Source organism: Nicotiana tabacum, chromosome 8, assembly GCF_000715075.1.
Source record: "Nicotiana tabacum cultivar K326 chromosome 8, ASM71507v2, whole genome shotgun sequence".
NCBI classification, from domain to species: Eukaryota; Viridiplantae; Streptophyta; class Magnoliopsida; order Solanales; family Solanaceae; genus Nicotiana; species Nicotiana tabacum.
Window position 1 is genome coordinate 79,086,222 of NC_134087.1, and position 72,089 is coordinate 79,158,310.

Below are 72,089 nucleotides of genomic sequence, written 5' to 3' on the forward strand. Positions count from 1 at the left end.
AATCCTCATACGATGTCCAAATTCGATGATTCTTTTTTGCTACGGATCTGTAATTATGATATGGATCTAATAGTTCAGCTAAACCAGAAATCGGAGCTCATTTGTTCAATGTGGTACCATTTATGCTTGAAGAAACGACGTCGAAACATAAGAAAAATGAGTGCAACATAATCCAATTCTATCCAAAACTCACCCGTGCCCATCGAGACCCCGTACGAACATACCAACAAGTCCATAACATGACACGGACTTACTCGAGGCCTCAAATCACGCATAACAATATCGAAACAATGAAACACACCTCAAATCAAAGTTAATGAACTTTCAAACTTTCGACTTCCAAAAATCCGCGCCGAAACATATCAAATCAACTCGGAATGAACTCAAATTTTGCACACAAGTCCTAATATATCATATGGGTCTACGCGTGCCCCCAAACTACCGAGCGAAGTGCAAATACTCAAAACGACCATTCGGATCGTTACAGTAGTGGCCAGCGGAGGGAGAGAGGAAGGTGGTAACCTGGACAATGGCATGTGAAAGAATAGGAGGAAAAGGAAAAAAGGAAATAATTATAAAAGGTAAAATTGAATTCTCACGCTCTGAAAAATAGTGTAATACATGCACTTGCCACATCATCAAATTGTGACTAAATGACACATTTGGAATGTGGTTGGAGTGTTCAATTGAAACGGAATAAAAATAAAGTATCTAAGTAAAAAGTGTGGATAACTTTAAGGGGCTGACGATGTATTTGGCCTTTCTCTTTACTACTTTACTACTGAGGTGAGAGATTCCTTTGGTTCAAGAGTGGAACCAGGCAACAAATTTCATTTTCTTTCTATCAATATTTAAGCTTTTTATCTTCAAAATGGAATTGAAATTAATAACGGTATGATCCAAAAGTTAGATCTAAATTTTTATACAATTAGATCTATAGTAAAAAAGGGTTAATCTAAGTCAATATTAATATCTAAATGATAAATCTTGTGTACTTATGAAGAGTACCGCACGTGTGCTATCGGGTAACGATATCTTGAAGCAACAATGGAGTAATAAATGATTCTTCTTGGATTGGGGAAGAAAAGATCGATAAAGACGCAAAAAGGCAAACTTTGTACATATATGATAAAGAGAGAATAAGAGAATGTCAATATTTTTCTTTACAAAAAGTGTCCAATCCCCCCTCTATAACTACATCTCTTCCTATTTATAAGGGTACATGAGGTACAAAACCCTAAATAGTACAATAGAGAAGAATATTCACTGAAATATTCTCTAGGGAATATAAATTTTTGGACTAGCCGTTACTGCACGTCGAGGAGGAGTGCTCGTCCTCGTCCTTGTCTTTTGTCGGACCACCTCGACCTCGTTCGACAACCTTCCATCTTCTCATGATGTAGACCTTTTGAAATCAGACTAGCCTGTCATATCGACGACACGTGGCAGCCTCCAAAGGCTTTATTTCCATTGACCTATTCAACATATGACATGAAGTTCTCGCGCATTTCCGAGACCTATTAATTTCTAAAAAAAAGGATCATATTTGCCGTGTACTATGAGAAATAAGTCACGTATGCCTTTCGTTTAAGTTTTTAAGAAGGCCAAATACATACATAGCCCCTTAAAATTGATACCAATTTCCATATAAACACCTTAACCAAGTTTGTTTCTATTAAATAATTTAACCTTATTTAATCTGTACCAATCAGACCCCTCATGACTAACCACTATACAAACTATAATACGTGAACTTCACATGCCTGACATATCAAAAAGAACGACTAAAAAAGAGCCATGTGACTTTTAACTTTAGCTAATCCAAAAAAAAGTTTTTCAGCAAATAAAAGAAAAGTTGCGGAACACCCCGTTGTCGGCCGGCCACCGCTTTCCCTTGCCGGGCATCTTCTTGGGGTCCCATACTGCCCACTTTCTTCTTCCATTCAACTCACCCCCACCTCAAATAGTAGCTCTAATAGTGTTTTCAAACCCCCACTACCTGTATACTTCCATACCCCCCCCCTCTCACACACAATACCGTCGTCTCTCCACCTTAGCACCTACTCACTGTGTGGGTCAAAATCAAATCAGAAAAATTCGACATGCAAAGACAATTGTCATGAGTAACATGCGGATCGAATTGAATTGTCTGGTCGAGGTCGAGCAATGATCAATAAGGCCGAGGTTGAGCAGTGATCATCAATAAGGCCGAGGTCGAGCAGTATAGATAGATGTAATAGCTAGTTTTGCTTTGGAATCTTCAAAGGGAATATTCTACTGAATATTCCCTCTAATTATACTTTTTTAGGATTTTCTAGGGATATCCCTTAAAGGGGGGAGGGGGGGCAGACTCTCTATCTCTAAAAAAAATAAAAAACACATCTCTCTAAAGAGATTAGATGATTTGTTATTCCACACTCCCCATCAGATCCAAGAAGGGTCCTAAGATTCTTGTATTTGTCTATCATTCATCTTTATCAAATGAAAGAGGATCCGCCTCACTCAAGATTGGGTGAATCTTCTCCATTATTTACATTCTATCGTCATTTAATGTTATTTAATGTATGGTCTTTTTCATACTACTAGATTCGACCATAACTACTACCAACATTTGTACTCAACTATATTTTTCTATTCATGTTATCCATCCCTGATATAGAATTGATTATCCTTAACTAGAATTTACTCTCTATCTTCTTATTTAATTAGTTTAACAAAAGGTCTCATACTTTTTGGTCAAACAATTTGGCACCTGTTGGGATTTTTTAGTTAAAATTTTAGTTTTCTCTAGATCTAAAATTCAATTCTAGTTCCACTTTCTATTCATTGTAGAGTCACCTTTCGTTACAAATGCAAACTTGAAAAACTGTAGGCAAAATCTTTAAAACATGCTTTTGTGATATTTGTGGCTTAACTTTCTCACTCTCCTGTGGTCCTTGTGGTGCTTCGTCCTTTCTGATAGACACAAGAATAAACGTGGAAACATTTTAAAGAAAACAATTAGATGAGAATACAAGTGCGACATTGAAAGGCCAACAACGCACATCAACTCTTTGCTTTAAAGTCTTGACGTCAAAGTTATTTCCGCTCAAAAGACAAATTAACAGATGAATACAAAATAATAAGGACAAAGAAAGCCCATAGTAATCATAGACGTAAGCGAAAATCCATTTTTCCTTAGACCAGATGCTAGTGTAAAACTTGTAAAATTTACACTCCTCTTTCTTTAAATACTCTCTTTGTATATCAAACTTCATACCCTTTTGCTCTCAAACCTTTTCTCTCTCTATGCTGCTCAGTTGAGGGGTTAGTATCATGCAGCACTATACCAAGTTCCTAAACTCAAGATTGGTTTTGTGCACCCAAGATTGGTTTGGGTTACAAACGCGTCGGGATCTGGCCGGGGATTCGAACTCGAGGTCCCAAAAGGCGAAGTAATTTTTCAGTCCATAAGATGCCCATATATGACTAACAACGAAGCCAAGAACGAGGCCGTGATTGCAGGTCTAAAGCTAGCACTCGAGTACGGAGCAAAACGAGTCATCCTACGGTGCGACTCTCAGCTCGTTGTCAATCAAGTCACAGGGACTTTCCAAATCAAGGAACAAATACTGCAAAAAAATCATGCCAAGATCTGCAAGCTGTTACCTGAGTTCGACAAATGCCACCAAATCCTTCGAGCACAGAATATCAAAGCGGATGGCCTTACCAAATTGGTAGCGTCCACTAAAAGCATAACCGCAAAAGGGAACGTGGTCACTCCCCTCCACTCGTCGACCGATCAAATCAAGGTAACGAACGATTTCATTTGGTTTAACTGACTATTTTTCTAAGTGGAATAGAAGCAGGAGCATTCTCCCAGATACGCGAACAGGGAACAATCGTCGTCAAAGCAAATTCGAAAATGCCAAGAGACCATATAGACTGGGACTGGACTGCCAGCCCAGAAAATATGTAAATCTCTCCGATATATGTAGCAAAAGCATGAGTGCATGAAGCTCAACCGCATTTTCGCGAAAGCGACGCTGCATCAATTTAACAAGTTATATTCGACTTGCTCGAATTCACATTCGACCTCGCTCGAATTCACATCCGACCTTGCTCAAATTCACATCTGGCCTCGCTCGAATTCACATCCGTCCTCGCTCGAATTCACATCCGGCCTCGCTCGAATTCACATCCGGCCTCGCTCGAATTTACATTCGCCCTCACTCAAAAAATAGAATCAGAAATAAGCAGCAAAAGTAGCATTCTAAATCAAAGGAGGTACCTGACAAGGCATCTTACAAGGGTCGAATCGCCCGTCTAAATCTGAGGACACAGATGACCTCCTCCGATGTCGCCCTCTTTGCCAAAGCTCCCATCCTGGCCTCGTTGGACTTCTCCAACTCTACCGTCTTCTCGATCAACTCATCACTCGAGTCATTGGCCCTGGTCGAACTCTGCTCAAATTCAGCGCGCAGGGATACCACTTGGACCTGAAAATTGACACCCTTAGCTGCGATCCTCACTATTCGACCTCCCCATCCGAATTTCTCGTACTACGATTAACGAAGTCCTCTCACCGTGCTCGGCCAAAAGATGACCTTTATAAGCGGAGAGACTAATTGTATGGATCAAAATCAAATCAGAGAAATTCGACATGCGAAGACAATTGTCATGAGTAACAGGCGAATCGAATTGAGCTGTCTGGCTGAGGTCGAGCAGTGATCAATAAGACCGAGGTCAAGTATTGATCAATAAGGCCGAAGTCGAGCAGTGCTCATCAACAAGGCCGAGGTCGAGCAGTATAGATAGATATAACAACTAGTTTTGCTTTGGAATCTTCAAAGGGAATATTCTACTGAATATTCCCTCTAATTGTACTTTTTTAGGGTTTTCTAGAAATATCTCTTATAAATAGGAAGAGAGGACTTCTCTAAAAAGGGGGAGGGGGCAGACTCTCTATCTCTAGAAAATATAAAAAACACATCTCTATAAAGAGATTAGATGATCTGTTATTCCACACTCCTTATCAGATCCAAAAAGGATCCTAAGATACTTGTATTTGTCAATCATTCATCTTTATCAAATGAAATAGGATCCGCCTCACTCAAGATTGGGTGAATCTTCTCCTTTATGTATATTTTATCGCCATTTAATGTTATTTAATGTATGGTCTTTTTCATAGTACTAGATCCGGCCATAACTACTACCAATATTTGTACTCAACTATATTTTTCTATCCATGTTATCCATCCCAGATCTAGAATTAGTTATTCTTAATTAGGATTTACCCTCTATCTTTTTATTTAATTAGTTTAACAAAAGGTCTTGTACTTTTTGGTCAAACACTCACTATTTTCAGATACTCAAAAAGAAGAAAAAAACTTTAAAGTTTGTAAACGCCAATTTTATTTGTGAGTTAGATTTTGTTTGAATTTATCCGAAGTTGATGTGTTCTTTACTCTACCCAAATGAAAGAAAGAAGAGGTAAAAGTTTTCAGCTGTACTTCTCATTCTATTTTCCTTTTCTTTTTTTGTTGATAATGATTTATATATACATGTATGATATGCATCGCCATTGACCACCACTTTTGGCACCCAAGTCCACTGCAATCGCAGCCCCTTAGCCACCCTACTACCTTCAAATCTTTCATGATAGGAATGAAGGAATGAAGTAGATGAAGGTGCTATTCCGGTGTGTCTTTATGGAGATGATAGTGGATGATGATTTTTTTTTTGGTTGTGAAATTTTCGACTGATGATGCGTGAAGCAGATGGAGCAAAAAATATGATTCTTTTATCATTTTACGCGCCCAAGAAAAGTGTACTTCACACAATATGCCACATCACCACTATGTGTTTAATAGACACATATTTGTTGTAGTTTGAGTGTCTAATGGGAATAAATCTTAGTTAAAGTGTATCAATGGAGATTGGTGTCAAGTTTAAGGGGCTATGTATGTACTTGGCCTTTTAAGAATAATCACCCTACTGTTATACTTTTGTCTCATTTGCAGTTTAAAAAAACCTTAATGATTTGAAGGAAAGATTTAATTTACTCATCATTAACCAAAATGGCTACTTGTCTTACATCATTGGAGAAAGAATAATTAAAATTACATGCTAAAGTCACGAAAAATAAATGCTTAGATCAATGTCACCGAAATCAATGAGAAGCCAATGAATCATTCTCCTTCTGCCGATGTTCTAGTAGTTTCTCTTCTTATTTTGTCTATATATTCTACTATTGCTTAAGAAAATCAGAACGGTAGCAAGTGTTCTTTTATCTTTCATCTTCCTCTTATCGATCATAAGAACCATGATTATTTACAAAATTAAACTCTTTCGATCTATAGGGATATAAGACTAGAAATTAGAAATATTGTTCTTTGATTTGAAAAGAAAAAATATACTATGGAAAGTGGGATCTTAGTTTTGCAGGAGAAAGGTGCACCTGCCAGAAAATTAGCTTTCTCTTCTTTTCCTTTTATATTATATTTGTATTGGGGAAAATTAAATTAACCTTTGGAACTAATTATGTGCTGACATGTCAAGACACGTGGGTCAATGGAAGAATGACAACTAGCAAAGAGTATTCAAAGAGTCGCGAGCCTTAACAGGCACGGGCAAAGATTCAAGAAAATAAGAAAGATCGGTTACTCGAATCTCTTGATGATTTGAAGAGACATCGAAGGAATGAATCTAGTTAGCAAAGAGTACCAATATGTATTATCTGTAATTAATGAGCATCAATGATGGGAACATTATAGAATCTTCACGAAACAGTTACGATTGTCAATTATAATGCTACATTAATGTCATTAATTACTCATAATGGCTCTATTATGAGAGGAAAGAAACGTAGTACTTAGAAATACCTGGAGAGAAATAACATTTGTATGGGGACACAGATTATTATTGGAATACACTGATTTATTTTGCTTTATTTTGCTTACTCAGCTACATTTCAATCCAATTCTTCTTTTTATTGTTTCCTTATTTGATTATTAGTAACCCGAGTTCTTCTAAAATTAAGCTTTGACCAAAGTTCCTATTTACTGGTTAAACAAATTGGTTCTGTTATCGGAAATCTGATAATCTTTTACTTTCTAAATCGACTCTCCTATAAAAACAATCATGTCGAATGTCAACGACAACAACCAACAAGATTTACAACACCAAGAAAATCAGTAATGTTGGGAGAATCAACAAGATGAAGGAACTCCAACTCCATCGCAACGAAACTCTCATCGACAATCCCGAGAGGGGACTCTTGAGGATCTGAATCAAATACGAATTAGCAGTTCGAAAATAATCAAGCTATTGATGAAGCTTTGAAAAAATTAATCGCCCAACAGGTCAGTTACGTTCTTGAGGCTTTTGCTAACCAGCTACCATGTGTTGCACCACCAACACCAACACCAAACAACAACAATATTGAAAATCCTCGCTCAGGACTTGTTAACTCAGGCAGTGGAGGAACTCCTAGCGAATCTCGTGATGGAGGCTTAGGTAACCCAGTCAATTCTGATTTACAAAATTTAGTACTAACTTTACAGAAACAACTCAAGGAGCAGAGCGATTGCATAGAGCAGATACCTGGAGTGTCGCTTGTAATCAAGGGAATAGATATGGACAAATACTTTCAACAACCCTGGAAGCCAAGTGTTGCTCCTTTACCAATTCCAAAGAAATTCAAGATTCCCGATATTCTGAAATATGATGGAACAACTGATCCATGGGATCACGTAACCGCATTTACGACTGGTGTAAAGGGCAACGACTTGACCAAACAAGAAATTGAATCAGTATTGGTCAAAAAATTTGGAGAAACACTCACGAAGGGAGCATTAACATAGTACTCTCTTTTACCCGAAAATTCTATAGATTCTTTTGCTGAGCTTGCGATTCATTTATCAAAACACACTCGGGAGCTCAAAAAGTTGAAAAAAGAATGGAAGACATTTTCAAAATAAAACAAGGAGATGCGGAGCTGCTTAGGGAACTCGTAGACAGATTCTAGCGTGAGAGGATGGTGTTGCCATATATACGTGATAACTGGGCGGCTATGGCCTTTGCCAGTAATTTAAATGAAAAAATCTCGGAAGCCATGAGGAGACTCAAGGAAAGTTTACGAGAATTTCCAGCAACAATTTGGAATGATGTTTATAATAGATACAGCACGAAGCTGCAGATAGAAGAAGATACTATCATTCAGTCTCGAAAAGATAAAAGGGTGAGTTCAAGACGAGCTGAAATTAAAAAAAAAGGTCCGGTAAAAATAGGAACGAGCCTTACATGGGACCAGCAGGAAGAGACTGGCATTCAAAACAAGAAAACCCAAGGTATGATCATAGATCAAGAGATAGAGAGTCAGGTTCATCATCAAGGTTCAGAAAAGAACGAAACACGTGAGAGGCGCGAGATGATGACAGAAGCTCAAAGGCAAAGATCGGCGGTTATAGTTTTAATATTAGCACATCCGAGTTGGTAGCTGTTTTAAGGAGCATGGGAGACAAGGTACGGTGGCCAAAGGAAATGAGATCAAATCCAAATAGGCGAAATCCTGATTTTTGGTGCGAGTTTCACAACGATTACGGTCACAAAACGGCGGATTGTAGATTGCTACAAGGTGAAGTAGAACATTTATTAAAACAAGGATATTTAACTGAATTGTTTAGTGAAAAAGGGAAAGCAAGCATATATGAAGAATAGGCAGGAGCCACCAAAACCTCCTTCACCAAAAAGGACGGATAATGTCATAAGTGGAGGAGAAGAGATCAATGGCGTGACATACACGGCAGTAAAAAAAAAGTGTCAAAAATTACAGTTACCCACGGGAAGCGAGTTTGACAGGTTTTGGAAGAAGATAGTATTACATTTGATGATGCAGATGCAGATGGCGTGCTAACCCCGCATAATGATGCACTGGTAATATCTTTACTTGTACATGATACTAACGTAAAACGAGTTTTGATTGATCCAGGTAGTTCCGCGAATATCATTCTGTTAAGAGTGGTAAACGAGATGCAAGCCGATGATAAGTTGATACCCAAGGCACACACCTTGTCAGGTTTTGACAACTCGAGCATCGTAACAAAAGGGGAGATAATACTCACCACATTCGCAGAAGGATTAGTCAAAGATACCAAATTTCAGGTAGTAGAAATTGATATGGCTTACAATATGATTCTCGGCAGACCATGGATTCACGAAATGGACGTTGTTCCATCTATCTTACATCAAGTTTCCATCACAATGGGGAATACGGAAAATCCGTGGCGATCAACAAGCTTCACGAAGCATTAATTCCGTGGTAGATTCAAATGCAAAAAGTGACGAAAAATAGCAATCACAGAATTCAGTTGAGGACGCAGAAACACGAACCTCAACTCAAGATGGGCAAACAAATGTAGACTCGGGGCCCGATACTATTCAAGATCAGAAGAAAATGAAAATATCAAAACAACGATCGAGGAACTGGAAGCTGTGGTACTATTTGTACATTGGCCGGATAGAAAAGTCTACATTGGAACCAACCTCAGTCCAGAGATGAAATGTAAGTTGATTGAATTTTTAAAGACAACGCAGATTGTTTTGCTTGGTCCCATTTAGATATGACAAGTATACCACCAGAGGTAATGACCCACAAGTTAAATGAAGATCCATCATACCCACCTGTCAAACAAAAGAAAAGGAAGTAAGGCTCCTTCAAGAATTAGGTGATTCAAGATGAGGTGCTAAAACTTTTTAAAATCGGGTCCATCCGCGAGGTAAAGTATCCAGATTTGGTTGGCTAATACTGTTGTAGTACCCAAAAAGAATGGTAAGTGGCGAGTTTGTGTTGATTATACTGATCTAAATAAAACTTACCCTAAAGATTCTTTTCCATTACTGCACATAGATCAACTAATTGATGCTACTGCGGGCATGAATTATTAAGTTTTTTAGATGCCTATTCAGGAAATAATCACATTAAAATGGATCCTCTAGATGAAGAAAAAACTCCTTTTATCACGGACGGGGGACTTACTGTTACAAAGTTACGCCGTTTGGATTAAAGAATGCTGGGGCCACATACCAAAGGCTAGTGACCAAAATGTTTCAAGAACACCTAGGAAAAACCATGGAAGTATATATAAATGATATACTGGTCAAATCACATCAAGCAGGGGATCATATTCAACACTTGACTGATACATTTCAGATTCTTCGTAAATTTAACATGAAGTTAAATCCTGAGAAATGTGCATTTGGCATGTCATCAGGTAAGTTCTTGGGATTTCTTGTTTCTAACTGTGGCATTGAAGTAAATCTCATGCAGATTAAAGCTATTGAAGAAATTCTGGATATACTCACGAGCAAAAAAGAAGTACAAAGGCTGACAGGAAGAATAGTAGCCTTGGGAATGTTTATTTCCATGCCATCAGAAAAGTGCTTCAAATTCTTTTCAGCTTTGAAAAAGCAAAATCAATTTGAATGGTCCGAAGAATGTCAACAAGTGCTTAAATATTTAAAGGTGTACCTATCAAATCCACCATTGGTAGCCAAACCAAAAATGGGGAGAAATTGCTTATCTACCTTGCAGTTTCATAGGTAGCGGTAAGTGCCGTATTAGTTCGAGAAGACCAAGGTAAACAATCTCTGATTTACTATGTTACCAAATCTTTGCTAGATGCTAAGACTCAATATCCTCATTTAGAGAAACTTGCATTAGCCTTAATTATGGCATCTAGAAAATTAAGACCCTATTTCCAATGTCATCCTATCTCTGTGGTAACCGCCTACCCCTGACGTAATATATTGCATAAACAAGAGTTATCGGGTAGATTAGCCAAGTGGGTTATAGAACTAAGCGAATATGACATTACATATCAACCTAGAACTGTAATAAAGTCACAAGTTTTAGCAGATTTCGTGGTAGATTTTAGCCAGGGAATACAATTGGAGGCAGAAAAAGAACTGTAGGTATTTAACGACTCTAATCCAGGTACTTGGACCTTATTTACTAACGATTCATCAAATGTAAAAGGAGCAGGTCTAGGCATTGTCCTGGTACCACCTGCGGGTGAAACCATACAACAAGCAATAAAATATCATCCAATCAATAATAATGAGGCAGAATATGAAGCTGTGATTGCAGGTTTAGAATTGGAATGAGAGCTCGAAATAGAGCAGGTCATAATCAAAAGCGATTCGCAGCTCGTAGTTAACCAAATGCAAGGGACTTATACGGCTAGAGAGGCAAGGATGCAATAATACCTGGAAAAGGCACGGGATTTAGTTAGACAATTCCAAACTTGGAAAATCACGCAGATACCAAGGGAAGAAAATGCTGAGGCAGATGCTCTAGCTAATCTTGCATCTGCTGCAGAAGTAACAAATGAAGAAAATGCTTCTGTGATACATTTGTTTCATTCAATGCTCGATCAAGACAAAAACGAGGTAAATTACAATAATCTAACTTGGGATTGAAGAAACGAGATTGTCAATTTTTTGCAGTATGGAATACTACCTGAAGATAAGAAAAAGGTTCAAGCACTTTTCCAAAAAGCTACTCGTTACTATATAATTCAAGGCAATTTATATCGAAAAATGTTCGGTGGCCCTCTAGCAAGATGTTTCGGGCCTTCTCAAACGGAATATGTGATGAAAGAAATACACGAGGGACATTGTGGAAATCACGCTCGAGGGAGATCTTTATTAAAAAATATAATTAAAGCTGGCTAATACTGGCCAAAAATAGAAGAAGGGAGGGAAGTTTTGTGGCTAAATATGACAAGTGCCAAAGATATGGCAACAACATGCATCGACCAGCTGAATTGTTACATCCAGTTATAGCACCATGGCCTTTTATGAAGTGGGGGATGGATATCGTAGGTCCACTACCACAAGCCAAAGGCAAGGTAAGATTTTTGTTAGTACTCACTGACTATTTTACTAAGTGGGTAAAAGTAGAAGCCTTCAAATAGGTACGAGAAAAAGAGGTCAGAGACTTCATCTGGCGAAACATCATATGCCGATTTGGGGTGCCAAAGGATATCGTATGTGATAACGGCCCGCAATTCATAGGTGCACAAATCACAGAATTCTTCCAAAGTTGGCAAATTAAAAGGATTACCTCGACACCTTATCATCTGGTGGGTAATGGACAAGCTGAATCAACGAATAAAGTCATTATCAACAATTTAAAGAAAAGACTAGAAGAATCAAAGGGCAATTGGCCAGAGGTACTACCTAGAGTCTTGTGTGCTTACCGAACATCAGCAAAAACAAATACGGGAAAAACACCATTTTCACTTGTATACGGAGCTAAAGCCTTAATTCCAGTCAAAATTAGGGAGCCAAGTACGAGATATACTCAAGCTACCGAAGAGTCGAACGAAGAAGAGATGCGGATAAACCTGGATTTACTTGAAGAAAGGAGGAAAACTACATTAATAAGGATGGCAGCGCAAAAACAAGTTATTGAGCAGTATTACAATCGGAAAGCTCATCTCAGATACTTCAAGATTAGGGACTACATACTCAAAAACGTTTTCCAATCCACGAGGGCAGCCAATGCAGGAAAGTTAACTCCAAATTAGGAAGGGCCTTACAAGATTCATGGTATCGCAGGAAAAGGAGCATACGGGCTTGAAACTTTGGATGGCAAGATTCTACCTTCAAATTGTAATGCTGTTCATTTGAAGAAATAATACTTCTAATGAAAGGAAATACCAATGGTCAGCTATCTCCACTCACGATTTTTATTTTTGAATTGTTAAAATTTTACTAACGATTTTAGATGATAGGCAAAAAGCTAGCCCACACTAAATGATGAATTACGATCTGAAAGACACGTGGAAAGAACATAATTTCCGGTCTAGGGTTACAACTATTCTGATGGAAATTTAATGGGTTAAGCAGTCTTCATCTAAAATTGTACCTCTGAGTCCCATATATTTTTCCTTTTCAGGAAAAGGACCGCATGGAAGGAATAATCAAGTGCTCGAGATTTTATACTTCAAAGCTCAAACACTTGGGGGACTATATAATATACATATGATATATGTATAAGGAAGGCAAAGAAGTGTCATATATAAAAGGGCCCTCTTTTATAATTCATGTTTGATTTAAAAATCCATGAAGTTAACAAAGCATTTCTAAAAATGCAAAAAGTTAAAAGGGTAAAACAAACCCGCATATTGAAATTAAATAGAAGCAAAACCCTGAACTTATAAAGAAACAAGACAAGGGAAAATCATTAAAAGAGTATAACAGAAACTCAAGTCGAAGGTATAATAAGTTGAAATAAAAACTTTATAATATTCAGTTAAAACTAAGTATAAACTTAGTCCTAACTTAATTGTCATTACAAAATCCCCGAAAAGACTTGGGGGTACGTTGTTACCAAAAACATTACCCCTAAAATGGGACCAGGGGTAAAACTACCAAACATTCCACCAAAAAGAAAAAAAAAAGAGTCAAACTTTACAAATAAACTTTCACTGTGGAGCAGGTTCTGAAGAAGAATTCAAGACGGCATCATCAACAACAGAAAGCTTGATTTGGTCAGAAGGTGCTGGGACATCCACCACACCAGGATTAGCTTCAACATTCTCGGGAGTATCAGCCATGGGTGAGAAACTTTGGCCTTGCTAAGTTTTCAATGGTCTCTTTAATCTTTGCTAACTCAGCATCCAAGTTAAAACCTTCTTGGCTAACCTCCATAAGGGTATCATGGCGCGTGTTCAAAATGGCCCAACTTACTTAAACATCAGCTTTGTCCTCAAGAGCCTCGTAGTCTCTATCCCATTGATCAATTTCACTCTTGAGACCCTCCCTCTCAACCAAAGCAGCATCGTAAGAAGATTGTAAAGGGGCAAGTGAACTCTCCAAAAACTTGACCTTATCACAAGACACTAGGAGATCTTCTTGGGTCTGGGTGAATGTTTCAACAAGCTCACCAGCATAGACCACTTTCTCATTCAACAAGGCCTTAGGACCTCTGATCTCTTCAGTGGCTTTTGAGAGTTGTTCAACAAAAGATGACTCGAGAAGGTTTTTATCCTTGCCCGCCTGGTTGGAAGAAGCTTTCTCAACTTCTAGCTCTGATGCCATGACTCTTAGCTGCTGCTCTAAGGTATATTTATTTTCTTCTAAAACTTCCATCTCAAGCTGAAGACTTTCATACTGTTCTTTCCAATTATCTGCCTTAATATGGTAATCATGCATCAATTGCTCTGTATGGGAAACCCTTTTCATCATCTCTGTACCAATGAGATTGATTTACAAAAAGGAAAATAAGAATCTTAGCAAAAGGAAAATGGAATAGAACATGAAAAGAATTTAATACCTTCAATGATGATTGCACGATGTCATTCATCCAAGTCAAAGAACTATAACTTTCTAGCTTGGACTTTTCAATCGGACCAATCAAGGGTTTTAACCATATGTCAGCTTGTCCTGACTTCTTCAGAAGATTACCATCGGCAGGAACCTCAATAGTAATTTATTTCATCACTCTACTTTCACTTGAAGAGCCAACTTCAATTCAAGAAATATTAGTAGCAGGGACTGTAGAGGAAGTCATAATGGCTTGAGGCGGAGCAGAAACAGCAGCAGTAAAAACAGGCAAAGAGCGTTCCATTGGGACAGATAGGGAGAAAGAGGCAAGAGGTACTTCATCAGACACCAAATCAAAGCCTTCACTATCAAACCCACGTGAAAAAAGTTGTTCATCAGAGTCACGAGCTGTCATAGGAGTATCTTCGTCAGAACTCACTAGAGTGGCTTCAACAGGCTCGGTCATGGGAACATAATGGAGAGGAGTAACTTCGTCATCCGAAATGACGCGTCTTCTAGCCCGTGGCCTTTTAACCAAAGAATTTCCATGTCGTTCCTCCTTCTCTTCGGAATCCTAGGTTTGTCAGCTTTCCTTTTCGATGAAGAACTCAAGATTATCTTCTGAGCTCTTGCCAAAGAAAGTCTACAAGCTATGATCGACTCAGAACTTACACCACGAATAGGAAACCCCGATAAAAAGAAGGGTTAAATACATTCTAAAGAAAGAATGAATAAAAAGAGAAGGAAAAGAATAAAATTTTACCGTGAGTTTTAACCTTCCATCCAAACCTATTTGAGAGGTATTTTCAAGATCTAACTTCCATCGGAGCGATGGTCAACAATTTATCTACCAAACCACAAAAATTGGAAATCTCTTCAACAGTTCCCATGGTTGCTGGAAAAAAAAGCGAAACAGTCATGAGAAGTGCAAACCCTATTTTTTTTATAAAAAAAAAAAGAAAAGAGAAGAGAGAAAGTTGTAAAGAAAACTTACGTGCAAAATTTCACTTTTCATGGAATGGCATATTTTCTTCACCTACTAACCCTGACGTAGGTATAGTAACAAATCGGGCATACCAACCACGATCCTTATCATCCTTAGGGCTGACTAATACTCTCTTACTCCTTGCCACCAAAGTAAAAATCCCATGATGGAATAACTTAGGGGAGCAGAGATGGATTAAATGAAAGAAGGTGAAAGGCAATTAAGCTAAATTAGCCAAATACCTTAAACATGCAACTGCCCTCCATACAATATGGCTAATTTGTCCTAAACATATATTGAAGAAGCGGCAGAATTCAATGATAACTGGATCAATGGGGGGTCTAAAGTCCAATGTAAAAAGGTATGTATACACGGAAAAAAAACTAGCCTTGAAAGAAGTAATCCTTTGATTTGCATTAGGAATCAGAATTGAAAAATCAAACCTCCAATGACAATCCCTACGGACAACAGAGATCAAACCTTCAGTAATCTGTGAAGGGTAGACATCGACACGATCATGAAAAGACATAGAAGAAACTTGGTTTCTAATTGATTCTCTATCAGTATAAAAAGAAAGTTCAGAAGGGACAATTTCATCTATTGTAGGTTGACATAGTGGTTCGTTGGAATCCCTACTTCTGGAAGAAGACCTATGTGTAAGAGAAGCCCTAGTTCTAGAAGATGAAGGAGGAGTAGAATTAGGTAGAGAAGAAGAAAAATCTCGAATGAAAACTAATCCTAAGCTACGTAGCCTACCCTCTCTCCTGCTCCTAGTAGGAGCAAGTGGAAGTTCATCTACGATAAGAACTTTTTGAGGATCGGGGTTTGAAGAAGACATAGCTATACGAAGAAGAGAAGGAGATTGAATAAGTTAAAGATGCAAAACTTTTCTGTGATAGAATAGACAAAGGATATATTTATACTCAGAAGTAACCGTCAAACAAAAAGGTAATTATGAGAACGTCATAATGAAAATTGCCACTTCGTGATTGATGAAGCCGTAAAAAAGTCTTTAAAGACGCTGAAGGACTGCAGAACCAATCAAAAACCACCACGTGTCATATGCATTAAATGGAAGTGACATGCGAAGCGTCAGTTTTGGAAAATGTGTAATGATGCATGAGAATGGCGGCAAAAATTTCCGCTTTAATGAGATCAACTTCCCAAATATTCAATTGTTGAATAAATGGCAAGTGGGGGAACTATCTGTATTGGGGAAAATTAAGTCAACCTTTGGAACTAATTATGTGTTGACATGTCAAGACACGTGGGTCAATGAAAGAATGACAGCTGGCAAAGAGTATTCAAAGAGCCGCGAGCCTTAACAGGCACAGGCAAAGATTCAAGAAAACAAAAAGATCGGCTATTCGAATCTCTTGATAATTTGAAGAGACATCGAAGGAATGAATCTAGTTAGCAAAAAGTACCAATACGTATTATCTGTAATTAATTAGCATCAATGATGGAAACGTTATAGAATCTTCACGAAACAGTTATGATTGCCAATTATAACGCTACATTAATGCAATTAATTACTCATAATGGCTCTATTATGAGAGGAAAGAAACGTAGTACTTAGAAATAGCTACAAAAGGAGAGAAATAACATTTGTATGGGGACACAGATTATTATTGGAATACACTGATTTACTTTGCTTTATTTTGCTTACTCAACTACATTTCAATTCAATTCTTCTTTTTATTGTTTCCTTATTTGATTATTAGTAACCCGAGTTCTTCTAAAATTAAACTTTGACCAAAATTCTTATTTTATGGTTAAACAATATACTTACATGCTACAACGAAAATATTTAATTGCCTCTCGAGTTTGTGATTTCTTTATCTCTACTTCTTCCTTCTTCTGCTCCCCCCTTGTTTTCCTTCATTTCTTCCTTCTAATTGAGGGAATGAAGCTTTATATCTCTCAATATTTATTCTTCTGGTCTTTGCTATTTTGCAGTGGTCACATTTGGCCAAGTTGGACCATGCAGTTGTAGGATCTAGTGGTCTCTCTTTTATGATCAAATGACGATCGATGTCAAACACATTACAGTAATTGCAAATTTAGAATGGTCCATATAATACACGTGCTGTGCGCGCGCACACACAATGGCAGAACTACCTTATAGAAAGGGGTGTCAAATTGATACTCCTTTTCGGAAAAAATACACTGTGTAGGTAGGTAAAAAAATAAATTATATGTATATATGTTATGTATTGACTTCCCTTAATTTCCTGGTATGTTTACTTTTATATATTTTGACAGCCCTTAACGAAAATTCTGGCTCCATACATACATGAATGCATACATACATACATACATACATACATATATATATATATATATATATATATATATATATATATATATATATATATATATATATATATATATATATATATATATAGGTGTGACTACGTGTTGCTACTAAATCCTTTGGCTCTTTTACAGCCCTCTCGCAGAAGTCTATAGTGTGGAGTATTCGGGGGCGGCCCTTCCATAAAATAAGTGGAATAACCGCTTTAGGCCTCATTTTTTGTTACACCTAATAAATAATGTATAAGTTTAAAAAAGAGTTCTCTAAAGTGAAAAAAATTGATTTCTTTCTAACAAATATAGAGAAGAAGAATTTGCAACTGCTATGATTTCTATCAAGAAAATTGCACTTGAAATGAATATCGAACCCGAATTTCGTAAGAAACGTATGATATATAGGAAATAACAATTTGATGCGAATGTTGATAACGAAATCTCAAAATCTTTCGAAGAGTTCTTTAGAGTTGATTACTTTTATACATAATAGACAAGGCTAATTTTCACTTCAAAATAGATTTGAACAATTCAAAGCATATGAAAATATTTTTGATTTTCTATTTGCTAGTAAAAACTAATACACTAGATGTTGGAAATTTGAAAAAAATATTGTCTTAATCTTGAATGTTCTTTAAAGCATAATAATCAATTCGATATTGGTTTAGATTTATTTTCTAAATTAAAAGTATTAAGGAAAATAGTACAGTTAGAAGACAAGAGTTTAATTGATACACTTAATCAAATAAAAAGATTTAATTCTTTTCCAAATGCCTAAATTGCTTATGGAATAGTGTTCATAACTCAAGTTACCGTTGCTCCAGGGGAAAGAATTAAGTTTTCAAAATTGAAATTGATAAAATCTCACCTAAGAACAATAATGTCACATGAAAGGTTAAGTGGATTAGCTATTTTGTCAATTGAGAAATACTTATTAGGAGTTATTAATTATAAGAAAATTAAATAACTTTGTATCTAAGAAAAGCTTAAAAAAATAGTTTTCAAATAAATAATATAAAAAAATTTAAAAGTTAAGATCTCTCATAACATTTGGCTTTATGCCACAAAATTCGTCGGGCCGCCCCTGGGAGTATTTCATTTTCAGATTGTTTGCTCCTTTTGAGTGTGATACCATTTCAGAGCGTTTTTTTTTAAAAAAAAATTATTTATTTTAAATTTGAGTGTTGTAATCTCCTTTTCTTTTTGCTTTCTTTTGGTTGTAAGTAGCTAGCTAGTTTAAATGTTTACTCACGATAATATACGCTTGTTCTTCCAACTCTATTTTTGTGCGTCTGTGCGAGCAAACTTAATATTTTTTTTTTTTACCTTTAGAAAGATTTAGCCCAAAGGTGCTACCAGCTTTCTTGAACTTTTCTCCCATTTACCCACTTCATTTCTTTCCTCTTTTCATTCAGAATTGTAAAACTAATGCTACCTGTGGCTCTAATCCCCAATGACATTCAAGATTCGAATTCCATTTACAACTCCTCTTGTTAGTGTCACTTGTGTAGACAATAAATTGCGTCAAAAAAATAATCAAGATCGAAAATATCGTAACAATCATAGTATTTGATTTCAAATAATATGAGTGTACAATCTTTGTGAATCCTCTGATTCTACTTTTCCAATATAAATTCAAGGGCCTTTGAGCTTGATCTTGAATCTATATTTGTTGTCACGAACGATGATCTTGAATTCAACTAGCACGAACTTTTATTTGAACTCGTGCTCCTTGAACCTTGATTTGTTCTTCGTTCTTGAGCTTGAACTTGAACTTAAAGCTTGAAACTTGTGGAGGAATTTGCAGCGTTTGATCCACGAGCTCTCTCTTGCTTCTTGTTATAATTTCTGGTGTCTTTTCTGGGTTATGAAGACCCCTATTTATAGTTGTGGGAGGGAAAAGTTATGATAAGAACAAACTCTTTCCGACCAATCAATTGAAGTGTGACATGGCCGTATTTGATTGGCCAGAACATGTCACTTGCACACGTGCCGCGATTTCATTGGTCTTTTAATGTGATTTGGCATGCTTTGTCATTTTGACATGTGGCACGATCCTATTGGTTCTTCCGCTTGACTTGGCGTGCCACGTCACTTGACACATGACACCAAACTGGGCCTCTAGGAAGATGACATCTTGGTCTTAATAAAGTGGGCTCATCACTTTAGCCCAATTAAATGGGTTAGCCCAATGAATTAAAACTTATTTATTTAATCCATATATATTGGATTTATATAATTAATTCAATTGTATTAACCCGTAGTAATTAGTTGGACTAATATATCTTGAATTTAAAATATAATCCAAATTATTTTATGAATTTTATTTTAATAAAATTTATATGCCTACAAATGCCCCCTACTTCAAGACTTATTAAGATATAGATTTGTCGTAACCGAAAACGGGTCATGAAGTATTAGCGGACTATCAAATTTGTCGCGGGCCATATTAGAACGTAGAGTATCATCCATGCAATTTGTTGCATGTACACCCATCAATTACTTGGACAAAGTTGTGACCACTTTTACTGCCAGATTGGATTGCTGTGGCAGCAAGTTAGAGCTCCATTACTCGTACCATTTCTCAGAATTATGGTTGTCTTGTGCTTGGCCATGTCTTTGATGTTATTTGTAGAGAGAGTTTATATGGGAATTGTCATAGCTTTTATCAAGCTGTTGAGGCGAAAACCGGAAAAGAAAGTACAAATGGGAGCCGGTAAAAGATGATTTGGAGCCAGCAAATTATTCTTGGAAATGAATCCTTCCTTACCGTAGTGACCGGATACATTTCCACTTTCCATTCACAAATTCCAACACAATTGATTTGTCTTTGAGTTCCTACATTGCCGCCGAAGCTAGGCCAATCCTTCTTCGAAGACACAAGCAGTAGTCGAATCCCACATGAAATACAATTGCAATATCCCACATCGTCAATTTTATTTAGACGTATGCTCTTCCCTCTAAATATCAATTTGTAGTATTTGCAAGCTCTATTGAATCTAGTTTTCTAGACTTAGAAGCATTGACGTGAAGGTAATTTCTTCTTTCTTTTTTTGTGCTTTCTTCTTTGTTTTATTTTGTTGTCTTTTTTTTTTCCTTTTAGAAGTAACATCGTCAAACTACGAAGTCCTTTAAAAGTTCGCGATGAAAACCTTTAAAATTTGCGGCACAAAACCGTAAAGGTTCGCGATGAAGACCTTTAAAATTTGTGGCGCCCGTAAAAGTTCGCGTAAAGATCCTTAAAAACTCGTGGTCAAAATCTTTAAAAGATCACAGTGAAGACCTTTAGAAGTTCGTGGTGAAGACCTTCAAAGATTCGTGGCGAAAACCTTTAAAAGTTCGCATGAAAAAAAGTCGTGGTCAAGATCTCTAAAACTTCATGGTGAAGTCCTTTAAAATTTCGGGTGAAGACCTTTAAAAGTACGCGATGAAGACTCTTAAAAATTCGTGGTAGAAATCTTTAAAAGTCGGCAGTAGGGACTCTTTAAAGTTCGTCACGAGCACCTTTAAAAGTTCGAAACACTCCCTTTTAAAATTTCGGAACGAAAACCTTAAATATCCGAATGTCTTTAAAAGTTCGAGACGAACACCTTTAAAAATTCGTAACGAAAACCTTTAAAAATTCGAATGCCTTTAAAAGTCCAAGACGAACACCTTTAAAAGTTCGCAACGAAAACCTTAAAAAGTCCGACACAGACATCCCTTTTTTTCTTTTTTTACTTCTGAGGCGATTTTTTTTTGTTTTACTTGCCCATGCTCTCTTTCAAGATTGTGATTGTTACTCTTCCCTTTTGACTTAGGCAGCTTGAACATGGTTTACTTCAGAGACTCAACATCCTTTTCCTCCACGTCCATGTATCTTCTAATTTCAGAGCACAAGGATAGTAAAACGGAGGCTAGATTAGTAGTTGATACACCACTGACTGGCTTATATGCAGCTTCGTGGCCATCCTTGCAAAATCCATTTCGTTTGGTAGATTGGACCTTTGAAAACACCAAACATAAATCCAAGACATGGACTCTTCGTTCCAATAATCACAAAGTTAAGAATGTGGCAAGTTCCATCTCATGCTTAGAACGACGAATCCTCAAAGGAGAAGTATACTGGAGTGATTCCTTAACTTTTGGTGGCAAATTTCATTATATTCCCGGCTATTGGGAGTGGACCGAAGATATCCTTAGTAGGAACCATCGAGCATTGAGGGCTACCAATATTTACGATGTTGTCTATGCCTCATTGTTTACTTATGATCACTCTACAAGTATCATGCAAGCCTTTTGTAAGGCTTGGTGTCCTCTTACAAATACTTTGCTTACCTCAGTTGGAAAGTTATCCATATCTCTTTGAGACTTGTGCACTATTGGGGGTCTGCCTTTAATGGAGTCTCCTTATGAGGAAGTTATTCCAAATACTCGAGAACTTACAGGTGCTTATGACAAGGATAAAATGTTCCTTCCACGAGCCTGTCAGCAATTGTTTGATGGATATGACCAACTCCGAGAGGGAAACGCTAAAAATCATAATGTCCCTGTAAGAAGATGGATTGAGTTTTGGAGCAAAAAGGTTTTAAAGTATGAACAACCTCTAGCGAGAAAAGAAAAGAAGTCAGCTCGTCCCAAATCAACACACAACCCTACTGGAGCCATAGGTAAAATAGTCAATTGGTCAGAAGTTGAAGATGCACTATTTTGTTAAACTTGGCGTTGGAAGTGACAAAAAAGATGAAGTATACTTGGCTATTTTTTTATCATTATAGTTATGTGTCTTTGTGCTCTCTACAAAAGAAGGCGACTTTATTTGGCCTGAGACTTTCAAAATTGCAGGCCTTCTAGCGTGTGGGCAAAGAATTAACCTCGGCGTTCCAGCCTTAGCTAGCATTTACAGGGGATTAAACACAATTTCAAATGGCTCACCACTCGATCCTTCTAGAGTTTACTTCCCAATTCATTATGTGTATGGTTGGTTGGCATATTACTTCAAGACTCATTTTTCTCTAACAAATAGGCCGGCTACTCCTATGATGGCCATATATTCAGATGAGGGAACAACGAGATACTTTGGAAATGAAGACGCAAGAAAATGTATTCATGGAGGAGAAAGTGTCGTATGGTCTTCCATAATGCCAAGTAATTCTCAACCGTATTATTATCATGATGATGGAAACGAGGAAGAGTCCGAGTCAAATTATTTTATGAGTATTCGCTCGAATTACCTTCCTTTGAGAAATGGATCGACCTTCATCGTGGAGCCTTATAGCCCTCATCGCTTCAGTCGTCAATTTGGTTTTTATCAAGACATCCCTGGTTTCTTAGATCAAGATTTTCGTGAGTGCTCTTTAAACAAAGGATTGGAACTTTTACGAATTTGTGTTTTGTCTAAAAGTAGGTCAAAGGCCACATTTCCCCCTATTATGCCCAAGATGAAGAAGTATGTCTCGTCCGATTATAAGTCTTGGTAGGAAAGAGTGCATGGAAACTTCCTTGAAAACCACTTGCAATCTTTGGTGAATACCATTGGGCCAGTTACTGCTACTCCTTCAGAGATCACGCCTCAAGAGCATAACAGGGAGGGCAAGCCTCCTACTTTAAAATCCAAAGTGGTTAAGCCATGTGACGTCAAGGGACCTCCATATAAAGAAGTTCAAAAGAAGGGACCTGTTCAGGCTCATCAAGCCAATAAGGGTTCCTTTTCATTAGGCACCATTGTTCCTACCTCCAAGAAATTCCCACCACAAAATGAGAGTGATAGTAGTCATGGAGATCAAAACTTCAAGCGGGTGAAGCCATATTTAAACAAATAGGGAGATGCTAATTTAGGTGTAGTCGAGATTACTGACAGCATCGGCAGTGCTTCAAGGACTTTGACGGCTATCAAAGAGGTAATGATTAAAACTTTCATATTATCTTATAATATCCAAGTAATTTCACTAACCGTATATTCTTTTCTATGCAGCCACATGGTGTTCACATTTCGATGGAGTTACACCAAAGCAAGCCATAAGGTTAGCGAATCCGTGGCGGAGCCAGATTTGAGGAAATCACTTTCAATACCTAAGTCAAACCTAGAGGCAACTTCCATCCCTAGTCTTGGAGAAAAATCGGGGCCTAATTTTCCCCAACAATCAGCACCAACAATATCTATCTTTGATGGAAGAAAGGTTATCTTGACTCTTCGTAAGGATTTCATTTTGAATGTTTGGGCTAAAATTCAGGCCAAACTCGAGGATTTTACCGCAGACAATGCTTCTTCTCTTTAATTCGCGATCCAAGTGATTTTCGAGGAGATGGATGGAAAGGGTGTGGATATTTCCCCTCTAAAAGACCTATTGACGTCTTTAGTCGAGCTTGCCACTTCATATGACCAGGCACGATCAACTCTTTCTGACAAGGTTGTGGATGTTGAAAAATCTGAGTCATTTTTAAACGCCAAACAACATCTTGATCTTGTCTTGATTGAGAAAGGGGAGAAGGTCAAGAAATTGTTTACCACCAGTAAGTCTCTCAAAGAGGCCAAGGAGAAGGTGAAACAGTTAAGAGCTCTTTGAGTTATTGCCAAGAAAGAGGTTGATGAGATTGAATCTAAAGTCTCATCTGCTGAAGAGGAGTACCGTAGATGTTCTAATGTTTCCTTGGCAACCGCTGATGACTTGGCCGATGAAGAAACAACACCTAGAGGCAACCCTTAAAGACTTGGTCGATTACAATTTGTGTTTAGATTAGTATGCATAGAGTATTTTATTAGCCTCTTTTTTTGTTTTGCATTTGATTAACTAGCGGGTATTCTTAGAAATGAAAACTCTATCCGTTTTACTTTATATCATGTGTTTTCATCCATGTCTCATTTTTTCTTTGCGGTTCAATACCAATAGTTCTTTGCTTATCATATTTTATTGACGTCCACATAATAGAATGTGACTTTTATTTAAACGTCGCTGCCATTCACGTCTCAAAGTTCTCTGTATTTGGAGATACATCCTCCTTTTTCTTTGAGGATAATATTGTTCATCACCTTTGCACCTTTTGTGGCAGAAAATATATATCTCAATGTGAGGACGTCAAAAATATGAGCCATTTAATTTTTTAGAAAACAAACTTTAAAATCTAAGACATATCCAAAATTCGGAATCAAACACCTTCAGAATCACCGCAAGTAAAATTTTGAAACCAACTTTAGATTTCACCATGTTGAAAATTACAGATTTGCGCAATCTTACCAAAAAAATCATATCTTGGGATAAAAATGTCGAAATTGAGAACCGTTTGATTTCATGGAAACTAGACTTCAAATTCAAAGACATATCTAAAATTTGGGATCAAACATTTTGAGAATAGTCCCAAATATTCATTTTGAATATAACTTTAGATTTCGACACGTTGATAGTTTTAGATTTGTGCAGCTTCACCAAAAAAAATTGTATCTTGGTGTCGAAATGTCGAAATCATGAACTTCTTGAGTTTATGAAAATAGAATTCAAGATCTAAGACATATTCAAAATTCAGAATCAAACATTTTGAGAATAGTCCCATATATTATTTTGAATCTAATTTTAGATTCCGGCCCGTTGATAGTTTCAGATTTGCGCAGCTTCACCAAAATATTTGTATCTTGGTACAGCAACATCAAAATTATGGACCGTTAGATTTGTCGAAAGCAAACTTCAAAATATAAAACATATCCAAATTTCAAGATTTAATATCTTAAGGATAGTTTCAGATAATATTTTGAATTCAACGTAAAATTTGGACACACTGACGATTTCAAACTTGCACGACTTCACCAAAACTTTTATATCTTGATGTAGGGATGTCAAAATCATGAGCTTTTTATTTTATGAAAACAAGACTCCAAAATCTAAAACATTTTCAAAATTTAGGATTTAATACCTTAAGGGTAGTTTCAGATAGTGTTTCAAAATCAACAACCGATTTTAATATACCGACAATTTCGAATTGGCGACTTCGTAAAAACTTTTATGTTTTGGTATGGAAGCCTCGGGATCACAAGACATTTTTCTTTCTATCAATAAATATTCAATAGCACCATTCTCACAAATATCTTAGGTTCGAGTCTCACTGAACTTAAAACGTTGCACCCCAGGAATCTTTCTTCTTATATTTGTGTTTCCTTTTTGTGATGCCTCTCTTCTCTTCCCTCCTTCTTTAGGGTAATGAGCAGCTATGAAGACCAACAAACTTGAAGGTTATGCGAACATGAAGATATAGTGAATCCCCAGACTTTGATGCAAATATTGTGATCATTTCAGTGAAGACACCATTTTACCATAGCAACTTACCCCCATTAAATCAAATGGGATCCAAAGTTCAACAGGAGGATGGCATTTCAGCTTGATTTTACATTCCTTTCATACTTCACTCGTACAACAATTGGGATACTATGTATCTTTTGAAATCATGCAACTAAACTCAGAATAAAACTCTAAGCTGCCTACGTACCTCGATGAAGAGGATCAAGTCATACCGTAGTTCAGAATGGGTGATTCTTTTTTTCTTTTTTTTCTTTTTAATTAATTGTTTATGTCCTAACTTTTTTCTAGGCCGCCTCTTTCGAGGTTTTCAACCTAGCGGACTCTTTTTTTTGTGGGCCATACACAGTTTAGACTCATGCGGGCCAGAAGTGTAGGAACATACAGTTTAGGCTCGTGCACCAAGGAACATCATGACTTTTAGTTTAGGCTCGTATGTAGAGGAGCATTATAACTTCAAGGATAATACTTCTTCAAAAACTTAGCATGGATAGGGCCGATTCTCATACCATCTGCATTAGCCAGCTTGTAAGCCCCACTTGAGTAAGCTTCTTGCACGACATATGACCCATCCCATTTTGAAGTAAACTTCCCTACAGGTTTATGGGAAGTAATAATGGGTCTTCGTACAGAAAGGACTTGATCTCCTACTTGAAAGGATCTCGGGCAAACTCTTTTATTGAAGGCACGGACAATCGAGCTTAATAACATTCAAGACTCTGTTGAGCTTCCAACCTTTTCTCATCAAGAGCTTACAATTCTGCTAATCGAAGTCGAGCATTTTCTTCATCAGTGATGCCTTCTTGAATAGCTAATCGTAATGAAGGTATTTGACGCTCGAGTGACAAGACGTGTTCAACTCCATAAACAATGCATAAGGGGTCACTTGTGTTGGCGTGCGGAGAGCTATCCTATATGCCCACAGAGCTTCCTCTATACGATCATGCCAATCTCGTTTGCATTTGGAGACGAATTTCTTTAACAAGTTGCATATAGTCTTATTGAATGCCTCGGCTAGACCATTGGTGACAGCATTGTATATAGAAGATTTACGTTGTTTGAAGCCAAAGAGTTCGCAAATCTTGTTCATCAACCTATTGTCGATCATCTTGCCATTATCCATTATTATGAAACGAGGAATGCCAAAGTGATAAATAATATTTACTCGGATGAAACTTGCAACATTTTCCTTCTTTACTTACTTAAGAGCAACAACTTTAGCCCGTTTTGAGAAGTAGTCAGTTGCAGCTAAGATGTACAGGTGCCCACCAGAGGACTTTAGCAGTGGTCCAACAACAGCCAATCCCCAAGCGTCAAATGGCCAAGATGCAACAGTCGGGTGCCACACTTCAGGAGGTTGATGAATAAAATTCACATAGAATTGACAAGCCTTGCATCTTCGAGCTTAGTCCAAGCAATCTTTTACCCTCATTGGCCAATAATATCCCATCCCTTTTATATGGAAGTGGAGCTTTGGTCCAGAATGGTGTGACCCACATACCCTACAATGCGCTTCTTGCAAAGCTTAGAGTGCTTTATCTTCCCCTAAGCATCGCAAGAGTACTCCCCCGAATGATCTTCTGTATAAGGTATCTTTGTAGTAAAGGAAGCGAGGTGCACGACGACGGATTTCAGTCCTTCCCCGCGAATTTTCTGGAAGTACCTCATAGCATAAGTAGTCGATAATGGGTTGCCGCCATTCTTATTTCTCAACTTCAGAAACAGCGACCAGATGCTTGCGTTCATTTTCTTCACCTTCAGCCTCATTTAGCGGCGGTAATACCCATTTTTGGCAGACAGTAACTTGCGCCTGATCAGGTAGGGTTAATGATGAAGCTAGGGCAGCTAAAGCATTAGCCTTCTTATTTTCTTTCCTTGGCACATGTTGAATAGTCACATCATTGATCCACCCCATTAACTTTTTAGTGTAATCATGATATGGGCGTAGTTCAGGATTCTTAACCTCATAACTACCTAGACTTGCAATTGAAATTGCTTTATATCAACAGCCATTTCAAGCCCAAGTATTAATGTTTGATACTCAGCAACATTATTGGAACAGAGTTGTGTTAAAGTGAATGAGTAGGGCAAGACTTCACCTTGGGAAGTGACAAATACTACACCAGCACTAGCTCATCCACGATGCATAGCACCATCAAAGTACATCCTCCATGGAGGTTGAACTTCAACGACCATTGCATCCTCATCAGGTAGTTCGTCAGTTAGCTCCCAATCATCGGGTATAGGGTGATCTGCCAAGAAGTCCGCTAATGCTTGTCCTTTTATAGCCTTCTGAGGGATGTACACAATTTCAAATTGTTGAAACATGAGGTACCACCTTGCTAGTCGATCACTAAGGACAGGTTTTGACATCACGAACTTGATGGGATTTGCTCTAGAAACCAAACGAACGACATGATCTTGAAAGTAGTACTTCAACTTTTAGATTGAGAAGACCAGCTCCAAACATAACTTTTCAATTGGAGAATAATTCAGCTCATTTGGTGTCATCATCCTGCTTAAGTAGTAAAGGGAGTTTTCTTTCCCGTCACTATTTTCTTGGGCCAACAGCACTCCAACAAACCTTTCTTGTGCCGAAATGTATAGTATCGGCGGCTTTCCAAGTATATGGGCTGCCAAAATCAGAGGCTTCATCAAGTAGGATTTAATGCTCTCAAAGGCATTGCTACACACTTGGTCCCATTTGAAAGGGACACCTTTCTTCATAAGGCGACTGAATAGTTGGCACCTCCCAGCTAGGTTTGAGATGAATCTCCTAAGGTATGCTAGCTTTCCTTGCAGACTTTTCAATTCATGAATATTGCGGGGATCAGCATTTTCAAGATTGCATCTACTTTGGCATGATCTATTTCAATCCCTCGATGTCGGATAATGAAACCCAAGAACTTTCCGAAGGTAACTCCAAAGGCGCATTTTAATGGATTCATCCAAAGTTGGTATCTCCGGAGAAACTCAAACACCATTCTTAAGTCTTTCAAGTGGTCGCTTTTCTTTCTTGATTTTACCACCAAGTCATCAACATAGCATTCGACATTATTGTGGAGAAGGTCATCAAAGATATTCTACATAGCTCTTTGGTAAGTAGCATCAGCGTTCTTCAAGCCAAAAGGCATTACCTTGTAGCAATAAATACCCTTGGGGGTACGGAATGCCGTAAGCTCTTCATATTTTAGCGCCATGCGAATTTGGTTATAGCCAGATGAACCGTCTATAAATGATATTGCCTTGTACCCAGTAGTAGCATCAATCATCAGTTCTGGAATGGGAAGCAGGAATTCATCTTTCGGACATGCATTGTTAAGATCTCTAAAGTCAACACGCACTTGAATCTGACCATTTTTCTTCCTTGCAGGCACAAAACGTGAAACCGATGTTGGGTATTTAACTTTACGAATAAAGCCAGCTTCGATGAGTTTGTTAACTTCGATTTCAATCAAGGGAACCAAGTCTGGCCTAAAGCGCCTTTGAGCTTTTTTAACAAGGCGAGCGCCATTTTTTACTGCAAGGTGATGTATTACTATCCAAGCCAGGCATCTCTTTGTAACTCCAAGCAAAGACAACCCTGAACTCCTTGAGTAACTCAATATAAGTGCTTTCTTCATCAACTTCTAGTAAAGCACTTAGGTAGGTGGGTCTTGGTTTTTCATCGGTGCCAAGATTAACTTCTTTTAAGGCATCAACTGTCGTCTTCACTCCTTCTTCAAGTTCAGGTGGAGCATCTTTCGCATCTTCATCTTCTTGAGGGTCCCTATTGTTGAATGATATGTGATAACATGGTGAAACATCCTCCAATTCTGCATTATCCTCCATTGACGATAGAACACCATTCTCGCTTGTACAGTAACATGATACGAAGAACCCATACTTTCTTTATCTTCGTCACGTTCCTTAGTGTAGTCAACAGTATATGGCTTTACCTTCAGTACTTCTTTACATGAAACCACAAGTTTTGTTTGTCGCCTCATTCTAGAAGGAACCAAACTTTGGAAATCTTTAGAGATCTTCTGGATTTTGGGCAAAGCGGGTGTTCTTATACTTTGAACATTTCTCTGGAACTTGTTCCCCTTCTTTAATGGACCCAATCTCTTAAACATGGAGGTCCTTACAGGTGATTTTCCAAGTCGACCAAAGACAGAAGGTTTGTTAAAAGCGGCTGATTCATCTTCTATAATGATATAATTACTGCTCGCCCTTCTTATGGAGATGCGCACTGGTGACGGTTGCTTGTATCCAAAACCTTCACGTGGTTATCTCGTCATAGCTTCTGATGGTAGCTTTCCTAAATTTGATGGCTCATTAGGATTGTATCCAGCTTTTGCAAATAGCCTGTAAGCGTTAGGATCAAAACCTTCATCTGTTTGCTTTGTAGGGAGTGCCATATTCTACAAACGATTTTGGGCCACAAACCCTACAAGTGGCTTTAAGGACAACTTTACTGCCTCAATTCATTTTACCGGAAGAGTTAACTCCTTTAGCATGTTAGTTTGGATATTAGATGATTCACCTCCATCTTTCTTCCTTTTAGGGACATATTGGAGTGCATGACTTACTTTCTTTCCATAAGACGCAATATTCCCTCTATAAGATTTATTCGTGTTGGGTTGTACCTCTTCAATAACAGCTTTGGCTTCACTAGTAGTCACCTCTACTCTTTTAATTATGGGCTCGTCATTCTTGCTTTTCATGCCATCATCAGCTATTAGCTCCTTCACAATGCGGTTCTTCAAGTAGAACTTTGCATCGGCGAAGTGTGACTCAGCCTCTGTGAATGGCTCATCATCAGCAACTATCTTCTTTTTGACTTCACCCTTGTAGTATTTTAAACATTGATGGTAGGTAGATAGAACTACTTTATTCTCATGTATCCAAGGCCTTCCAAGCAAGACATTGTATGAAGTCTTCGCGTCGATTACATGTAACCATGCACTTGATTGCATATCTTCAATGGTGATTTCCAGCCTGATCATGCCTATGGATCTTTGCCCCCCTTAGTTGAATCCTTGGATCATCACACGACTTTCTGAGAGTTCGTTCATGGGAATTCCAATCCCTTTCACAGTGCGAATTGGCAAAATGTTCACTGAGGATCCTCCATCAACCAAAATTCGATTTACCCTTTCATCACGCATATAGCCAACCAGGTACAATGGGCGGTTATGAAGAGTTTCACCTAGCAGAAGATCGTCATTTGTGAACGTGACTTTTTCCTCACAAGCATTAACTTCTTGAGGAGTGGACTCGATGAGCTTTTTCGAAGATGGTGCCAACGGTAGGTCATCACCCTTTTCCTCCCCTTCATCAGCATGGCAACAGGAGGCATCAATACCCCCATGGGAAATCTTCATGCGGAAACCAACTTGGTAAAAACTCCTCCAAGGTCACTGGATTTTGTGGCTTTTGAGAGTGGTGTACCTCCACTTTTGCTCTCTTTAAGTGCTTAACTGGATTCCATCTCCTTGGTCTTTTTACCATCATTTTCCTTGTTGGTTGTTCTACTGATTCTTTTCGTGGGCTCTATCTGTGGTGCCTACGATGAGTCACTAATGTCCAACCTTCATCATCATCAGGTTGATTGACTTCAGCTTTGTCGTTCTCCAATAATTCTTCATCTTTACTTTCTTTAAAACCACATTATTCATCGGGACAGAATGAGCCAAAGGTGATAGAGACTTGGTTTGCGCTTGCTTTCTCATCTTCAAGCACAATCTTCTTTTCGCGAGCCAAGTCCATAACTTTGTCCTTGAATACAAATCACTTCTCCAAGGGTGGCTCACAAGTCAATGGTATTTGCAGTAATTTGGGTCATTTATTTTTCCAGCTTCATTTGGTCGCTTCATCTCTGGAAGCTCAATGAGATTTAACTCGAGGAGTTCTTCAAAAACAGTTGGCATATCAGAATCCAGAAATGGGTACTCTTTCTCTTGCATTACTTTTAGAGTCAACTTTCCACTTGGCTTATCTTGAAAAGAAGTGGATTTCATACTCTGCTTCTTGCTCACCTTCGTTGTGAACATCACAGGTGATGTATTGACATTCATAGCTTCTTTGTCTTCAGATTTGGGTACAAACTTGCTCCATTTCCTGACTTCTTGCTTGTCGTTCCCTTTTTGAGGCTCATAGATAGGAAACCTTTCATTTCTAGTGAAGGCCATGCTCAATTCCATGTCATGGGCACGAGCCAAGTTCTTCAAGTGTGCCAGGCTTGATATCTTGCAAGATTTAGCGTAGCCCCCAATGCATGCCTTGGATGCACATCTCTATGCCCGAAGCTTCACTAAGCCTATCTTTGTAGTTGAGGCTTGCATTCCTCCAACGATTGATAAAGTCAATAACTGGTTCACCCTTTCGTTGATGAGTATTTGTAAGTTCTATCATACTCACAGTACGCCTCGTGCTATAAAATCGATTGAGGAATTCTTGCTCTAGTTGATCCCAGCTATCAACAGATCCAGCCTTGAGGTCCGTGTACCAATCAAAAGCATTTCTTTTTAATGAGCGAACAAACTGCTTGACGAGGTAATCTCCATAAGTCCCAGCATTGTTGCATGTCTCAACGAAGTGCACCACATGTTGCTTTGGATTGCCTTTGCCATCAAACTATTAAAATTTTGGAGGTTGATAGCCTGCAGGCATCTTCAACATATCGATCCTTGAAGTGTACACTTTGTGTAGGTAAAGAAGGACTTAGAAGCGACTTCATATTTGTTTTTTATAGTCCCTTCAATGAACTCCTTTAGTTGATTGATTGGAATCATCCCTTCTGAAGAGACTAGAATTTCCTTAGTGGATGCAACTTGTCGTGGGGGATGATTGATCTCTTGAACTTCAGGGAGTTTGCCGGGTGCATGGGTGGATTCTTCTTCCATCAATATTCCCACCCTGTTTGTTAGCTTGTCAATTCTAGCCTTTTGATTTTGCATGCATTTGGTCAAGCCAGCGATTGCTTCCGTCAAGTTTGTCAATTGCTCATCCACAGATAAAGTGTTTGTCACCATAGCTTGCATGATTGTCGTGGACGATGGAGAGTAGCATGGAAGTTCTTGGATCCGGAGAGGTCAAGTAGAGCAAGAGTTTTCTTGATCTTTTCAGCAATATCTCTTCCTCCTTCAAGTGCATTTGTGGAAGATCTTGCTCCTTTTGAGGATGAATATCCGAAAACAGGGGTTGATGCGGACGGCACTTGGGGTACTTATTGTCCTAAAGAGCTTGCTTTGCTCCTTGTAACTGGTCCGAATCTTCCAAAGGTAACATCGAGGAGGCTTTCCACATCAGCATAGAACCTGGAGTTAGCAGCCTTGGTGGAAGTTGAACTGTAGTTGATTTTCTTTGAAGCCATTTTAATGTTCTTGAACTTTGGTGATTGAAAAGTTGAGATGAGAGGTAGAGATTGTCCCACTGGGCGTGCCAGAATTTATAGACAATAAATTGCGTCAAGAAAATAATCAAGATCAAAAATATCGCAATAATCGTAGTATTTGATTTCACATAATATGAGTGTACAATCTCTATGAATCCTCTGATTCTACTTTTCCGATACAAATTCAAGGGCCTTTGAGCTTGATCTTGAATCTACATTTGTTGTCACGAACTTTGATTTGAACTCGTACTCCTTGAACCTTGATTTGTTCTTCGTTCTTGAGCTTGAACTTGAAGCTTGAAACTTGTGGAGGAATTTGCAGCGTTTGATCCACGAGCTCTCTTTTGCTTCTTGTTATAATTTCTGGTGTCTTTTCTGGGTTATGAAGACCCCTATTTATAGTTGTGGGAGGGAAGAGTTATGATAAGAACAAACTCTTTCCGACCAATCAATTGAAGTGTGACATGGCCGTATTTGATTGGCCAGAACATGTCACTTGCACACGTGCCGCGATTTCATTGACCTTTTAATGTGACTTGGCATGCTTTGTCATTTTGACACGTGGCACGATCCTATTGGTTCTTCCGCTTGACTTGGCGTGCCACGTCACTTGACACATGGTACCAAACTGGGCCTCTAGGAAGATGACATCTTGGGCTTAATGAAGTGGGCTCATCACTTTAGCTTAATTAAATGGGCTAACCCAATGAATTAAGAATTATTTATTTAATCTATATATATTGGACTTATATAATTAATTCAATTGTATTAGCCCGTAGTATTTATTTGGACTAATATATCTTGAATTTAAAATATAATCCAAATTATTTTATGAATTTAATTTTAATAAAATTTATATGCCTACAACTTGCACAAACTAAGATTATATATCCTCTATGAGTGATGTTCAAGACTCCCATTCAGCTCCTCTTGTTTGTGTCACTCAAACTGATTACAGGTTGAACTCATAATTTTCACTTATATCCTGTATTTTTTCCCAAAAAATTATTAAATATATATAAATAATAAATTTTGAATCCATTAAATTAGATGTGTGTTGGTAGAATGTAAATTTGAACTCATAAAGTGCAAATTCTGGATCCACTTCTGCCTATCATCATACAGTAATAATAAGGCTTACAAAACACGAAAAGATGTCGGGTGGTTGAGATCCTTCCACTCTTAATCAAAGGTTTTAAGATCGGAATATGAAAATGGATAACCTTTCAATAGGGAGCACCACCTATACATACCCCTTAAGTGGCCTATCCATCCTGAATCCAAAGTAAAATCGGTGAATTTGGAATATCGAATGATTAAGCCCAAAAAAGATAAGTTTGCAAGATTTGTTGTTTGTAGTAGCTACTTATATGTAATCCTAAGGAGAAGAACAAAACTAAGGAGGGGATCCCACATGCATGTTACGTAATATCAAGAAGGTGGTCCAAACTATTTAAAAGACAGTCGAGAAAAATAAAGATTGTGTAGTGCCTTTTGGGGTTTCCTATTATAGTACAGACCCACCAGAAATATAGAAGATAACTTTAGGTTTAATGACGTTCACAAGCACCACCACTCTAGCTAGGGTTCAGTCTCTTTCCCATTTCCCTTGTATCCAAGATTAAGCACCAATAACAATAATGTTCACTTATATACACATACATATTGATAAACTTGTCTCTACACAATATACTTCCCCTCTTTCCAAATCGTATTCAGGGGTGTACATGGACCGGGTTGGTTCGGTTTTTATCAAAATCAAATCAAACCAACTATATCGGTTTGGATTGGTTCGGTTTTGTCGGATTTTTCGGATTTTTTGTTACTTAAATATTAGTTCAATCTTACTTTGTTAAATTTTTATAAGTAAATATATGTTTATTAAAAATATAAAAAAATTGACAAACATTTATCTATTAAAATATTCTTATGAGAGAATTTTCTTAGTAACACATAATAATTATTTTTTAGTCGTCTGAAAATAATGTTTCGTTGATTTACACTTTCAAGGTTAACCAAATTTAGTTATTAAACATAAAATTCAATATGATACCTAAATAATAATAATCACTTCACATTCGAAAAAGATATAACAATTTAATAGATCTTAACATATGGTATGAATATGAAAGAATAAAGAGATTAACGCATTTGAGTAACACTTGATGAGAAAGTGATCATACAACCCATTATTTAAGGTTAATAAATATGAAGCACTTCATATATTATTAAATATTATATTCCGCATGAGAATCCCAAATATTTTTAGACATTTTTAAAAGAAAATTCTATGTAAAATCTTAAAAGAATATATAAAAATTATATATTTATATGTTGGTTTGATTTGGATTTTTTTTTACTAAATGCCAAATCAAATCAAATCAAACCAAACCTAGTCGGGTTTTTTAATCGGTTTGGTTTAACTTTTCGGTTTGGTGCGGTTTTCTGGTTTGGTTTGTACACCCCTATCGTATCTATACCTGTTTTTCACTTCGTCCTGTAGTAATGTTTCATTTTTTTTCAAAAGGATAAGTAAAAACTCCACAAAAGGTTATAAAATAAACTCATATTTACATTTCCTTTTTTTTCCTACTCTAACTGAACATTAGATAGGACTCAATCCAAGGGCAATATAAGCAACAGTTTCTCAGGCCTCTTGGATCTTAACTCACCATCAAGAAGCTTGCTTTCTCACATTACTAGTATAAACCATATGTTTTCAAAGGTGAAAATGGAAGCTAGAAACCCAAAGTATAGTGTACAGTGAAATTTATCACCGGAATTGATAAATGAAATTAATATAATTTCTATCAAATAATGTTCAATAATTCATCTCAGAAAACACCTTATCATTTTGTCTTCTCTCCTCAAAACTATAATTACAGCCAGTGCATAAGCAATTTCTGTTCCAGGCTACTTTCTGATCTGCTAAGGACGATAAAGGAAATTATCTTCTATAAAAAACAGCTATGTAAGTAAAAACCTCAATTTCTTTCCCTCTTAGCTACGATGCTACATACTCCTTATCACCACTCCACTAGATTCCTTTTTGACCCAAAATTACAACTAAACTAGGCGATGCGAAGGTCAAAGAATGCTCTCATCAATGCTATTCCTGTAAGGCTTGAGAAAAGATAAATCAAGCCTTGATGTTTAGTACTGTAACAACTATCATCTAATGTTAGATTTCCTCAACTCGTCTATAAAATAGGACATAGGCGGCCGAGGTTTTGAGCTTGTCCTGGCTGATGGGATACACATGGCTGTCATCGAAGTCATACCACCGATCAGCACCTTGCTAGATTATTAGAAGAAAAAAACACAAAGTTAGAATATCTGGATTAAACTGGGAAGACTGTAAAAGTCTGAATATTTGACCTTCTTGCATATTCTTCATGATGAAGAAATAAAAACAATGAAGATGCATGACCAAAGTTAAATATATAATAGATGCACATATGTGCAATATGTGATTAATTTAGATGCAGATGATGCATTGGAACTAAAAAATACATCAAAGGAACACTCACTACGAAATAGGAAGTTTCTATATTTGCCCTTGGAGGTAGGTTTCAGTGACCGCCCACCACCCACCCTTCTCCCCAAGTACTGATCTTTAGATGCCAATTTTATCAGGTATAAAAGAATCCTATTTACCATAGAATAGAAACAAAACCAAGAAAAAGAAGCAAGGTAATCCAAGTCGCAGCACCACTTACATGAACAAACGCAGTGTAGTGACCCCCTCCCATGCTTCCATAATGGTTGCTAATTGCATAAAGCATATACCGGTAGGAAGATTTGCCATCTTTGTAGGCCAAATATGAGGATAAATCAAGATCATGAGTTGGGAAGTCAACATACGTCTCCAACTTGTTCTTCAGAAACCGGTTGTACGAGAACCTCTTCAGGTGGATGACCAGAATCTCCGGCAGTCTCCAAAGATCCAACTTTTTAGTAGCTTGGCGATGCTGCTTGCATGCAGGGCAGTACCTAATGTTGGATATAAGACAAAGAAAGTTAGGCAGATCATATTCATACTTCCCAAGCGAATGACACAAAATTAGATGATAAGATAGAATACTAGAAAGATTTCATGAAAGAAGTCTTTCCTCCCATGAGTGGCCCCAGGTAAATAGCTGAATATTATTATCTCAATTACTGTCTGTAGTTGCTATGAATATACAAGAAACAAAGAGCAACACATAAAGCATTTCAGAAGCACAATGTGCAGAAAATCAATAGGTGCTACATAAGATCATCAGATGCTGTCATTGTTTCTTTAACATAACTGAACTAGAAGTTGGAAGGATACTACTCATGCCATGTTGCAAAGTCAAGGTCCAATTTGGTTGAGGGGAGGCTAATAAGAATGGTTTATCCACAATAAGCAATCACGACGCGGTGGAAAATATTGACAGAAATGAAATAAAATGGTATAATTGGAAAAATACAATTATGTAACTACAAAAGTTGAGGGTTTATAATATTAGCATAAACCAAAGAAGAAGCAAAAAGGGAAGCATTACGAGAAATCTCTGAACATTCATATGTTATGAATAGTGAATACATAGCTTGCATATGAATGGTGTACAATCACAGAAGTGAGGGAGTTGCATGCTTACCACATATCTTCTGGCCCTAGAGGCTCTTCCTTCAGAAATGCCTCAAGACATTTATACAGAGAGACAGATTCTTGTGGTCTTTTGGCAAAAAACCCAGATTTAAAAACTTCTGGCAGTGAGCTGAAAAGGCCTGTATTGTACTGTTCAAGCATTTTAGGTGACCAACTTACAAGTACATTTAACCGTCCAGAGATATCTGTGGACTGTAATGGCTCATTCATTACAATCTCGGAGCCTTTAAAGGTTGCCTTATCATCTGATAGGTAAAATTCAAAGTCCATGTCTAAAGGTTCGGCAGTATCTTCTTCAGCAATGCTTTCTGGAACCCCGTTAACTATTGAGTTGCCAGGTTCCATGTCTGTGCTGACTTCTGAATCTGTACATACTTCAGTAGCACTTCTATCACAGTTAAGAGTAGCACTTCTATCACAGTTAAGATTATCTGCTTGGGCTGTAGTGTGGACTAAGAATGGTGTAAGTATCTGTAGATAAAGACTACGGATATAAGATCCTGTAAGAACTCTACTATGCGCGGCAAGCGGAATTCCAAATGTCTTCATATTTGAGGTCAGCTTTCCGTATATGTAATGCCTGCACATGCAGTCTTTATCAGATTGCTAGAATGGAAGAGGAAATCAAGAAGGAAATGATACTTTGCCAAAATAAATATCAGCCATCTCATTTAATGAGTCAAGGACCACTATGAGAATCTTTCAACTTAATGGATCAAAAGTTAAACTAAACATAATCAGCAAACAAAACAGCAGGAAATTCCTTATCATATACAACTTCGCAGTAAGATGCATGGAAGAAGCAATAGATTCATGATTGTCCAAATAATCTAGAAGGATCACACACATCATCTGAACTACATGTTGCTTGAAGAACCATGCATAACGATGATTTGTAATGTATTCAAGTGAAGCGAATTGAGACTGAGGATGCTCAACAGTACTAAATAAACCACCTTGCATTTTTACTTTATACAAGATAGATGTATATGACAACAGCCTACTCTATACACTAACTGGAGCTGTGTTGATCATGAATTAATCACCCGATCTCCATAGACTGAGATATTACCATAAATGTCGTCTGCGAAAATATTTTGTCAATTCTTTTAAGCAATGTAGTCATCAAGTACGCCCAAATCTCCCCTTCCTTTGTTAATATTAAAAGGGCAATTGTTCTCTGGTGGACGTAGGATTATTTTGATCCGAACCACGTTAAATCTTGTGTTCTTTCTTTTACGTTTCCGCTAACAATTGGTATCAGAGCGACAGGATTCTTTAACGATCCAAGGAGAAAGAACAAGCAAATATGAGTTCCATGAAGTTTGAAATTGATAGATTCAATGGACGCAACAACTTCAATATCTGGAAGATCCAGATGATGGCGTTACTGCGGAGGGAAGGTTCAATCCATGCTATTGACGGAAAGTATCCTACGGATATATCAGCTCCCGACAAGGAGAAGATTGAAGGGGATGCATTGAGTGCAATCCAACTATCCCTTGCACCTAACGTACTTTGTGAAGTGAGTACGGGTACCGAAGAGACGGCCAAACAGTTGTGGGAAAAGCTAGAAGGGCTATACCAAGACCGATCAGTGACAACAAGAATGTTGTTACAACGGCGTCTTCACACATTTAAGATGGGGTCAGGTACTTCGTTACAAGATCATTTAGATGCGTTTAATAAACTTGTCATGGACTTACAGATTGCAGGAATTAAAAGGGAGGAGGAGACGCTTGCATGTGCTTTGCTATTTTCATTGACTTCAGGATATCGTGATATTGAGAATTCAATGATGTATAGCAAGGAGCCTATCAAGCTTGAGCAAGTGCGGCAGGCACTTAACTCTAGTGATGTGCGGAGGCACATTGAAGGAGATAGAGATGACCAGGCAAGTGGCCTCTTTGTAAGAGGCCGGACTAGCCAACAGGGAAAGATCAAATCAAAGCACAGATCAAAGTCTCGTGTGAACAAGAAGAATACTGAGTGTTGGGGTTGTGGCAAGAAGGGGCACTTTGAACGAGATTGCCCAATGTCAAAGTCCAAGGAAAAGGCGAGTGCATCTACAGTTGAACAGGTACATAATTTTGATAATGATTATGTACTAACAACATCGTGTAATAATAATAGTAGTTATGAAAACAAATGGGTGTTAGACTCTGCTTGTACTCTGCATATGACGTTCCGAAAAGACTGGTTTAGCAGCTACGAGAAAAGTGGAGGAACCGTAGTAATGGGCAATAATGCAACTTGTGCAATAGTTGGCATTGGCTCAGTTCGGGTTCGCTGCCATGATGGAATCGTGAGGACTATTACACAAGTCCGTCATGTTCCTGATCTGAAGAAGAATTTGATCTCCTTGGGTACTCTGGATGAACAAGGCTACAGGTATATGAGCGAAGCAGGAACTATGAAGGTGATTAAAGGTTCTTTAGTCATGCTGAAAGGCAAGTTGGAGAACGGCCTTTACACATTGGCCGGAAGCACCATTGTTGGCTCTGCAAATGCATCTACAGTGCAGTTATCTAATGATGACAAGGCAAGACTATGGCACATGAGACTGGGTCATATGAGCACACGTGGACTGGAGATGTTGAGCAATCGTAAACTTTTGGAAGGCGAGAAGATCAGCATGTTTGACTTCTGTGAGCACTGCGTTCTAGGGAAGCAGAAGAAGGTCAGCTTCAGCACTGGCAAACACAAGACAAGAGGAGTGCTAGACTACATCCATTCAGATTTATGGGGTCCTTCTAAACTTCCATCGAAGGGCGGAAAGAGGTATCTTCTCATTTTTATTGATGATTTCTCACGAAAGGTTTGGGTGTATTTTTTGAAGGCAAAAAGTGATGCTTTTGAAGCATTTAAAGAGTGGAAGATTTTGGTTGAAAATCAAATGGAGCGGAAAATCAAGTATCTTCGCACAGACAATGGCTTGGAGTTTTGCAATGAAGAGTTTAATGAATTCTGCAAGGTTCATGGGATCTCAAGACATGACTGTCAGGCATACCCCACAGCAGAATGGAGTTGCCGAGAGAATGAACAGAACTCTTCTTGAAAAGGCTCGTTGTATGCTCCTACAAGCCAAAATGTCCAAAGTATTTTGGGCTGAAGCAGTTCACACTGCTGCTCATATTGTCAATCGATCTCCAGCATCGGCAATTGACTTTAAGACTCCGAATGAGGTATGGTCAGGTGAACCCTCTAACTATTCATACTTACGAGTATTTGGGTGTCCAGCTTATTATCACGTTAATGAAGGAAAGCTTGAACCAAGGGCTAAGAAGGCCATATTCGTAGGGTATGTGGATGGAGTAAAAGGGTACAAACTTTGGTGTTTGTCTTTACTCAAATTTATAGTTAGTAGAGATGTCACCTTCGATGAATCCTCTATACTTGATCCCCGTAAAGTTTCCGTGGAGTTTTCAGGAAACAAGAACAACGAGCAGGTGGAGCTTCCGGTGGAGCTTGCCAAGGAAAAGGATCAAGAGACTCAGGTTAAAGATGAGTCAGAAGATGTAGGCGTTGAAGAACTTGCTGTCAATGAACCATACACAATTGCGAAGGGGAGGGAGAAGAGGCAGACACGAGAACCGGAACGCCTTATAAATCAAGCAAACTTGATTGCATATGCGTTCGTAGCTGCACAAGAAGAGATTAAAGATCTGGAGCCCTCTTCGTATATTGAAGCAACTTCTTGCAAGGATGCCGCACAATGGCGGTTAGCCATGACTGAAGAGATGGAGTCTCTTCACAAGAATCAGACATGGGTCTTAGTGAAAAGACAAAAGGGGAAGAGGACAGTTGGATGCAAGTGGGTCTACCGAAAGAAAGAGGGAATTCCTGAAGTAGAAGATGCTAGGTTCAAGGCGAGATTGGTTGCAAAAGGTTTCAGCCAAAAGGAGGGAATTGACTACAATGAGATTTTCTCTCCGGTCGTGAAGCATAGCTCAATTCGCGTGCTACTAGCATTGGTTGCACAATTTGACTTGGAGCTTCAACAGCTTGATGTCAAACTGTTTTCTTACACGGTGATCTAGAAGAGACAATCTATATGGATCAACCTGAAGGTTTCCTAGCTGAAGGAAAAGAAGATCACGTATGCCAACTAAAGAAGTCTTTGTATGGTTTGAAGCAATCCCCTAGACAGTGGTACAAGAGGTTTGATGCATTCATGACTACACATGAATTCTCAAGGAGTGCATTTGATAGTTGTGTGTATCACAAGAAGATGTCTGGTAACTCAATGATTTATTTACTGTTGTATGTTGATGATATGCTTATTGCTGCTAACAACATTACAGAGATAAATGCTTTGAAGAAACTATTGAGTAAGGAATTTGACATGAAGGATTTAGGAGATGCAAAGAAAATCCTTGGTATGGAGATTTCAAGAGAAGACGATGTTGTACATCTTTCTCAGAAGAGGTATATTGAAAGGGTTCTCGAGAGATTCAATATGCAAACGCGCAAGCCTGTAAGTACACCATTAGCTCCTCATTTTAAACTTTCAGAGTCACAAATGCCTCAGTCCGAGGATGAGGTGGAGCATATGTCAAAGATTCCTTATGCCAGTGCAGTTGGTAGTATTATGTATGCTATGGTATGCACACGTCCAGATATTGCTCAATCTGTAAGTGTGGTAAGTAGATACATGTCCAACCCAGGAAAGAGGCATTGGGAAGCTGTCAAGTGGATATTGAGATATCTCAAAGGAGCTTCTGGTGTTGGTCTTACCTTTCGAAAAAGTGGTACAGGTATTTCAATTCTCGGTTATGTGGATTCTGACTATGCAGGAGATCTTGACAGAAGAAGGTCCACAACTGGATACATCTTTACCCTTGTTGGCAGTGCCGTCAGTTGGAAGTCGACTTTGCAGTCGATTGTCGCTTTGTCTACGACAGAAGCAGAATACATGGCAGCAGCGGAGGCGGTAAAGGAAGCTATCTGGTTGAAAAGTTTAGTAGCGGAATTGAGTTTGGTTCAGCTGGAATCAACTCTTAGATGTGATAGTCAGAGTGCTATTCATCTAATAAAAAATCAGAAATTTCATGAGCGCACTAAACACATTGATGTCAGATTTTATTTTATTCGAGATGTTATTGATGAGGGAACTATCAAGGTCGTGAAGGTTATCACAGACGATAATGCTGCAGACATGTTGACCAAGATAGTCCCGCTCGCTAAGTTTGCACACTGCAAGGACTTGGCGGGGGTGTGCATCAACTGATGCAACTCCGAAGAGAACAGTTGCTAGGTGGAGGTGGTATGTTCAACAATGGTTTGATTCTTCTTGTTTCTTACAACGGGGTTGCCCAGTAAGCTTAGAAGTTTTGGCCAGAGTTGTTCACACGCTCGAAACGCAAACCCATGACATCAAGAGGAGGTAGTTTGATGTCACCAATGACATCAAGAGGAGGTCTTTACCTCTATAAATAGATGCACTCCTTCACTTGTAGAAATCATCCCAAAATAATACAATACATTGTAGTGAGTAGAGAGTTAAGAGAGAAATTCTCTAAAGTGTAATTGGGAAATCTCCCCTTCCTTTGTTAATATTAAAAGGGCAATTGTTCTCTGGTGGACGTAGGATTATTTTGATCCGAACCACGTTAAATCTTGTGTTCTTTCTTTTACGTTTCCGCTAACAGCTAGTAATGTTTGATGAACTTTAAAGCAAAAAAAGATAATGCCCAAATTATAAAGTCAAGACATACTCATCAATCTGTTGATGCGTAAACACAACCAAGGGGGCTTCTTCAGTACCCTTGTGCAACCGATAAGCAACAAGTCGGTCACCATCTCTTATTAAGGATAATGAATCGGCTGGTTCCTCAAGATAACGTATAATGCGGTTGTTGTATATCTGTAACATTAAATGGAGTAAGAGCTGGAAATAAAATTTTGGAAATAGGAAAAAGGACTCTACTTGACTATCCAATACACAGTATGTAATAAGTTCTATTTAGGAAAAAATAAAGCAACAACTTGAAATCCATAACCATTTCTCATCACTGGAAATTGTGCACTTTACCTCAGCCACCAAAAGGGTCTCATCAGCGTCCAAAGAGCATGCAGTGCTTAAAGCACGAATAAGATCTTCAAGTTTTCCATCCTTGGGAACAGTGATTGTAAAGGCAGATATCTGAATATCACTGCCATTTTTTATAACTGTGACGGTCATTGACCTCATAGATGTAGATGGAAGAGGCAGTGACAAATACATGAAAGGATCAAACATGATGGAGACCTTTTTGCAAACAGGACAGACCAATGTGGAACGGTATTGACCCTGCAACAATCGAGATAAGCTCTGAGAAGCAAGACTAGAAAAGAAACTTGTATAAATGTGCAGAAAAAGGGATTCAGATGAAGTAGACTTTTAAATCCTCCTAAAAGTCATAGACAAATCACGACCTGCTAGGAAACATGTGCTATGTACATGGTTTCTAAAGTGAAATTTCAAAGTTTGCGACATCTAATGATAGACATGGCTAAGAGTCAAATTTATGCAAAAAATTACAGAATAAAAAAACTAAAAAAGATGACAAGCAATCATCAATTGGTTGTATTCAAAAATTATCTTAGAATTACAGAGCTTTATCTCACAGATGATTGGTCAAAGAGGAATTCAGAATTTACATACCGCCATAGACTACATAACACATAAAAAGACCAATTACTTCCAAACACAGCCTATAGACTGCACAAATGTCAGAAACATTCACAAGGTTCAAGGTTTTCATAGAAATTCTTTTCTTTTTTGATGAGGTAGGTTCAAATTTTTATATGATTAAACTTGTAAACTATGGAAGAACAAAAATTTAACTTTCTTATGGAGGTTAAAGGCTGGAATATTCTTCTTCTTTTAGGAAATTACAGTAAAACTCAAAAAGACATTAAAGATAAAATGCGGAGACCATATAGAGAAAACAGGGAGCACTACAAATAAAACTAATTTGTTTTAAAATAAACCTGAATCCAAAATTCAGCTCTTCGTTCAGGACTGCATTCTAGGAAAATAATGTCAGTTGTTAAGAAATAGTACTCCCACTATACCAAATTATTGAACCAAGTTGTTCATCTGATTGATTTGAAAAGGACGACTAATTCAATTTCCATTACTTATGGTAAGAGTTGAATTGGAAGAATAAGAGTTCACCAAAGAAAATTGCATTAGAAGTACATTTTCTTTGAATCTCAACAGCAAATTATGTCAGTTATTATTTTGTTTTGAATAAGATAAGAAATCTTATTGCTGAAAAAAAGCAGAGAATCTTGACAAAAATATCTGAGGAATTTGAAGCAAGCTTTAGGAACACTGGTTAAACTTCCCCAAACAGTTGGGGTATTGTTACTCTCTCACCCTAAACAACTCTCACAGCACAAATACAGTAGAGTTCAGATATTTAACAAAAATATGCCACTTCATTCTTCTTGCTTTTTCAAGCCAATGTTGAAATGAGATTAATAATTCACATTTGCCTGTGAGAGACGAGAGACCATTGGGAGCCGGTGCAATCAAATGTTTCCTACTTCTAGTGAGATACAAGAGACCATCGGATGTTATTTACCTGGCAAACGTCCACTATGATGGAGTCATTACGAGCCAGATGATTATTCCAGTATTCATCAGCAATTTCTTCATCTGGACGATCATCTCCATCCTTAGCTTCAACATAAGGTTTATTCTTGACACGGTTCAAATCTTCGTGGAGTCCATCCAATAGAAAAGCTAGGAGCTCCTGCAGATATAGATAGGAGAATTAGATGTCAAAAGATGCCCACAAAATGAGAGGACAGAAAAGAGAGTGTTAATAAGTGACCTAAAACTGGGAAACTAAATCCAACAGGAAGGACTGAACGGACCTGAGAATCATGTTGATTAAAGCCGCTGAATTGAGGAGCAAAATGAGCAAGCTTTAATTTGAATGTTCTAGGTGCCACAGGAGTCGCTCCAGGAGCCCATAATTTCTTCAAAAGGTCACCAAAAGCAGATGCAATTTCACCCTGAAAGAATTTAAAGAGAGGAACTTAGACAATAAAATATGTAAGGAGACAGATTAGAACACAATGTTTGATTGGGATGAGATGAGGTGGAAGGAGGAGGAAAAGTAAAAGAGGTAAAGCTTATTCCCCTTGCTTGGTACGAAACAAAAAGTGGAGATATTGAATACCCTCCGAGTCAATTTTCTCAACCCCTACTAAATTGAATGGACCGGATAAGCATATCTTTTTCTTTTGTCCAGGCTAACAAAACAATTGGAGGCAAATAAAGAACTCCTCACCTGAGAGTAATCAAATTAATTTCTCTTTTTCTTTTACTTTTTCAACCACATATAATGTAGAATAGGTTAAGGGATGTCAACATTGACTTATTCAGACAGAACTGGAGAAAACATCTAAAGCAGCACGTAATGATCTTGAAAAATTCAAGATTGCTTACATTCATTCCCAATGGGTTATCATGATTTATTTCTCTCTTGTAGTCCCCGAGAAAGTAATCAACAAGCTTTGGCGTATGTGCAAGGCACTGAAGAGCACTGTTCATGAAACAGGTGTTCCCTAGGTTTTGCAATCCAGTCAAGCCCAAGGTACCAGCTTCACATGGACCTCCAGAAAATGATGAAGAACTGCTCCGAGTGAGATTAGAGGTTATACCACTGCCAGTACCATTCATCAGAAAAGAAGAACCATTAGGGTATTGCATTGACATCTCATCTTTTTTCGCTTTATTTTTAACAGAATCTGATAACCCATAGACCTGCAACTCCAAGAGCATCTGCAAGCAAAAAAATAAGAGGACAAAATAAGAAGTTGGTCCAAATCATTTCTTGCTTACAAGCGATGCGAACCATTAAACACTTAAGAGTTAATTCAAGAATCAGTAATAAGACTATAAGGCAGCCCCATAACCAGCAAAATGCCTTCAACAGTAAAGGTTTACCATGCGCTCAGTTAAATGGTAACCCACAAGGAAAAAAGAAACATAAAACAGATAAAACTTTGGCATCTCTTTCAATTCGTTTCATAGATAAAACAGCCTAAGAAAATACAAAACCAATCAATGATGAACTACACCGCTAATAACTGCCACAAATGGGAAAAAACAAAAAACAAAACAGTTGCTTTCTTTGTAATCTTAGATCCAGCTGAAAAACAGCATAACTAAGATGAATTTACCCGCCGGTTCTCCAAGACGAATGGGTGTATATGCTGGTCGTTAGACATGACAGTCCCGTTCATTATGTGTTTTTTTTGTCCCAGGGTAATAAAAGAGCTAAAGTTTCTTAGAGTGCACGTCATTGAAAGTACAAGGAAAGAGCACATCTACTGCTTACAAATGAATAACTCCAAAACGACCCCTAAAATGAAAGAGAGTCGCAGAAAACTGAACTTTGGTGGGCTTAGCATTGTCCATGCTCAAGGAAAAACAACACTTAAATAGAAAATGGAGTGAAGTCATCGTGTCACTTTATTCCTAGATGAAGTGTTAAGTAAGCATATTCATCACCTCAATCATTATATATCTTTTTACGACACAAACACTAGATAAGGAAATGGAAGAATCTGCTAAAAAACTTAATTAGAAAACAATCAGAAAATAGCATAACTATATTATTTCCTTAGTAAAGACAGGAAAAATAGTGAATGCCGCAGAAGCATTGGTCGACTTGTTTATTGGTCAGTCATGAAGTATGACAGAGTTGAAAGTACATACATCTTGCTCTGACTGTTTCTGAGAGTCTTTGAGGATCTTATTGTTTTCATCTGAAAAAAACAATGCCGTCTGCCCAGATAAATCCCAAATCCGTAACTGCAGAGAACCAAAATGCCATTAATCTCCTGAAAGAGATACCCTTGCAATTAATTAACAACAGTATTGAAACTTACGGGTTCTGTATCGACACTAAAAATTCTGCAGGCTCTTCTAAAGCATTCAACTGTATTGTCCTGAATCAAATGTGAGAAAACAAATGTAAAACTAGACTCTAAAGGAAATAAAGCAGCTTAACTGACTCCAAAGCATCGGTGAGGATAGTTAAAAAAAAAACATCAGTGAGGATATTATTGCAAGAAGAAAAAAAAGAACATTGTCCACCGCAATATTGCAAATGTTTAACATGCAATAGTTAAAAAATAGAAACAACTTATTCCAGTTACTTAGTAGAATGGTAATTTTGGAAACTACATTTTTAGGTACACAAGCTGAGGCAGTAAACGGACAAGTCAGCAATAACATTGTTAAGAAAAAAAGAGCTCAAATTAACATCAACTTTCGGGTAAATAATAAATATGAAGTAGCATTGAAGGATCATGTATACACAATGAAATATGTAGTAACTCTAAGAAAACTTTGTTCGAATGAGCATCATTCTTTTGGCTTATTTTCACAAGTGATCAAATTATTTCCTATTAGCTTTATGAAAATTAGAAACTCTAGCCATTTTACTTCTTCAGACCAAGGTTTGCATGTAACTGCTCGGTACCATTTCCTCTTAGCATTTGGCAGTCAAGAAAGAGAATTTCTCAAAAATAGATAAAGATGGAGGAAGTCAGGGCATCCTTGAGTATATAATAAAAGCTAGAACTAATTTCATCCTTGAGTATATATTGTGTATTCCTGTCAATATAATTTAAGTCTAGATTGATTTACTTTGCTAGAAAGACAATCTAGAGAAGGGACACATTCTTTCTACTATCATTTTCAAAAGACTCGCTTCTCTAGAACTCTCACTGTTGTCAAAAATTGCTGATGAGCAATTTTGTAATTGGGAAATACAAGTATTAAATGCTTCAAGTGAACTACATAAATAGGAATAGGATTGATATCCTTATCAACAAATTCATGTAAAGCCGAAAATTACCACGCAAAATTTATCCCATTATGTCAGCAAAAAGATACGTATCCAGCTAAAATACTTGTCCTCTTTTTGCACAACCCAGAACCATTAAAAGCTCGTACTGTTAATATTTAACTATCAAACAAAAATGGAAGCACTTTAACAGCTATGCCCATTCCGAGTAATTAATATGAGGCTGAGAACAGAGGGATTCATGCATAACCCTTGTTCTTAAAGTTGATATTTTGGACATGTCCATCTCTTCAGTTTCAACAATAAACAGCAACAACAAAAGTGAAGGATGAAAGATGGCAAAGCAGCTGATGAAAAAGAAAGTCAGCTTCACAAATTGTGGCAGGGTCTGTACAAAAAAATCACATGTGGTTATGCACTCTATGGATATTATGACAGTACAAATCTCATGGGAATTGTAGATGAAACTAGAAATTCCAAAGTTATTATTAACCTTTTTGCTTATCCTGACTCCCAAGGAACTGGTTTCCCGCAAAACAGAAAGCCTCAGCTGTAAAGGATAGACATCTGCAATATCCTCATCTGTAGCTGAAAAGCTTTTTCCATTCTTAGCCGCAGCTTTAGAGTTACTGTGCCTGGATGGAAAGGAGCAATTCCAATCAAACTAATCAGAACTCTATAATCAAAAGATCAACTTTTACATAGTGCCAGATGTATGAAATTAACGTGCTAAATAACATGTTACTAGGATCAAAAGACAAATTCCCTTTCTTAGATGTGCAAAAACACCAAAAAGGAAAGTGAAATAATCAGTTATAAGTTAACACCAACCCCCCCCCACACACACACACACAAAAAAAAAAGTACGAAAGAGACAAAGAAAATAAGGAAGCGAATTAATAGATTGAGCTTAGCAATTTAAAGCTGAAAGAATAAACAGTGGTCTTCTTGGAATGAAATCTCAAAATGCTTTAGAAAACGAGCTTCCATATGCATTAACAAGGCATTTAACAATATATATTTATAACTGGGAATTGCCGTCTGACTAGCAACAACAATGAAGCCTCGAAACTTGAGGCCTCTTTCATGTGAAATGAAAATGTGAGTGGTCTGAAAAGCAGAAGAAACCAAACAACAAATTGCAAGTAATTGTTGTTACCAGAAGTGAAAAATCAATGTGTTTTATTTGAAGTCGAGAAAAACACAAATATGCAAATGGTATCCTCAGAATGCTCAACAACTATGGTATAAATCTCCGTCAGAAGAGGCTTTATCTAACACATTTCAAGGAATACAAATTGGAAACTGCTCTAAAACACTGACCATTTGAGTGCCTGCAGCCAAATGTCGCCAGGGACCAAAGCATAGTCCCGACCAGATACCCCAACTTCACCATTCTCCTGACTCTGTGATAAAGATTCCTCCTCTCTCCTCAAGTTAAATGAGACGTCTGGGCTAAATATGTTGTTAATGATTTTCATTGGCCCTCCATAAGATGGAGCTAGTGCCGCTGCGTACAAAGTCGCTGACTTCCCATCTGCTGGTGATGACTCCTGTGCTTCCTTCCACCACCTAGAACACAAACACGCTTTCTTATATAGTACTCTAAACATATACATGCATGTGGCACCTGTAATATATGTGTGTGCAACACTTTAACCCTCTACTCGGGAAAACACAGACAAAAAACTGCAAAGGGTAACTTTTAACTTCTTTCAATTAACACTTCCAGGCTATTACTCCGTCCTTCCCGCTCAAACATTCTCTCTCTTCTTAACAACCACTAGCAAGTGGCAAGCGTCATTTGTGTCATATTTACCACTCTCCCCTACCACCGCACTAGCCCGCAGAGCACTTCTCCACATATATGCACTTTTTTATAATAATAGCGAGAAACAATATTTGAACTGACAACATAATGCATAATCAATTGATATTTTATCGAGATGGAACACTTTTTTAAACAAAAAAATTGATAACTGTGGTGTCCGGACCAGTTTGTGTGCACCTCTATTAAGGTTGACAAATTGTAGATGGAATAATTTGTCAGCTTCTTCTAAGGTTGACTAAGTTATTAAACAGGTCCTGATAACCACCGCTTCAGATCTTGTCGGCACTTTGCTATACTACCTCTCCATTATTAACAACTGATAGCTAGGTGTCTTTTACTTTTATTTAGTTGGCAAAAACTGTCTATTGTAACTTACCCTATCAACTTTCTGGACTTTATCAGCTCCTTAGCAATCTAGGCCTATGTTTGAAGCTGATACTCTCTGGCCTAGTCTTTCATAATACTTGCATCTTCTTGATGACATTGGTGAAACTATTTACTTCATCAAAAAAAAACACAACTGAAAATCCAAGGCCGATACTTTCTTATGCTTAAGCTCACAAAACAAAATATACAACCCACAACATGATTTGATCCACCGGTTAACAGATAACAAAAACCAACAACATTGATTAAAAACCAACACTAGTTCAATGCACAAAAGCTAATACAATTACCAATCCAAATGGCAACTAATAAAAAAAATAAACAACTCACAACACGATTTGATCCAGATAATAAGACTTGATTAAAAAAACTACAACATTCCAATGTAGGGAAGCTAATACAATTACCAATCTAAATGACAAGTAATACAAATAAAAATATAAGTAATTTAAACCCAAAAAAACTAGAACTTGTTTCAACTTTCTCGTTATCTCATGGGTTCAGATTCGGGTTTAGCTAAATTGGATCAAACCAAATCATAAAATCAATTCGGGACAGCAAAATCCGAGAATTCAATTCTTTATTTTTATTTATTTTTACTTTTATGTTGATATACATAAATAAACAGTTGCATGAGGAATGGGTCAAAACGGGGAAGGGAGATTTTACCTGTAAGGAACTAAATAAACACGTTGGTCATCGTTTACAGGAGATTCGGGCTGCTGTTGAGGAGAATCCGAGGAATCCTCCGATGGGTTATCCATTTGGACTTGTAGAGAGAGAAAAAAGGTTTTAGAGAGAGAGAGAGAAAGAAACGGAGTTTTCAGAAATGGCGGAAGAGATTTGCAGCAGAAAAAATGCACCTCACTTTTTTTGGTGGAAATATAGAGGAATGAGGGAATGGCGGAATTTGCAGAGAAACAAATGGAGCTTGGATTCAGGGAAAGAGAATATTGATGAAAATATACAGTAAGTAATTAAATGCTTATATATTTTCTATTTCTTACTGTTATTGAATTTAAATCTAATATGGATTTGTTAAATTAGTTTTCTTGAATAATACAGTAAGTAATTAAATGCTTATGTATTTTCTACTTCTTAGTGTTATTAATTATATTACTATACTTAAATCTAATATGGATTTGTTAAGTTAATTTTCTTGAATCTATATCTATATATATATTAAGCAAGAAAGTTACCATATATAATTGACATTATGGTTAAGCCAAGTAGCAAGCTAATAAATGTCAATAGTATATGGTAATTTTATTCTATATTTGGTTATTTTAGTTAAATACAAATATAATATAATATAATATAATATAATATAATATATATACACATACACGGAATTTGAATTAAAAGATAATTTTGAATTTATAGATAAAGTTCTAAAATTCGAATTTAAATTAAAATAAAATTTATCTTTTTTATCATGTTATCATACTTAATTCGGTTAATGATCATATGCAATCATGTTAGAAACTTTTTTTATTTTTTATAATTATTTAAATACTATTTCGCCTCTAGCCAAAAAAAAATACTCCATATAACTATAAAACTCTTTCACATTTAAAATCCTATAAATATAGTTCTTTGAAACACTGTAGCTAAATTTGAATAAAGCGAAATTCTTTTAAAATAATGTAATATATAGGGTACATGTCTATGTTTATCTAAATAAATAAAAAAGAGTTTACAAAACCAAATAAAAGTTTACTTACATATATAATAAAGTAAACATACATGTTGGAGAAAGAAACATCACAAAATCAGTCAATATTAAAAAAAAAAAAAAAAAAGTTGTTTCTTTTTTCTTCTTGAATAATATTTGTTTGAAGAGTCAATTTGCATAAATGGACATCAAACAAATAACAAAACTTTGGCTATACAATTGCTATCATTAATTTCAATTTAGCACATTCAAGAAATTGAAGGGTATAAGTTGAAACCCCTTCATTTAGCTGTAGTCAATCCAATATTGCAAGGGTATAATATTTTTTTTGTTGAAGAATATTAGTTTTGAGTCATTAGATTATGTGAAATGTTTTTTTTTTCAAACTCAACAAGAGATAAATTGGTTTCTAATTGATAGTTTCTATAGCGACTTTTAAGTGTAACAAAGAGTATATATAAAGAAAAAATTGGTATGACGTGAAATATTTTTTTTTAAATGTAAACAAATTAATTCGAAAAAACTCTTTACTTTTTTTAATTCAAAGATAATAAAAAGATAAGATATTTTTGAATATTAGTAGAGAGTTTTAAAATTATTATAATAGAAGTTATATCATGGATAAACTCAAAAAACCGAAATCTTATGGAATATTTACATAATATCCGGCCATATTTATTGTTTACTTTTTATAACTAATATAACTAGATGATATACCGACAACACACGATTATACACATATTATATATGGATTATATATAAATTACACATCATTCAATTTTTTAATTTAAGTGGTCGGATGAGCACTTATTTAGGCTGATTAGATAAAGCCAAAAGAAAAATATGAAATAATTTCAACCAAAAACTAAAGATATAATTAAAGTTCATATGTAGATAATTTTTATTAAAACTCATCCTTTTATAGTAAAATAAATTAATTTTTTGTAACAAAAGAAATAATGACATAAAAAATAAGATAAAAGAAAATAAATATTGAAAGAAATGTTAGAAAGATCTAAAAACGAGAAATAAAAGACAACAACAAATTTCTTCTTATGTTTCATCTTTGTTGAGTATAAAAAATTTGAAAGTTAATCATCGATTTCAAATATTTTTTTTTTCAACTCAAATATATATATATATTATAAAATAAGGATATATTCGAATATTTTTTTTAATTTATATTATGTGTCATTTTTAAAAAATCACTATTACTAACAAACTGATATGATATTCGAATTTGAATTGGAATGCAATTTAAGTAGTTTGCATTGGGTTAAGCCAAGTGTGGTGTCGAATAATAAACTACTTGATAATTTTAAGACAATATATGCAATGTTCTATAATAATAATCAACTAATTTAACATCTAATGATTCAAAGAACAAAATTTTTGTATATATAGGGTATTAAAAATTTAAATTATGGGGCTAGCGATATCGATAAACTTAAATTGGAGTCATACTGAAATAAATCCGGATAAAGAATTATTTAAATTTTTAGATAGCCGATTAAAGTGAATTTTAAATTAGGGATAATATCTTCACTTGCATCATTATAAAGATAATCATTATTATAATATATATAAAGTTTAAGAAATTGAAATTTCAAAATAGAAATATTTTTGAAAGATAAAATCATACCAAATAAGAGTTCAAGTCGTAGTAGAAGAGTCATGTCGTAATCAAAGAATCGTTTATATCGTGTCAACCTTTGTGCTTTGTCATAAATATGAGTTATTATTTCACTTTGTGGCTATTTTTAGGTTCCAATGACACCTATGAGAATAATGCAAAAACAAAATTATCATTAGGAGAATTAAGAAAAGGTTAGTCTTTTTTTATGTAGTATTTCTTAATTAATATCTGACTATTATCTATAATTATTTAGAAGGTTTAAGTGTTAAGGTTATTTACATATAATTCAAATAACTCACATATTTAACATTGTTAATGTCAAATATCAAAATGGAGTAAAACAAATTCAGCAGCTAAAGAATTTTTTATATTTTTAGATAGCCAACTAAAATGAGTTTTGAATTAAGAATAGTATTTGCAATTACATTATTATAAAAATAATTATTATTGAAAAATAATATTTTAGAAACTGAAATTTTAAGAAAGAAATATTTTTTAAGAGATATCAACATACCAAATAAGAGTTCAAGTAGTAGTAAAAGAGTTAAATCTTATCCAAAGAGTCATTCATTGTCTCAACATTTGATTGTTTTGCCATAAATATGAGTTATTATTTTGCTTCCTGACTATTTTTAGGATTCAATGACACCGGCAAGAATGGTATCAAAAAAAAATAGAAAAAATGGTTAATTTTTTTTCATGTAGTTAATATTCAGTGATTATCTATATTTACTGAGAAAGTGTAAATTTTAAGATTATTTACATGCAATCCAAATAACTTAAATATTTGACATGATTAGTTTCCGCGCATCCGCGCGGGTACTAATACTAGTAATACAGTAAGTAATTAAATGCTTATATATTTTCTATTTCTTACTATTATTAATTAAATTAATACTTAAATCTAATATGGAATTGTTAAATTAGTTTTATTGAATAATACAGTAAGTAATTAAATGCTTATATATTTTCTATTTTCTACTATTATTATATATTCTCTATTTATTATTCTAAGTAATCTAATGTAATTTTGTAAAAAGTAGCTCTTTTTTTTCTAAATTTAATTAAGAGAGATGAAGAGGAGTAGATGGGGGAAAGTGATTAAAAGACAGATCAGATGGATCTTGACTATGCACCTTATCTTACTACAGCTAATTATCTATGTCCTTTATGTTTTTTCCCCTTAATTTTTGATAATATAATATTACATAAAAATAAAATTGAAGGGAATTTTGTATTTGATGCAAATGAAGTTGGGAATATAATTATGAAAAATATTGTAGACCATTTAATGATGCTTTTGAGGTGCTTCCTTGTTTATAATTAAGAGAACCACTTTAACTATATTTGATTCAAGACGATAAATTTAGACGTCAAATATTCGTCTCAATGATAAATGTAGATGGGTCTCATTCTTGCGTCCTTGTATTCTAAATTTCTATAGTTCTTATCGGAGCTAGTGAATCTAAAGTCTTTCATCTATGGTTAGGCCTCTTTCTTTGTTGCCTCTTTGCTTCATAAGGATCAAAGATTTTCTGGCCCCGCAAGCTCTCTTAGGTATTTTAGCTGTGTACTTTTATACCTTTTCTAATAGCTAGTATCTCAATAACAATTACTATAATTTAGACGTCAAAGATTAGTCTTCTCCATCGTTGATAAATTTCTTTTTAATATTGTACCAAGAGAAATATTGATCTAAGAGAGACATTTACGAAAGTTTAGTAACACCTTAATCAACAAATAAAGTTTTTTTTATGTGATAGGTCTCAAATTAGCACCATGTCAACGTATAATAAAACTCAATTGTAAAGAGATTTAAAAAAAAAAAAAAAAGAGATACACAATTCTTTATTACCAGTTTCATATTAAAACAAAAAATGTTTTTGATAGTACTTAGCCTCAACCATGAGATCTCTAACATACGCGTATTTTCTTTAATATATTATAAAAATAAGTTTTAACATGAATGTATGTTTATAATATCTTACAAAGTCGTAAAAAATATCTAAGCGTTTGTTTAATTATTTGACAAAGCATTCATCATGAGCGATAATGATATCAATTTCTAAACATTTGAAAAATATATCTAGGAAAGTTATGTAAAACATATATAGGAGATGTTTAAGAACTTAAAAGATGATGGATTTAGACTGTTTATACTTCAGGAATTCTTATAAACATATTTCGGTTAAGAACTTTTCTTAAAGGTAAGACAACCATGCATTGTCCAAAAAAGTAAAGTAAGAGAAATACTTCTAATTGAACTTAATCTTTCATTAAGTACTCCTACAATAAAAGAGTCTTTTTATTCTTGAAGTAAGCATGTGAGAGGTAATAAAACAGATCACATCAGTACATGTATATATGGATGAATTTGAAAAATAAGGAGTTCATATTCTTCTCTTCTTTTTTTTGGTGACAAATAGAAAAATATAAGAAGTTAATGTTGTTAAATAAATGTTTGGAACACTTCCTTTACATTTGCCACCTCTCGATTCAGAAGGTTATGCATCACTATTTCACATTAGTGTACGTTAATTGTAATCTATGTGATCCATATAAATCTAAAAAATGTAAAAAGATTATGCTTTCAAGTTAAAGACTATCTTGAAAACTACTTTTTCGATTTAAAATATCAGAAAATCTGGCTAACTCAATTTATCTTAAAATGTTTGACATTTTAGAAAATTAGAAATTATTATTTTACTTTTTCTAAATTTGTCCTTATTATATTTGAGTTAGTCGAGTGTTAATTGAAATAATTAGAAAAGAGATAAATGCAAATAGAATATTATGATCCAATTTCTAACTAAATTTAAAGACACGTAATATAATGACTTAAATATCTTTCTTTAATTAACTTCGAAATACAACTATATCCATTATTTTCGAAGCATGCAAGATCTATAACACATATATCCATTGTTTTCGAAGCATGCAAGATCTATAACACATATATCCATTGTTTTCGAAGCATGCAAGATCTATAACACCATTGACTTTTTGGTCATCTTCAATTTTCCCCACATGACATAGTTTTTCACCTTTCTTCATTGGAGAATGGAGATCATAAATATTGTAAGAGACTAGAAAACATTAAGGTTTTGACATTTTATTTTTAAAATTTCAGTATTCAAAATATCCAACATCAATAATGTAAAAAAAAAAAAAAAAAAGCGCATACATTTCAAAAATTCATGACAAATTTAAGTTGTTAGCTAGGTATATATTACAAATACAAGAAATATTTTCGAACTTGAGAGACAGTGTGTGTGTGTGTGTGTGTATATATATATATATATATATATATATATATATATATATATATATATATATATATATATATATATATTTTGGACTTCCAAAGCTGAATTTTGAGATTTGATACAAATGTTTATTTCTTAATATTTGATGATAAATATTCAAGCATCAAAGAATTGACTTGCATATTTATATGGATTTAAATGTTATACATCGACAATGTAAATGGACTTTTATGGTTTTACCTATCAATATAGAGCTTACGTGTCTTTAGACATAGTTGAAGGAAAATAGCAAAAATTTGACATGCTGGTTTTAATGACTGCTAATTTTTAGAGGAAAAGAATAACTAAGCATTTATTTACCGTCCATCTTTAGAAACAAAATTATTTCTTTGACATGAAATCATGTGTGTCGCAAGATTGTTGTGCAGATAAGACAAGATAAGAAAATTAAAAGCAAAGTGAACCAGGTTTGGAGCAGGCCAACTGAAGAAAGCAAATCAGACGTGAAAGGCAAGCATTCCCATGCAAGTAGGGATTCCTAGAAGATTTTATCCGTGTCCAAGAAATATACACGTCTGGGTAGACTTCATGTAATAAAAGGATATGCATATATGGAAAATATTTGTGGGAAGAAAGAAGGTTGCAAAGTTGGAATTAAATAAGGAAACCAAATCTAAATAGAAAAAGATTTCCTTACCAAAATATTTTAGGTTTTGGAGGATTAATTGAAGAAGACTTTCGGCCAACCTTACACCTATAAAAGGAGACTTTTGTCATAATTCAAGACTACCGCTATTGAGAGAAATCGTGAGAATACTTCTGACAATAGCAAGCAAAGCAAAAAGGTACCTGTGAAGATTCAACTCAATCAGCTGAAGAACCAGTTCTTGAAGATGAACCTGCTCGAGTTCTTTAGTTGTTAGGTTGAGTCTAGTATTCTGAGTTGCAAATAATCTACTTTTATATAAGTTTGAGAATGGGTTGCTACAATTAGGTTGATTATACGAGTTAGGATACTAGAGTTAGTCTCCTTGGTTATTGAGTTGTAACCTAAAACTGCTATTTGAAGTTAATGGAGATTTAAAGAAAATCCTACTGGGTAGGTCGTGATTTTTACTCCCTTGAGTAAGGAGGTTTTCCACGTATAAATCTCTGTGTTGATTACTTTTCCGCAATTATTCTTGTTTGTGTGTTCAAATAGTTCAAACAACCAGGTTTTTTGAGAACACAAAAATCAAGCAAGACACAGTTCAACTCCCCTTTTGTGTTTGAGTGTAGTCTAAAATAATAACTGGTATCAAAGTAGGTTCTTTCATAAGAGGCTAACACCTTTAAAGGATCTACAATGGCTGCATCCCCAAGTGCTCAAGAAGGACAATCAACCGTTAGGCTAATATTGTTCAAATAAAAATAATACGGATGGTGGAAGGAAAGGATGCATGATTTTCTGGAAGGAAAAGACCTGGAATTCTAGGAAATTGTTGAGAAGGGACCAAAGATACCAATGATGTTTGATGACAAGGGTGTTCTTACTGGACCAAAGCCGGAAAAAAAATTCTAGAGAAGATGTTAAAAGATTTCAAGAAAATGCCAAAGCTAAGAAGATTCTGACATGTGGAATTAGTCCAAATGAATACAATAGAATATCTGTCTGTAGAGATGCAAAAGCTATATTGGATACCCTGCAGCGTGCCCATAAAGGTACCTCTCAAGTGAAGCAGTCAAAGGTTGACATGTTAACTAGGTAATATGAACTGTTTAAGATGAAAAGCGGGGACATTATCCTGGAGATGCATACTATGCTTATTGCAATTATCAATGAATTAATATTTATTGGAGAAGTTATTCCTCGTAACAATATTGTGAGGAAAATTATGAGCATACTGCCACCATCATGAGATAGGAAGGTGAATGTCATCACTGAACCTAGAAATTTGAATACAATGACCCTTGGTGATTTGATTGGAAACCTGGAGACTTATGAGCTAAAACTCAATCAGTATCATCTAGATCGAAAAACTTCTAAACCTCGCAAGACCAAGAACCTGGTGCTCAAGACCACTCACAAATAGGATGTTGGAGAAGATGATATGGCATTGCTAACCAGACGTTTCTATCATACTGTCACAACCCAAGTTCTCCCTCCGTGAAATATCGTGACGGCATCTAGTCTCTACGACTAGGAAAGCCTAATATTGCGGAAATGAAATAGAAACACAAATAATACAGCTAACGAATATAGTTAATAAGCAGAAATGGTGCCACTCGGCATATATAATAATCATCTCTCCCAAAAACCGGAATGTCGCAATGTCACAAGTTTCTAAGAGTTTCTAACTTCTTTATACATTTATGTCTGAAGAAAACAAAGGGGAAATTGACACAAGAGGATAGAAGGGGACTCCGAGGTCTGCGGATGCGACAGATGTACCTTGAAGTCTCCTAAAGTAGCAACCACGCAGCTAGACTCAAGGCTAATAGCTAGTACTTGGATCTGCACACGGAAAACATGTGCAGGAAAGGACATGAGTACACTACAATGGTACCTAGCAAGTGCCAAGCCTAACCTTGGTCGAGTAGTGACGAGATAAGGTCAGGGCCCTACTGGTATAAATATAATGAAAAAAAAGACAGAAAGAAATATTACAGTAAAATAAGTACGGAAATCTAACAGGAATAGAATTCAATGGAAGCCAACAGCTCAGAACACAGTTATAGCAACAGGGGATCTCCCTGGATACCGTCCCATAGTCCCAAACGTAAATGTGTAGGGGGGATCTCCCGAAATACCGTTCCGTAGTCCCAAAGTAAATATGCAATACTGGGAGATATCCCGAAATACTGTTCTATAGTCTCAAAGTAAATATGCAGTATAGGAGGCCGAATGAAGCCCTTATCAAGCAATTCTTGTAACTGTTCCTTCAACTCATGAGGGTCCATACGATAAGAAGGAATAGAGATGGGCTGAGTGCCCGGCAACAAGTCAATGCCAAAATCAATGTCTCTATCGGGCGGCATGCCCGGAAGATCAGCTGGAAACACATTGTAGGAAATCCCTCACTACTGGGACTGAATCAACTGTAGGGGTATCAATACTGACATCTCTCACATAGACCAAATACGCATCACACCCCTTCTCAACCTTTTGCTGAGCTTTAAAAAATGAAATAATCCTACTGGGAGTATAATCTAAGGTACCCCTCCACTCTTATCGTGGTAAACCTGGCATAGCCAGCGTCATGATCTTGGCGTGACAATAAAAAATAGCATAATGGGACAACAAAATAGTCCATGCCCATGATAACATCAAAATCTACCATACTGAGCAATAACAAATCGGCTCTAATATCAAAACCACTAAAAGTAATCAAACACGACTGATACACGCGGTCCACAATAAGAGAATCTCCCACGGGAGTAGACACATAAATAGAGGAACTCAAAGAATCCCGAGATACTCCCAAATGCGGGGCAAAATGAGATGACACATAAGAATAAATGGAGCTTGGATCGAATAGAACCGATGCATCTCTATGATAGACTGGAACAATACCTGTAATGATAGAATCGGAAGCAACAACCTTCGTACGAGCAGGAAGGGCATAGTATCTAGCCTGGCCTCCCCTCTAGGGCGACCTATACTACTCCGACCTCCATCTCGGGCTGGTTGAGCAGGTGGGGTGGTAACTGGTACTGTAATCATAGCCTGAGGACCTGGTAGAGCACGCTATGGCTAAGAAGTCTGTAGAGGTGCACCCCTCCTAAGTCTGCGGCAATCCATCACCAGATGGCGAGTGTCGCCACACTCAAAACAAGCTCTGGGAAGACGTGGCGGCTATGATTGGCTCGGGCCAGGTCTGCTTGACTGACCGCTGATAGCACCCCGTGCTGGAGGCACACTAGATATTGGGAGGTTCATAATAAGGCTTCTGAGGTCTAAGAGGAGCTGGAATACCACTGGCAGCTGGAAGAGCTGAATGAACGGGGCGACTCACATAACCCCTACCACGACGAACTGCAGCTGGGGCAAGGGAACCAGAATAATGGCCCGACTCTCGAGACCTCTTGGCCTCGCTCTCCTCCCTATCCCGAGCAAGCATGCCCTCTACTCTTTTAGCAATAGTCACCACCTGCTGATATGAGATATCCATCTCAAGCTTCTGAGCCATGCTAGTCTTGATGTTGGGAATGAGTTTCTCAACAAACCCGCGAACCCTCTCTCGAACTGTAGAAACCAAGGCCGGTGCATGTCTAGCCAAGTCACTAAAACAGACTGCATACTCTGACACAGTCATGGTACCCTGGAGCAACTGCTCAAACTCCACGTATCATGCGTCCCTGAGGCTCTGAGGGACATACTTTCTCAAAAACATGTCAAAGAACAGAGTCCATGTAAGGGAAGTTGCCTCAGCTGGACTGTCCAACTCATAAGTACGCCACCATTGATAGGTTGCTCCTCGAAGCTGGAAGGTAGTGAAAGAAACCCCACTCGACTCTGCTATGCCCATAGTATGGAGGATACGGTGGAACTCCTCCGGAAATCCCTGAGCATTATCTGTCGCTAGGCCACTGAATATAGGAGGGTCATACTTCTTATACCTCTCGAGCCTACGCTGCTCCTCCTCTAAAGCTGTTACCCTACCCTCGGGCTGAACTGGGGCTACAGGTGGTATCGGTATAACCTCTAGAATCTGATCAACCTGAACCCACTGCTCTGGAGTACGGGCAGCGGGAGTCTGTGCTCCTCCCCCGGCTTGAGATATGGTTGCAGCAAGGGGAATAAACCCTGCCTGGGCTTGAGTGTTGTACATGCTCATGAACAGTGCAAAGGTTTTCTAGAGAGTTGGGGCAGTAGTAGTAAGCATATGAAGTGCTTGTGCTCCGGCTGGAGCTACTAGTGGCTCCTCTGCAGAAGCTTGCGCGGGTGCTCTGGCTGCACCACGTGCGCGTCCTTGGCCTCTACCCCGGACCGGCCTCTAGCGGCTCTAGCTAGGGGCACGGGTGCCTGGTCATCTCCAGTAACACGTGTCCTCACCATTTGTGAGGGAATAGAAGACAGAAGTTTAGAATTTCGAAGTTAATAATCTCGCACGACAAGGAATCAAATGAAGTGGATTTTTCCTAACAATTCCATAGCATCTCGAAGATAATTACAGACGTCCGTACCGATCTACGAGACTTTAATAAATCGGCTTGTGATTCACGACTCCTATGAACCTAGAGCTCTGATACCAACTTGTCACGACCCAAGTTCTTCCTCCGTGAACTGTCATGACATCACCTAGTCTCTACGACTAGGAAAGCTTAATATTGTGAAAAAAAATAAAAACACAAAGAATACAGCTAACAAATATAGTTAATAAGCAAAAACAATGCCACTCGGCATATACAATAATCATCTTTCCCAAAACCCGGAATGTTCGCAAATGTCACAAGCTTCTAAGAGTTTCTAACTTCTCTATACATTTATGTCTGAAGAAAACAAAGGGGAATTGACATTAGAGGGGATAGAAGGGGACTCCAAGGTCTGCGAACGTGGCAGATATACCTTGAAGTCTCCTGAAGCAGCAACCACACAGCTAAACTCAAGGCTGATAGCTAGTACCTGGATCTTCACATGGAAAATATCTGCAGGAAAGGGCATGAGTATACCACAACGGGACCCAGTAAGTGCCAAGCCTAACCTCGGTTGAGTAGTGACGAGATCAGTCAGGGCCCTACCGGTATAAATATAATTGAATAAAAAACACAAAGAGAAATATTACAGTAAAATAAGTACGAAAATCTAACAGGAATAGAATTCAATGGAAGCCAACTGCTCAGAACACAATTATAGGAACATGGGATCTCCCAGGATACCATCCCGTAGTCCCAAACATAAATGTGTAGGGGGATCTCCCGGAATATTGTTCCGTAGTCCCAAAGTAAATATGCAGTGCTGGGGGATCTCCCGGAATACCGTTCCGTAGTCCCAAAGTAAATATGTAGTACATGGGGATCTCCCGGAATACCGTTCTGTAGTACCAAAATAAATATATATCTCAATCAATATAAACAACAGTTACAGCAAGAAAACCTACAGATTAGACTAAGTTCACATCAAAGAAAACAGGTAATTTCACTAAACATGTTGCATAGAGTTCAAACAGGCAGTTAAAACATGTAGGCATGCTTTTCTAATCTAAACAAAGTAGTTACATATGCTAGTATAGTTCAAACAAGGATAAATAGGTTATGACTTAGTGAAAAGCAGAGTTTTACAACAAATAGCCTGTGTACGTACTCATCACCTCACGTACACGACACTCATATATCAAACAATACCAAATCCTAAGGGGAGTTCCCCCATACAAGGTTAGGCAAGCCACTTACCTCAAACCAAGTTCAAATCAACCCAAAACAATGCTCTTCCACGAATTTCCGGCTCCGGATGGCCCATATCTAGCCAAATCAATTACATAACGTAAATATAACTACAAGCAACTAATCTAGCAAATGAAATCAAAAGCTAAGGCAAGAAAATAGAAAAACGCCCAAAAAGCCTCATCAGTCACGTCTCAGAATCGGGTAAAAGTCATGAATTATGAACACCCATTCACTCACAAGTTCACTCATACCAAAATTATCCAAATCTAGTGCCTAAATCCCACTCAAAACTCAGAAAATTCAATTGGGGAACTTTCCCCCCATTTTCCCAACTTTCTCACTCAAATTCCTTGATTAAATAAAATAAACAACAATAGATTAATGAAATGTAACCAAAATCAAGTAAGGAATCGTTACCCACAAGTTTCCTCTGAAAATCCCTCAAAATTTCACCTCAATCCGAGCTCTGTAGGTCCAAAAATAGAGAATGAAATCAAACCCACGATTTTGCCCTTTTACTGCCAGTCAACCGCACCTACGAACTCTTCTTCGCACCTGCGACGCCGCACCTGCGGAAACGCCACCGGAGGTGCGGAAATCACTTAAGTCCTCAAGTCCAGCTTCTGTAAGAAATGGGCGGCACCTGCGCGCCCGCTCCTGCGGTCCTTCACCACACCTGCGGTTCCTTCTTCGCATCTGCGGGCATCGAGGATGCGGAACTAACCTCGCACCTGCGATCTCGGCCTAGGATGCCCAATTCCGCTTCTGTGCTCCAAGTCTCACTTCTGCGGGCTCGCACCTGTGGTGGCCTCTCCGCAGGTGTGATTACACCAGCACCAGCACTAGAAAATCTTTAGCAATGGCCCAAGTCCAATTTTCAACTCGTTGAGCATCCGAAACACACCCGAGGCCTCGGGGACCTCAACCAAACATACCAACCAATCCTAAAATACCATACGAACTTAGTTGAGCCCTCAAATCACATCAAACAATGCTAAAAACACAATTTATCCTCCAATCCAAACCTAATGAACTTGAAACTTCAAAATTCTACAACCGATGCCGAAACCAACCAAACCACGTCCGATTGACCCCAAATTTTACACACAAGTCATATTCAACACTAAGAACCTACTCCAACTTCTGAAATCGGATTCCGACCCAGATATCAAAAATTCTACTACCGGCCCAAAACTCCAAAAATTTGACTTTCGCCATTTCAAGCCTAAATGAGCTACGGACCTCCAAAACACAATCCAGGCATGCCCCTAAGCGCAAAATCACCCAACAAAATCGACGGAACTCGATTCCGGAGATGTCTTCATATAGTTTTGACTACGGTCCAAATCTTAAGACGTAAGCTCCCATTTAGGGACTAAGTGTCGGCAAGTCACAATACTAGAAATAAATGGCCGGGTCGTCACACATGCAATAAGAAAAGGTGGTTCCTTGAAGAAAAGTTGCTCATTAAAATTCAAGGCTATGGAGAAAAATAATAACAACAACACTGATGATGCTACAAATGTGGAAAGAAAGACCACTTCATCAAAAATTGTAGCTTGTGGGAACTTGAGTGGAAGAAGAACAATTCTAATAAGGAAAAGTAACATAAGAAAGACTGGGTTCCTGGACGAAGAATAACTAATAAGGAAATGGACAAAATCGTGAAAAGATATATAGTTGTCGTGCAATTATCCTCAACTGATGACTTTGATAATGATGATAATGATGATAATGATGGAGGTGAAGATGAGAATCAGTCATTAATGGCCAAAGAGAATAGTGACTCAGAATCAGAAGATCTCCTGGCATTGATGGCAAACTCAGACTCTGATGCTGATGAGGATGAAGAACTTGAGGTAAGCTTTCAAGACATTAAGGATAAAATCCACACCTATTCAAAAAAATAAATTGATTTCTCTGGTAGGTGTCGTAATCAATGCATACCTAAAGATTTCTGATGAAAAGGAACAATTAATGACTGACTATGCATCACTTAGACTTGAATACAAAGATATAGAAATACGTAGAGAAAATCTTAAAGTCCTTGTAGTAGATCTCAAGGACTAGATTCTAGTGTTAGAAGATGAAAAGTCTGCCTTAAAATCTAAGAATAATAAATTGCTCAATGCTCCAAATAAAGGTGAAGAAATAACCACTGACGTTAAGGAGAAACTAGAAAGCGAACTCAAAGAGGCCAATAACAAACTTCTGAAAAGGCCGGGATGCTTCAAGAAAACTTTGATTAGAAAAGAACTTGAAATGGACCAGGTCTTCCCAAATAATATTCAAGATGCATGAAAATCATAGTTACAATAAAAAGGGTCTAGGACATACTAATGTTAAGACTCTATACAATCCACATAGCAAGTATGTAGATATCTCTGACAACCGCCTTTGCACCCACTGTGAAAACAATGGACACTTCAAAGAAATATGCTCATCCAGAATCCAAGCAAACCTAAATATTGCATATGCTGAGAAAAGAAAATAGTGAAACTTGGTCCTTCATTAAAGGGTAATGGTCCTTCCCTAAAAGGTAATAAACTACCAGGATCGACTAAAAAGAGTGTTATTGGTCTTTTTACTCAAATAAAGGGACTCAAGCTTGTTTGGGTTCCTAAAACTAACCCATGAATATTTTTGCATGCTAAAAATTGATGGTATGTTGATAGTGCTTGCTCCTGCCACATGACCGGAAACAGAAATAATTTCCTCTCACTAAAAGCCTATGAAGGAGGAAGTGTGGGCTTTGTAAATGAGAAAAGAGAAACATAGTCGGCATAACTAATATTAGCAAATCCCACTTTCTTGTTGTTGATAATGTGAATTATATCAAAGTATTGAAGCATAATTTGTTGAGTGTGTCTCAAATGTGTGATAAAAGGAACCAAGTTCCTTTTACTTCTAAGAAGTGTATGGTGACCAACAAAACTCTGAAAACCTGGTTCTCAAAGGAAAAAGGCACAAAAATATTTACAAATTTGAAATTATTTCTTCACTTGAAAATGAACTCTCATGCCTTAGTGCACTTGATACTAACTCTTTTCTATGGCGCAAAAGACTAGGATATGTTAGTTTTTCTATGCTGAACAAGCTAATTCCAAGGACCTAGTCATGGGCTGCCCAAGTCGAAATTCAGGGAAGATAATATTTGTGATGCATGTGTTAAAGGTAAGCAGGTCAGATCGTCATTCAAATCCAAAAAGGTGGTAAGTACCTCTCGACCTCTGGAACTGCTTCACATGGACTTATGTGGACTAATGAGGGTTCAGAGTAGAGAAGGAAAGAGGTATGTGTCTATAATTATTTATGATTATTCTAGATTCACATGGACTATATTTCTGGCAACCAAAGATGAAATATTTGATATATTTGTAACTTTTGTGAATAAACTGCAAAGAAACATGAACAGTCATGTAGCTAGCATTATACCTGATCATGGAACTGAATTTAAAAATGCTAAATTCCTTGAATTTTGCAGTGGAAATGGTATTCATCATAATTTCTTGCTCCTAGGACACCACATCAAAATGGTGTTGTAGAAAGGAAAAATAGGACTCTAAAGTACATGGCCAAAACTATATTAATCAGTAGTGGTCTTCCTAAGACCTTCTGGGCTGAAGTAGTGAACACTGTATGCTACATCATAAATAGATGCATAATTGGGCCAATAATTGATAAGACCCCCTATGAACTACTTAAAGGCATAAACCAGATGTAACCCACCTAAGTGCCTTTGGAAGCAAGTATTTTGTACACAACAATGATAAAGATGCTCTATAAAAGTTTGATGCTAAAAATGATAAGGGTGTCTTTCTATGTTACATACCACATAATCTAGCTTATAAGGTGTACAATAAAATAAAAAAATGTGTTGAAGAAAGTATTCATATAATCTTTGGTGAATCTAACCTTTTCGCTGAGAAAGGTACACACGTTGATGATGATGGTGAGTTTGGACCAGCTGAAAACAATGAGGAGCAGACAAACCATGAACTCCCAGAAGTTGTTGCAGAACATGAGCAAGAACCAGGTCCTCCAGAAACTATTCAGGATGTACCAAAGACATGGGGAACAATCCAAGAAAATCAAGAAGCAAGTGAAGCACTTGGTTCCTCTGCTGAACCTGAAGGAAGTACTAGGGTTCAAGGCTCTCACACCAGGGGATGGAAACATCAAATCTACCACCCTCTGACAAATGTGCTTACACCAGTTGACTCAAGAATGGTCTCAACCTACGTATCTATGGTGGAGCCTAAGAACATCAAAGAAGATCTTAGAGATGCAGACTGGATAATGGCTGATAAGTGGGAATTTTGACTGCTTATTAGCGCCTTTTAACTTTTGTTTTAGTCTAAAAACGTTGAATTGTGTTCCCGAAACTAATGAAATTGTGCAAAATTGTAGGAATGCTGGAAGTTGGTCTCCCGAGATGAATGACTCAAAAATAAGTAGTCCGAAGCACAAGTAATAAAGGGCGCAGCAGTACAAATGTACGGTCTGCATCAGGAATTCTGTGGCTGCAGAAGAAATTGCGGACCGCAAATTCCATATGCGGTAGCAAACAAAGAGGAAAAACTTAGCATATTTTTGCGCAAAAGTGCAGACCACACATAAATTGTGCAGCCACAAAAGCTGGGCTAAGAGTCGAAGATCAGAGAGTATGCAAAAAGACCAAGTCCAGGAGCTTCTCTGAATTGCGGACTGCACAAGATTTGTGCGGTTGTAGAAGAGTGCTAACCACAGTCCTAATTGTGCGAACCACAGAAGTGTTGTTGTCACGCCCCGAACCTGGGGGCGAGGCCGACACCCGGTACCTCACTTAACCGGGCATACCAACTCGAGACTAAGAGACTCTGAACATATAATGTCATACTTTGGCCATGAGTCCATATTTCAAGACAATTTGCAAAGAAAAATATAAAACTGAACGGAAACTAGCGCTGACTAAACATCAATATAAAGCTGGGTCGACAAGGTCATCATAACTACTACAATTGACAAACCAACAAAATATACATACAAGGCCTACAAGCCTAACATAATGCACTAACTGACAGGATATGTCTACAAGCCTTGAGCTTACCGATCAGGCTGAACTCGGGCAACACCTACTGAGGAGGTCTACTTGTCTGTCTATCTGAACATGTATACATGAAATGCAGTGTCCCCAGAAAAGGGACGTCAGTACGAAATAATGTACCGAGTATGTAAGGCAATAAAATAACTGAAAGCTGAAACTGAACTGATAATACAATAACTGAAAGTAACTAGGATTCAAAGATGATCTGGAGATAGCTGATACTGACTCAACTCTCTCAATATAGTAAGTAAAATAAATGTCCAGCCCTATAAGGCTCGGTACGTGTAACTTCTCGGCCATAGTAGGCTCGCTCATAGGTGCTCGACCATACTAGGCTATGTATCTCGATCATTCTAGGCTCGCTTATAGGTGCTCGGCCACAGTAGTCTCGGTACATAACTTACCATTAATTGGAGGTTGCCCAATAGGGGCCTGCCCACCAATTATAGCTCGATGGTGGTGAAAATACTGTAATATTGTGTGTGTATATATATAGACCCTCTTCTCTCTTGACTTGAAGAAGACAATACTCCATTGAATATAAAGTCCCAATAAGGGACAATACTGCAACTTATGAGAATAGGATAATGTATATAAATTCGGGGTATGAACTTCTTTTTATGCCTCATTATCAAACACATGTAGTTACGAGATCATGACAAAATAAAGGAAGGACTTAGCCTTAACATACCTTATCACAATCTTTCCAATCACCAAGTTGAACTCGCCTTGTCACACCTTAATCTACAACAACGATAATAATACTATCATTAAGTTGTGAAAGGTGCAACTATCGCACAATGAACAACAAACTTATTTTGTATTAAAACGGGCAGCATCTCCCCTATAATCCTTACTTCCTCCAAATTCAAGATAATACCAACAATACAAGAACACAACAATAACAACATATATAAATTATTTTCCAACCTTATATACACCACAAAATACAACAAAATAGCCCAACACAGTCCAATCTCTTCATACACAAAACGACCATCGTAATAGTGTCAAATAGCCCAAAAATGTTATGATGAATGACCATCCCACCACCCTGGATTTATGTGGTATTTCTCCACACCCTTTATCCTCTAAAACCCCCTAAAATAGTAGCAAAACACGCAATCCAACAGCAACACAAAATAGTCTACTACAAGTTGAATAACTCGAACTCACGACTTTTGATCACCGTCCCGTGAGTTCTTACAATTATAGAATGAATTCACATACCTTTCCAGCAGAAAAAATGATTAAAAGAGAGCAGTAAACTTACCTTACTTGTTGAATAACTCAGCTCATATCTTGGTTCTGCAAACTCTAGGATTTTCCTCCAACTAGAACTTGAAAAGGAGAGAAAATCAATTAGGGTTTGTGTGCAATTTTTGGAGGATTTTTGCAAGGGTTTATGTCTGGTTATTGTGCTATAAAATGAGTGTTATATTGAAGAAGATAATCCCTTAAATAGTCCCTTTGGCCGACCCGAAATAGCCCCTTTTGGGCATATTTAATCCTCTCATTTAAGCAAGTAGGTGACATACCTACTTGTCACCTAGCAGCCTGGACAGTCTGGCAAAAATGCATATATCTCTCTACTCTGATATCGTATTGACAAACGGTTTAATGCATTATAAAATAGACTCATAGAATCTTCAATTTAATGGGTGGAACACCTTGTAGATCCAAGTATATTGGGAGAAACTCGCAGTTAGATTTGACCCAAGTTTTAGTAAAACTTATGAACGTAACTTGTGATGACTTTCATCGACTTTTGTTCCACAAATCGCTTGACTTCAAAACATAACACACGACTATAATATGACTAACATAACTCATAACATAACCTCCTTATCATGTTAAACACCCCAGTCTCACCCAAAGTACATGTTATAACATTTCCAACTTGTCGACTTTTGATGAAACTTATTTTCTTCAATTCGTTTAGCTTCTAAGTCTTTAAACCCTATTGGTACTTGGTATTCATGATCTTAAGTATTTGTAACCTCCAAGTTAATATGATTAACTTACTTTATGTACTTTCACAGATGATCTCCTTTCATAACGTACATCAATTGACTTGCAACGTACTTTTACGTACAAAAATATGGGTGTAACATCATTTCCCCATTTGGAAGATTCGTCCTCGAATTTTGACTGACGCACTTATCAGTCTCATAACTTATAGATTTTACGAATACCTTAGTACTGTCCTTGCCCTCTAGGAAACTGTTCAATGAATAAATCCAAAGGCCATGGTATTCCCCCCTTTAGGCATCTTTCTCACACCACGACATGTGGTCGAAATTCTTCTAATCTCGTAATTGTTGCAACCTTCTATCATGTAGCATGTATGACTCTATCCTTGTATGGGCGCCTATACAACTCGTCTCTCCTATTTCCTCGACTTTTAGCCAATCTCTAGGCTTCACTTTGTGAATATATATAGAACTATGGCAAGTTGTACCTTTGGCAATCTATAGGTGTACTGAAGTCCTGCGCTTGGTACTTTGTCGAACTTTTGATTATTGCTATATTCTGTTTCATAGCCTCGGTTATCTATCTTTATGGATTTACTTCATATAAGTAGGTCATACTATAACATAACACTTACTTCAATTTGTTATTACCGAGGTTTGCTACCCAACTCTAGGTTACTCTCTCATTGCTTATCATATATGTATAAATCTAAGTCCTTTAATGCTTCTCATTACTGTTCATCTTAAGAATGACCACCTAATCTCATCTTGTACTCTAGAACTTTTATCCATCTATTGTTGATTCACCTTAATGTTGAACTATAATCTACCACTGAAAACTTGAAACCTTTTACATAACATATTGTTACTAGGACTCACATCTCATCGGAGAACATCTGAAGTGATTTTCCTGATCTACCAAGGGGAGATACTATACTTCAATAATTGTACTCATGGCATCCCAATATGGTTCATCCTATGGGGATATTTTAATCTCGTGCAATTCATGAAATCCCATCTCTGTGAATCAATAATCAACCGAAGGCCTAAATATCATCCTCTTATCATTTATTACAATTACACCCTTATTATACTACCAGGATATCATTCTTTCTATTCTAAATACTCTAAGTCTTAAACGCCTTCGAGTTCGTTCAGGTTATACA

General features: G+C 37.0%; 1 protein-coding gene across 2 annotated transcripts; it reads right to left on the reverse strand.

Moving 5' to 3' along the window:
* Window positions 1-36,009: 36,009 nt before the first annotated feature.
* LOC107830023 (ubiquitin carboxyl-terminal hydrolase 8-like) lies at window positions 36,010-51,872 on the reverse strand. 2 transcript variants are annotated; one of them, XM_075219429.1, is made up of 13 exons: window positions 51,591-51,872; window positions 50,027-50,275; window positions 49,197-49,338; window positions 47,781-47,840; window positions 47,608-47,703; window positions 46,333-46,668; window positions 45,756-45,896; window positions 45,461-45,631; window positions 43,921-44,178; window positions 43,604-43,752; window positions 37,876-38,466; window positions 36,970-37,243; window positions 36,010-36,548 (listed from the first exon to the last, which is right to left on the reverse strand). In XM_075219429.1, exons 1-13 carry the CDS (start codon window positions 51,683-51,685, stop codon window positions 36,432-36,434), a joined length of 2,679 nt encoding a protein of 892 aa, XP_075075530.1. In that variant the 5' UTR covers window positions 51,686-51,872; the 3' UTR covers window positions 36,010-36,431. The 2 variants fall into 2 exon arrangements, with proteins under 2 accessions (XP_075075530.1, XP_075075529.1); XM_075219428.1 differs by lacking the exon at window positions 51,591-51,872 and adding an exon at window positions 50,911-51,032.
* Between the last annotated feature and the right edge of the window lie 20,217 nt (window positions 51,873-72,089).

Excerpts from the sequence above, each read along its gene's own strand:
- LOC107830023 (XM_075219429.1), bottom strand. The coding sequence starts at position 51,685 with ATGGATAACCCATCGGAGGATTCCTCGGATTCTCCTCAACAGCAGCCC. Across the intron at positions 37,244-37,875 it reads CTAGGGCCAGAAGATATGTG|GTACTGCCCTGCATGCAAGC; the intron begins GTAAGCATGCAA and ends ATCCAACATTAG. Across the intron at positions 36,549-36,969 it reads ACTACACTGCGTTTGTTCAT|CAAGGTGCTGATCGGTGGTA; the intron begins GTAAGTGGTGCT and ends CTAATAATCTAG.